This window comes from Pinus tabuliformis, chromosome 5_1 (genome assembly GCF_031772625.1).
Source record: "Pinus tabuliformis cultivar Carrire ecotype Pingquan chromosome 5_1, CPIR1, whole genome shotgun sequence".
Classification (NCBI taxonomy): Eukaryota; Viridiplantae; Streptophyta; class Pinopsida; order Pinales; family Pinaceae; genus Pinus; species Pinus tabuliformis.
Genome location: NC_142305.1, coordinates 158,552,695 through 158,624,783, shown reverse-complemented (window position 1 = coordinate 158,624,783; position 72,089 = coordinate 158,552,695).

Below are 72,089 nucleotides of genomic sequence, written 5' to 3'. Positions count from 1 at the left end.
ATTATGTTGTTACATTGAGTTAATCAACAGAATGGTAGTAACCAACTGGAGTAGATATTAGTTCCTGTGTGGAGCGCTTGCTTTGATAGCTGTGAAGTGTGATTTAATTATGTAGAGTGTTTTTATGTCCACATGCATGGTTTGATTCAACAATTTAGATCAACGACATCCTTTACTGTTTTCTGCATTTGTCTTATTCTTGGCTAGAGTGTATCAACACAAACATTGTGAACTGCATTGAAACAACAAGACCTACCCTAGGTTGACAATTAAATGTTGCAGTCTCGGTCAGTTATGATTGATTAAAACAACACTACACACATGAAAACCATTATGAATGCAGTCCAAATCTGCGCAGACATCCTAAGCAGGTGCGTTAGGAGGAGATGGTTATAGTTCAACAGGTATATTCACAACTTCTCCCACCTCGTCCAATGGAGCTAGAGTTTCTTGATGAGGGGATGGAGGCTCACTTGGGACAACAACCTCATTCATCTTAGATGTAGAGGCTCTAACACCGAGGTATGTTGAGAGAGAGTAAGAGGTTTCTAACTTGTGCTGATTCTCAGAGATGTGAACAAGATATTGAAGTCTTCCTTCTAAAAATTTCCACTCGACTTTATCTTCAGGAAATTCAAAATAGTAATGAAGAAACCGATCATAAAATTCCTCACGTGATTCGACAGGTGCTTCTCACAATTTTTAAATTTTTCGATGAAGTTCTTTATGGTCATAAAGGATGAAAGCACGATAAAATTCTCTGAGCATGTGATTGAAAGGGTGTATAGAGGCTACGAGAAATGTGTGACACCATTTCTTGATGTGCCCTTCGAACTTGAAAGTGAACAACCCACAGGGAATGTCATCTGAGGGGACGTCCTGACTGTAGTAGAAGCTCAAAAAGGAAATTGTGTGTCCAAATAGGGGTGTTCCATTTTAGCCAGTGAATTTGTATTTGAAAAGTAATATATAACATATATCGACACATCAAAATCGATAGCGTGAGAAAAACATTTTGGGGTTGTGATGGAGACATAAGTCATGAATGATGTGGAGAAATTCAAAACAGACTTCAAGCGCTTCGATTGTCATTTGGTTGTCCTTCTAGTGCCCGAAATGTTGACGGTGCTGGAACCACCAACAGTCATGGGATCTCCCCGATAGAAGTCCCAACTAGACCACAGGCCATTTGGAGTAGGAGTCCCAATAGTGGGTGGTAATGTAATGCCTTGGCCGTGGTAGTCCGTAGAGAGAAGTATGACAACTTTGGGCTAAAGCAAGTGTTTCACCTTACAACAAGTCAAGTGAGATGCATGGGGGTTCTAATAGACATAGGGGAAAAAGGAAGTGTGCCCCTTAGAAGCATGTAATATTATGCAACCTAAAAGGAACACACAAGTGGAAAGACATCACAAGCTAAAATGCAGAATAATCCACAAATTAAGTGACGGGTTAATCCAACAACATGCATTCAACAAGATACATACAATTGCATACAAAGTAGTTCATAAGAAAATGTGTAAGTTAAACAAAATACATTTCTAAAGCAACCAAAATAGTCCAACTACAATAACAACATATGTATGAAAGTGTGTTGGCTCTGTTATTATTATTATAAGTGAAATTTCCAGCCATACATATACCATTAACAGTGGAAAATTTTAGTCAATAACACCCACTCCTCCAAAGAAGTATACTCGCTCTATGCTATGGAGAAGCCAAGGCTCGTCACAATACTCCCAAGACTTCTTTAAGCTTGGGCCTATATAAAAGCATGGCTCCCAAAAATCTTGTTCTAAGAGTTATGAGGTTATATTTATACCAAAGGGTGGTGTGACCCTTGACATTCCCCTTTGTGACTCTTTGACTACCCTCATGACTCTCCAACTTATTTACAAATAACTCATTACATAATATTATGACCTTTCATATTCCACTAATGACACTTGGAATTTCACTTACAACATACTCACAAATAATATTACATTTTCCACATGTACCCATGTGAGACAAAATAAGCTAGAGACAACCGAAAAAGACAAAACGTTATGACTATGAAGTTTACGGAAATACCAACTCGGCAACCTCCACTTGATGCTTCTCATCCATTTACTCATGCCAAGCTTGGTACTGTGAGACGATGTCCCCAAACTACTTGATGGTGTTTTTCTGGTATCGAATTCGTGCGTCCATAACATATGGGTATATGGTCTTGGAACCTATGTCCAACTCGTCTTGAAGCATATGCAACATGTTGTTGACCATGAAGGAACCACCAATGTACTTCTACATGCCATGTGCGTTGAGCTCCAATTCATCCCTAGTGGCCTCTCGCCTTAGCTGCTCCATGTACCTGTCAATCTCTAGTCAGACTTGGTTCTTATGCTTAGCTTCAATGAGGGAGCTGATTGAAGGGATATGGTGCTTTATTACTATGACATCTAAAATATTTTACAATCATGCATATGAACCCTATATGCTGTTGACAAACGGGATGATCTGATCATAGTTCTGGATCACCATCCAGACCTTTTCTTTGTCTAGCTCTACCTATGGCTTCATCATCTTTGATAAGTAAAGTGGGGCCCCTTTGTACCACGTTGTCCACTCATTGACATGGACGATGGAAGCAAGTATGTCCATGAGAGTTTGAGCCAATGTTTTTCTCTTTTGTTGTAATCTATGCACATGGACAACTACTTTATGCACGATGATGAATCTCTCATAAAGCTATCACATGGTAGTTTCAAGTGTTGATACTTCGGCAAGTATCACTTTTCTTATCTCTTCCATTGTGGAAACTACACCCTACTCTTTGGATTGCTTTGCCTCTTGCCTGGCTGCTTGCAATTTATTTTCCATTTGTTCTTTCTCGGCTAGGAGGAACTTAACATTTGAGCTTGTGGCTCCATCATAGGCCAAGGTGGTAGGTAAAATGGAATCTTTATGCTTTCTAACATTTGGCACCATCATCCTTTCCTTCATGATTGTAGGTGACACGTGATCATCTGAAAAATTATTTGTTCGCGGCTATACAATATTCTTCTCCAACTCGTCAAATGATAGATTGTACACATCCATTATGGATCATCGTCAAGGAGAACAACCTCTCCTTGCTTGCTCGGGACTGGTTATAACATTGGAGGTGGTGGAGACTGAGAGGTGACCTTAGTTTCTCTTGGCATGAGTTCAGTGTATTGATCCTGTGGCTCCTTCCCCAACTCCATGTCTGTCATTTCAATCAGTTGCTCAATCTACTGAGAAAACTTCCGTCCTCCATCTCTTCACCCTCTTCTTCAACTACCGGATCTTATGACTCCTCAACCTGTATTGGCACCATTTTCTTTATCATCGCGCCTTGGTTTTCTTCCTCATCTTATTTATGCTTCTCTTCCCTTTCTCTCCTTCTCATCCCTACTCTTCCTTCAACTTCCTCTCCGTTTACTAGAACATTCATTCTACTGCCTCTCGCCACCGATTTTATTTCTTCCTTCCCTCTGCCCTCTTCATCTATTGTTGCCTCTTTTCCTCCACTACCAAAGTTTTTTTCTCAATGATGGGATATGCTCTCATCTTGTATCTTTTCTCAGCCTCTAGGTTCTTAGAAATATTCAACTTTCCTTTGTCTTGCACTGGATTACTACTTATTGATGTTGTTGTTGTTGCTTCCCATGCTACTTCTGCATGCATAAAAACCTTCCAAGCTACGGCTACATTGACCATCTTGTGGAGCTTAGAGTTATTGTAACAATATCTCCAAGGATCCTCCTTGTGCCAGTGGAATGTCCCATGGATCCATGGGTAGTACACCTTCGCATATTGGTTCTTACAAATACCTTGGGGATGATACAAATTAAATTCTTTGGTGTTGAACTCAAACTTTACTATTTCTTTAGCTTCAACATCCACATCCTTCAAGCTCTTAATCTTGCACAATCCAATCCGTAAAGGAAGAGCAGTCTATGGTACCTTCTTCCTCCTATGTCAACTTACTGATAACCCTATGGAGATGAGATATGAGACCTCTTGCATGACCAACTTGTCCATGGCATACCTTGGTTAAACATGTGGAGGCTTCTCTCCAACAAAAATCCTGATGAAGGTGCCATCGAGTGAGGCATACCAATCTACAATGTTAAGTATCACCTCGATTGCTTCTTGGGACATGCAAAGAAGATCCTGCTCAAAGATCAGCGTGCACAACGAGATAGTGAAATGGTTAGTCAGCCTCACCATCACTCCTCGGTAGCTACAGTCAGAAAGAAACTTACAATAAATGTTGACGACAATATCTTTCGGTGTCCATGTCCACGTCATGCCAATAAATTTTTCTTGGGCATAAATTGCATCAAGTAAATATGTGAACTTGTAGAATATCGCTTGCTAATCCTTGGGTGGATTTTGGGCATTAGTCACATGGAATTTCAACTGAAGAACCAACAAATCCGACCAGTTGAATGGCCTTCCATCATTCACCAATTGGTCCAACACAACCACGCAACCTTCAGGAAAGGTCTTTTTGCTCTCTTGATTGTATAATCAACATGCAAAGATGATCAAGAAATGGTAGGCCTTCCTGAGAGACTTTGTCTTGTAAACATGATTGGGTGTCATTCTGAACTTTGATGACTCTTTCACCCAGTTCTTGATAATATCTATGGTGTTCACAAAGTTATGGGTGGCATAGAAAATTGTGTCCATGTGGTTCACCAGCTGAGGTAAATGATACATATGTTGATAATTTTGCACCCTAAAGGTGGAAATATTTATCCCAATCGCACTACTCAATGTCATAATTTCTTGATCTGTGTGGGAAACAATCCAGTGGATGGTGTCTACACATTCAAAGGCGGGGTACTTGCATGCAACCTTGTATAAGTCTGATTGCTGGATATTGATATAATATTTCCGATCCTCTAAGTCTTCTTGGAAGTCTTCTGCAAAGGTATCCTTAATCTGTTACCATGTCAACTTCATGCCCTTCTCAATGAAAAACTGAGTGTCTACAAAAATTGGCAAGTTAATTGACACATGCTCAACTACGTCCCCAATATTACTTTTGATAGTTTCCTTTGATGCAACTCTTTTGGAAGCCATGTTAGTTGAAACTTCTAGAGAGATATTCAACAACTTTTTTACCTGGAGACAAATAGGACACTCATGGCATGCAAATGTTAGCTTTAAACAAAATCACTTCAAGACAAGATCATGCAAAAAATTGGGCAATTGCTAGGAGGGATTGCCCAATCTTGTTTCAAAGAGGTGAATGATTGACTATTGGAATTGCACATTGTGGAGTCCCAATAGTCAGTGATGATGTATTGGTGACTGGAACTATGCAATGTTCAGTTTTGGCACAATCCAGGAGAGACTTTGCATTACGTAGTCTCAGTCGCCAAGGCGTGGGTGCTAGCTCTTGGAACTACACAATGCGTAGTTGGAGCCAGGCCCAAGATGCCTTTGCGTAATTCTAGAAGCCAAGGCTAGGCCTTGATCTCCATTAATGCGCAGTGCATTCAAGGGAAGGCGAGATTCGGGTAAGGGAAGCACATATATGCCCAAGAGGAGCGTGAAAATTATCAGATCTAAAAGATGATTAGATGTTGGGTTCAGATCTAATTGAGTGATGATGCATGCAAGTAAAACAAGTGAAGGAACTAATCAAACTGAAGAAAAATGAAGCATGTGGAGAGAGTCACTATAACGACGACCGTTAGTGCAAAAATTGGGTAATGCATGTGACACTCAGAAAAGTAAATGCAAAACTTAAACAACAATTCTACAAGATAAAACAAGTTAAAACACCAACGATCATTTAACACAATGAGTGAAAAAACACTCTCACAATCTAAACAAATAAAACTGACATCAAAATCTCCAAAAGACTAGAAAAGAAAGACTTTCTCAGAAAAGCAATGACGATCACACTGAAGGTTCCTTGATCTCCTCCGGAATGCCAGAGTTCCAAGATCGAATTTGAAAATGCGATCTAGTTGTGAAGGCTAAAAATTGAGGAGAAAGTGACACTTGGAGGTAATTTCCAAAATAACTCAAGAGATTCCTTCGGGCTACTAAAAATAGATCCCTATTTTCTAGGAATGCTTTGTCACTTTTCACTTTTTTTCTTTTTAAGGAAAAGCTGTTATGTATTTCGCAGAGACATTGTGCAGTTCTAGGAAGAATTGGGCAAATCACGAGATCACGCACTAAGTAGTTTTTGAGAAAGAGGTTTCTGCATAATTTCTGGGTTGAGTGGCTTTAAGCTTCATCTTAGGTTCTGCGTAGTTTCCCAGCTGAAGTTTGGATTCCAACAGGCTTTGCACAATTTTGGATTTGAAGGCTAATAGTCAACTTGGACTATGCAAGTCCCGAGAGCAAGGTTGGTTTCCCTCAAGGATTGCGAAATTCACTAAGGGAAGCCTAGAATCAGGTGAAGACCAATTTAAGAGATTGTCTTGTGGGTTAGCCAATAAGCCAAGTAAGGAACACAAGCCATAATGTAAAGGATGAAGCTCAATCAAAGCACAAGTACCCAGGCTAGTGTGAGATGAGCTACTATGTTTTAGAAAGGAGGCTCCAAAACAAAGCAAAGGAAAAGTTTTGAAGGGTGGTTGTAGCTGCTACAACATTGGTGACACACTGGTAGAAATCCATCTCTTTGTATGGACCATGTCTCATATAAAGAGATTCTATCTCTTTCGGAAGTATTATTCAATTCTTTGATTGTCATAGCTTCTTCACTAGCTTGGGTTAAATATTTAATCCTTTCCATTCTCTTTATTAGCAGCACACATACCAAGGCAAGTCAATTGAGTTGTTTCGATTAGGGATTAGGGGTATATAAATGCACAAGTAATATAGACTGTCAGAGTTTTAGTTTCATCTCTAGTGTTTCTTTGTTGCCAACAGGCCTAGACAGTACCCCGACGGAGTCACTTCAGGATCACAAGCATTGCTCTGCTGCTAGTGAGCCTAGATGGTACCTTGGTGGAGTTACTTTCTTTACCTCTCTACGCAAGAACCCTTTCTCTTCTTTCACCTTTATTTTAGTTTTTCATTTTTTCATAGAACTGTGGATAGGCACTTATTTATTACATGAGGCGAAAGAGGGATCCCGACTTAGTGAGAGCATAAGAGGTTGTCCCTTCAGAGAAGGATATTTATATATACCTATGACATACTTTTTAAGGTTTCCCCCCTCTCCTTATTCCACTTGACTGAGTTGACAAGGGTTAACCGAATATAGAAAAGCATTAAGAATAGGTGGTACTAGTTAAAAGTGCAAGTATCGTGATCTCACGATGATTCTCTTTAAAAGGAATGCATTTTCCATGAGGGCATCATTGACTAGAGGAAATGCAAGATCCTCATAAAGAGAGGAAATGTGTAGATAACCATGTGTCAATAGTTGTACAAGTTCCTCTTGGATTTCACCTTGCTTGTCTCTAGAATCCTAACACAGTTTCATACGAAAACTAACCTACAGGTGCACAAGTGAACAAGTAAAGTAAATAAGTAATATGAATCAAGACAATGTGAGAAAATCAAAACAAAATAAAAAAGCAAAAAATACTCCTACTCCTAAGCTAAGCAAAGCATGGGCCAACTCACGTGAAGTGATATTTCCAATGTAGCCACCGACACATTAGTTGACCCATGAAGTTGACAACATGATGGACAAGAAAGATATTCAAGCATACCAACAGAAAAGAAAGATAAAACAACGCAAACCAAATCATTCGAAGTTTTAATGCATCCGTAGAAAATAAAAGATTGAAAGCACATGAAAGGAACTCTGCATATGTATCATGGTGTCCTATCACATTGTGCATGAAGAATAAGCATGTACACACCTTCGAACATGAAAAACGAGCAAACATGAAGAAAGAAGAAAAAATTTGTTTCGCATCAGTGCTTTTTACGTATGACCCCTCCAACACATGAGAAATAGGATCATTTGATTCTGGTGGAGGATGCCAAAACTATGATATGGATTGATCTTCAATGTGAATACAAGAGCGATGAGGAGCCCAAGGTGATTCAACAGATTTCTGATAGGAAGTGGAACTAACCTCAAGGATATTAGAACTTGACATCACCATTAGCTCGGGCTAAAGTGCCTCGAAAGCTTGAGGTTTTTCCACTTCATCAGACGATGGATCATCAAAGACATGTGGCTTAGAAATATCAACAACAAGTGAATTAGAATCGTGATTGGATGAGTGAGTGAAAAGATCATGACAACCACGAATAGAAAATTTGAGATGAACAATGCCATCCTCATGATCTAACAAATCATAAAGAGGGGGCAATGAAAAACAATAATTTTCACCATCCATGTTTCCAGAAATGAAATATGAGAGATTGGGTGGATCTGGGAAGAAAGATTCAGCCTCTCCACAATCGAATGAAAGACCGACATCCAACGTGTTATGTGAATGATTAGAAGTGGAAACATATGGAGATGAGTTTTCACAAGATGGAACATAAATGGAAAAATCATGGAAGATGTTAGGATAAAGAGGAAAGGGTGGGGATGGAAGGAGGTCATCCTTCACCACAGATTCTTGTTCAAGCTACCACACATACTCATAAAAAATAATAGTGATGGTTGTTTGTTCAAAACCAATTCCATACAAAACTTGATCCTCGTGAACATCACATGTGAAATTTGAAACATATGAACACAACACACCAAAATCTGGAGGATCAAAGGAACCAAAGGATGGAGGCTGAGCGGATGAGACCACATGACAACCATTAGGATTGTAGTCCAAATCTACGCAGACATCCTAAGCAAGTGGGTTAGGAGGAGATGGTGACAATTCAACAGGTATATTCACAATTTCTCCCACCTTGTCCTCTGGAGCTAGAGTTGTTTGATGAGAAGGGGATGGAGGCTCACTTGGGACAAAAACCTTGTCCGTCTCAAATGTAGAGGCTCTACAACCGAGGTATGTTGGGAGAGAGTCCGAGGTTTCTAACTTGTGCTAATTCTCAGAAATGTGAACAAGATATTGAAATATTCCTTCTAAAAATTTCTAGTCAACTTCATCTTCAAGAAATTCAAAATAGTAATGAAGAAAACGATCATAAAAGTGATCAAGTGATTCGTCAGGTGCCTTTCATAATTTTAAAAATTTTCGATGAATTTATTTATGGTCATAAAGGACAAAATAACGACATAATTCTCTGAGCATGTGATCGAAAGAGTATATAGAGGCTACGGGAAATGTATGACATCGTTGCTTGACACACCCTTTGAAAATGAAAGTGAACAACCCACAGGAAATGTCATCTAAGGGGACATCCTACCTATCACAAAAGCCCAAAAAGGAAATTGTGTGCCCAAATAGGGGTGTTCCATTTTGTTATGCGCTTGACTTGTGAGAAATTCTAGAATACCAAATATGTGAAGAAATACAACCCAGAACATAGAATAAAATGAGAAAAACAACAAGTATTTTATTATTCAAAGATGAAAGCAATGTTCACTTGCCTCTTCGAGGGGGCAACCTCTAGCAGAGCAGAGCTCGATTACAAATAAGACTCGATATTTCTCATTGGGGATTCTCTAGCCTCTATATAGGATTGATAAATACAATACCATGGGTCATTACCATGGTTCTCTCAATACCATATATTTAATACCATGGCCTGTTTACAACTAATTGTGGTCCCTTTCTTAAATGTGGGTCAACAACTTACAATTATTAGTACGGGATTTATTGACTCTTTAACTAACTATGACTATGACTCGACCCTATTGGGTTTATTACATAAATAAAGGGGTTAGGGTTTGACCCTAACATGGCCTCCCCCATCAAAAGCAACCTTGTCCTCAAGGCTGAAGCTATGGAAACTGTTGAAGAATAGTGGTGGGTTCCCAAGTCACATCTTCTAGAGAGGTCCGTAGAATTTTGGAGCTAATTTCTGGCAGCCCTTTTCTTTGGGTTATGTTTCCTTATATGGTTATAGTCACAGGAATACCTGATCCCCTTATTGAAATGTGCGCTCTGAACGATGTTGGTCTATCTGTTGTTTCATTAGATTCTGAGCTTCATGGATATTATCTTTGAGACAAGCTATCATGGCAGCACGATTCTGTAGGAGTTGATCAACTGCTTGCACCTTAGAGCATCCAAGGATATAAGAAATAGGTGAAGGTGGGAGTTGGCCATACACTGCTTCATATGGAGTCATCTTGGTAGCTTCATGATAGTTAGTATTGTACCACCATTTAGCTAAAGGTAGCCATTGTACCCATTAATGCTGCTTTTTTGAAGTGAAGCACCTTAAGTATGTCTCCAAACATTTGTTGACTGCTTCAGTTTGACCATCAATTTGGTGATGAGAGGCAATACTTAGTTGGATTTGGGTGCTTTGTAGCTTGAAAATTTCTTGCCAAAATCTACTAGTGAAAGCTGGGTCAAGATCAAACACAATGGAAGTTGGCATGCCATGTAGTTTGAAGATCTGGTCCATGAAATTTTGAGCCCCCAAGTGGTGATAAATGGGTGGGGTAGAGAGAAAAAATGAGAATATTAAGAAATTATGTCCACAACCACCAAGATGATTGATTTGTTTCCCGACTTTGGTAGATCGGTAATGAAATACATAGAAACTTCCATCCAGGCAGAGGCAGGGATTGGTAATGGTTGTAAGGTTCCTAGTGACTGGACTGTTTCTCCTTTGTGGCGTTGACACACATCACATTCAACTGCAAAGGTAAGAATTTCTTTCTTTATTCCCATCCAAAAGAAAGAACCATGAGTGCGAGCATAAGTCTTTTGAATGACTGCATGCCCGATAGTGGGAGAGGAGTGAAACTCTGCAAAAATGCAAGTTTTGAGGGTGGGTTGATGGTGATATTACTACTTGATCCTTGTAGCAAAGAATCTCATCCTTTCAGGAGTAGCCAATTGAGGAATTAGGATCTGCTCTCAAGTTATAATGAGTTGGAAGAGAGAGGGGTGTGAAAACCATTCCTTGCAGGTTTCTTCAATCCAATCTAGTATGGGAAGAGAGATTGATAGCAAGGTTCTTTCATCCTCAAATTGGCACGATAAAGCGTCTGCTACTACATTTCCATGCCCTTTCTTGTAAATTATCTCATAATAATATCCCAACATTTTGTTGAGCCATTTGTTTTACTATGGCGATGGTAGATGTCGCTCCAAAAAATATTTGAGGCTTTGATGGTCTGTGCAAATTTGGAAATGTCGTCCCAATAAGTATGGTCGCCAGGTATCTACTGCATGTAAGATGCCATCATCTCTTTCTCATAGGTAGATTGTCCCAGATGTTTTCCACTCAATTTTTGGCTGGTGAAAGCCAAGGTTCCACCTTATTTCATTAATACAACACCAATACTAGTACCTGAAGCATCACATTCAATCATAAAAGATTTGGTAAAGTCGGGTAGTGCCAATACTAGAGTGGAACACATGGCCTGTTTGAGAGCCACAAACACCTATTGTGTTGCATCAGTCCAAAGGAATGAATTTTTCTTGACAATGTTAGTGAGGGGTCTAGCAACGTGACCATAATTGCAGACAAATTTGCGATAGTAGCCAGTGAGACCCAAGAATCCCCTTAGACTCTTCAATGTTTTTGGTTGGGGCCAATCATGCATTGCATGTATCTTTTTGGGATCAACCCTGACACCTTCACAACCCACAATGTGTCCCAAATACTCAACTTCTTCCATGCCAAAAGATCACTTGGACAATTTTACAAATAATTTGTTATTCTGGAGCAGTTGCAAGATTAGGTCTACATGATGGAGATTTTTTTCCCAGGTTAGGTTGTAGATGAGAATTTCATCAAAGAGCACGAGGAGAAATTTTCGGAGATATGGTTTCAACAGGTGATTCATGAGGCTTTGAAAAGTGGATGGAGCATTACAGAAACCAAATGTCATGACCAAGAATTCATAATGGCCTTCATGTGTGTGGAAAGTAGTTTTGGGAATGTCTACTTCCTTCATGTAGATTTGGTGATAGGCAGAGCAAAGATCTAACATGGTAAATAATTGAGCACCATATAGTTCATAAAGTAGATCATCAACAACCGGGATAGGGAATTTGTCTTTGACAGTGAGCTTGTTGAGGGCCCAAAAGTCCGAACACATGCACCATTATCCATCTCTCTTGAGCACCATGACCACTGGTGATGAATAAGGGTTGATGCTAGGATGAATAACACCTGCTTGAAGGAGTTCCTTGATTATTTTTCAATTTCATTCTTTTGGGCAAAAGGATATTGATATGGGTGCACATTAGGTGGTTCGGCCCTTGGGACCGAAGTGATGCTATGATCATGTTCCCCTCTAGAGAGTGGAAGATCTTTAGGTTTGAAAATACAGTTGGTGGTGGTTTAAAACCTATTACATTTAATGATGAATATGAAGAGTGGTGGGTTCTATGGCCTGGATGGCATTAAACTAAGCGAGAACTCCATGATGGCATTTTTTCAACAACTTTTCCATTCGATGCGAGCTGATGATAGAAGAAGCACCTACCTGTAGTCCACAAAGGGTATCCATGTGGTCATTCTGCTTAAAGCTCATATATAACTCCTGGAAATCCATTGTGATTGGGCCTAGTGTGCCAAGCCATTCAGCACCTAATACAATGTCACAACCACCCATGTTAATCGCAAACATATGGGTCTTTAGGCGGTAGTATCCCATTTGAAGTTTAATATTTTTGCAGCACCTTCACATTTCATTGTCCCCCCATCAGCAATCAGGACCTGGAAATTAGAGATTGCCCTTACAAAAAAATGAACAACTTTGGCAACTCGCTGATGGATAAAGTTATGAGTGTTGCCAATATCATTCAATACTACTACAGGGTGATGTTTAATAAAGCCTCTGATTTTGAGAGTTTGGGGCGTAGAAATGCTTGCCAAAGCACGCAGCGAGATAATTGGTTCCTCAAGCGTAGCTGTGAGCTCATTGTCCTGCTGGGCTTCCTCAACTTCATCCTCTGGTGCCCCAAGGGGTGGGGCTTCCTCAGATGAGCTATAATCAGTAACATCAATTTGAAAGAATTTTGGTTCCTTGCATTTATGCCTTGGGAAGTATTTGTCATCATAATAGTAGCACAACCCTTGTTTTCTTCTTTCATCCATTTCTGTTGGAGACACCTTTTTAGCCTTAGGTGTTTGGGTAGGGCCTTGAGCCTAGGTGGGGTGTCCCTTGGGTATGAAATTTGGATGAGGAGATCGGGTAGGTAAAGCATGTTCCACTTCAATAGCCTTTGTGCAGGCGTCTATCCATTTAGGTGGGTGGTGCATCTAGACATGTGCTTGGATGGCTTCTTTGAGACCACTTATAAAACATTCCAAGTATAATTCATCTCCTAGACCTTTTGTGCAGATGGCCATTGTCTCAAAGGCTACAATGTAGTCTTTTACTATGCCTGTCTGTCAGAGATTAGCAAGACGACCGAAAAAATTATATTCTTTGTCAAAGTGGTCATAAAGAGATTTTGAGAACACCTGCCAAGTTATGTTCCTGGGATAGCATTTCCAATGCTACTGCCATGATTGCCATCTCTCTTAGTCTAAGTAAAGGGATCCCACACATAGTTTAGTTTGATTATCTTGGATATCATTCAGAATGAAATATTGTTCCATTTGTGCTACCCATACTGTCGATTAGAGCCATCAAATTTATATATGTCCAGCTTGGGTGGCCGAGTGTTATAGACATATTTGGGCACTTTGACACCAATCATATATGTTGATAAACCAATGACTATTTAACCCCTAAAAGTGTTGTTTCATACCTAAAGGATCATGGTCAACTGATTACATCATTCCCTGGAAGTTCCACCTGAAAAACCACTCAGAAATGGCCAAAACTAGACCATACTAACTGCTCCATGGTCAGGGTGCGATGCATCTCAAATGATACACATGGGAAGTGTGATGCATACTGAAAAGGCCTTCTATAGGGTGTGATGAGCGAGAATGGACAAATGGAAGAGACAGTTTTCTGTGGATGCTCAAGGAATCTTCTAGAAAATTATCATATGACACTTGCCTCTCTGAATTCGCCCAGGGATGAGTAAGAGATCAAAGAAATCTCCAAGTGGAACCAAGAAGTATCAGTGGAATGACACTATCAGAAACCTAGAGCTGACTCACACCCTTGTAGGACATCTATATATGGATCCCTCATCTAAGAGATCTAGAGGCTCGAATTTTGTTATTTGTAAGGAAGCGTTGTTGGTTTCTCTTTGAGACATTGCATTATTGGGTGATCTTGCTTTTCATGAGGTGAAGAGAGCTTTCATGCTGGGAGAATGATGTTGGATCAGACAACTAGGTTGTAATCCTCTCTTCTACTTCTACTATCAATACAATTTTTTGAGTTTTCCTCCATATACTTGTGTATTTGTGAATCTTGGTATTTGTGAATGCAATTGTACGGTTAATGTAATTCTGATTCTGCATTATTTATGGTATTATAGATCTCTATGCTTTGATGGTGTTTTGTTGCTTTGCCTCTACAAGTGTTCTTTAAAGTGGGACAAGTAAGAAGGAAGTGGCAAGCTCTATCAAAGGAGAGAGGAAACAAGCAAGGAGCCAAGCGAAAGATTCAGGTTGGTGCTCTGTACTTCTCTCTTACCTATCATACATAAAGGAAAACACAAGTTACTTTGAATTGTTTGTTTCTAAGATAGCTACCCGTCTTAGTGGGACTAACAGATCAAATAGACACTAGTTTTCCCAGAAACAAAATGGAAAATCCAATGGGGAATGATTAGTTAGTTTGTTTGTTACTGTTGTTTGATTTATAAACTACAGATGAAGCCTAAAGTTAAGCTAGCTAGCCTTCGAATTGCACTTGCTATGTGAGTGCAAAGTAGATCAATGTTGCTTCAGTCAATCTCCGGGTTGGTTTATGAACTAAACATCTGACTTGAAAACATCCTAAGTGCCCTTGTGGTAGCTCAATAACCTCATAAGATCATACCCCTATACTTTGTTTTACTTTCTATCATAACTCAGCCTAAATCACTGAACTTAGCTGCAAATTTTGAGCAAAAACCAAGCTTAGTTTCATTCCCTAGTCCATCGCACTGTCTCTAACTGGCAGTTTGGATGCATCACACCTCCCATGTGTTGCAGGTGAGATGCATCCCTGTTTCCCTTAAGGACAGGTGGGATGACTGAATGATACTGTTTCCTTCTCTGGAATTTGGTTTTTTCTTCTTTGCTTTCAGCTCTATTCAGTAGTTTTGCTTCTTATGATCAGTATATCATTGTTGAAACCTTGTTCCTTTACATTATTCAGCCTCCATTGATTAGGAATTGTGAATGTTTTTTTTTTTATCTATTTTTCATCATTTATAGTCCTCCTTTGCAAAGAGTAGCTTAATCAAACTGTTGTCTTTTGATTCAAAAGTGTCACAATTGTCATTGTGAGTCAAAAAGAAGAGTGTCATAAAGTATTCCTCTTCTATATAGCCGATTGTAATTTTGCCATTGTATTTGATTTGACTTGTCAGTATTTGAAGTGTTGAAAGTAGTTTTCCATTCGAAATTGAAAGTGTCATCTTAGTCTTCCTTTCGTTTTGAAAAGAAATTGTTCAAGTGCCGCTTTGAAGAAAAATAGTTCAGATCTATACTTAGTTTTCTTTTTGGCATTCTCACATTAAGGAAACGGAAAAACAAATACATGCATGTGCATTTGCATTTAGACTGCATGCGGAAAATGATTTAGGAAAAGTGAATTTAGTGTGTGTTCTCTGCTCTCTATTGAAAGAATTGTACTCTTCTTTCCTTAGTAGCTAGGATTTTCATTGCTAAAAGAAAAGAAACGACTGTTTAACATTTTAGATTGCATATTTAGGAATTTTACATCTACATCACGCGGTGAACCTTGAAATACAAGCTTCTAAAAGGATCAACTCTAAAATAAACCCCAATGAACATAAAAACACTTTGGAACCTAACGCACAACATCTAGAATTCTAGGCCAAAGACGTATTCCGGCATCGTAAAACCTAGTAACTATCATTTTCATTGAAGTTTGGGTGATTCCTCCTCCTTGATACGACAAGTACCAGTACGGAATTGTGATCCCCGTACCATCGAGTATATATTGGGATACCACAATAGGCTGATATCCTTTATCCTTAGGAAGCCATGTCTTCTCCCCTATCGATCACAATGCACTGAACACAACATTTGGGAAGATTGACTACCGTACGTAAAATCCTTGGTAATTTCTCTTTAATTTACCACCAAGGTGTATATTGCAGTTTTGTGATTGGTTGGGTAATCCCTCTGTCTAGATTTCCAGAGTAGTCACTTTCGTTCCTTTTTGACTCCCTAAAAGAAAAGGTCCATCTCAACACTTGTCACTTCAGGCTCATTAAAAATTGAAGGCGACTAGAGTCACCTTTAGCTTTTTCTCGACTCTTAAAATTTGAAAAAGCAAGTTGTGTCAAAGCGTCATAAAATTTATTTAATTCGAAATAACTTTTTCCCTTTAATTTTTGAGTTGATCAAGTAATCCGAAATCATGGAAGAAATTCAATCAAAATCCCATCGTTCGCAGAGGCTTGTGAGTCAACCGTCTTTGACTCCAAAAATGAAACCATTTCGGGCGAAACGGTCTCATTTAACTGAGTCCACCTCTCCTAGTTTATTTGAAACCTGTGTTTAAGCATCATCAGAGACTATAGTTACTCCGATCATTTCTAGTACATCTGCCTTTACAGAAGAAGTTTCGCAGCTACAAGAGGACATTAGAACTGATCCTAGTATAACGGTAAACACTTCTATCCCTAGACCAGCTCCATCTAGGGCTAATTCAGAAGGTGTCACCCCTCCAGTATCTGTCATTGCAGAAACTATACCTTCTTCGGCACTAGAAATATTTTACGGACTTGACGGTCTACCTCTTCCACTTGGACTGATTACTATAGAAGATATTGTAGAGGATCTTCCATCCAGTACCCCATTGCATTTTCGAATTGGGATCCAACTATACCCTTCTACTACAGAGGTTAGTTCTTTTAATCACCCTTCATCGCAAGTTCCTGTCGAATCGCTAGGAAATATTTTGGATAGAATAAATATGTCTAAACAGACATGAACATCTAGGACTGTATCATCTGATACAACAGCAGCAAAGCCTCCTGCTACTACTTCGACAATGTTCGCTAGTATACCATATGTCCCAACTATTTCTCAACCGCCAGATGGAGTCCACCTAGGGACTGTTTCGACAGCATGGTTTGTTCCTATTTGTTCATCCAGAATCTTATCTAGAATTTCTTATGTTGAGACTCAGCAAATTGATCCTTCACATCAGTATCAATTTGGGCAGTCCAGTCTCCAATCCTTTGAACACTGGATTGCCACCATATGGGGGGCAATATGCCTTTTCATTGTTCCCTTTAGGAGAACAACCATATGTGAGTTCACAACAAAATTCGAGTCAAACTGGAATTGCATCTAGTGGTTGGGTACCAATACTGCCTCAACAACCAAGGGTTGTATATTCAATGCAACCAACTCAACCTGTGTCGAATATTCCCACTACACCTACTATTGTGACTGTGTCGCAAGTACAAGCACTGCCTGTTGTATGCCAACCTCAAGTCTCTCAGGTTGCAATACAATAGCCTCTTGTCTCTATGGCTCAATCACAACCTCAGGTTAGTGTTTCCTTACCTGGAACGACTCAGGCTCAAATAGGTACTATCACCCCACATCTTGGTCAATCATCCAGTATTAGGCAACAACAAATGGTCCAACAACCATGGCTAGTGCAATATCAACAACCGCAATTCCAGCAAGCTTACCAAGGACCTGAGCAACAAGGCTTTATAGGTAGTGGGCAACTGCATTTTCAAAATGGTTATCAACAACCATACTATAATGGTTATGCCCATCAACCTTATCAAAGTTACCAGCATTAGATACATTATGCTGGTATGCAAAGACCTACTTCTCAGGTGATCCCATCTTATCCTAGGTATGCTTCGCCAAACTTGAATCAATAGTTTCCCTTTGTAGCAACTCAAGAATTACCAGATTTGAACCGGTTAACGAATGATCCAATTGCTTACACCCCTTGGTGGCAGGGAAAATTTTAAGAACCCCCCTTAAATTTATAAATATAATAAATGGGCGAATCTCCATGGTATATAGGAAAAATGGAAGGCGATTTTATCAATAATATAATATGTATATATAATTTTTTGGCGAATCTCTCACCAGGCATGGCGAATATTTTACTCAATTATAAAATCTTGTAAGATCTTGGTGAGTCTTTCACTAAATAATAAAAATTTGTAAAGTCCTAGTGAATCTTAGCATAGGCTACATGCTGGTTTAATTCCCCCATTTAGATAGGCTACATTCCAGGTGAATACCATGGGTCAATACCATGTGCCATTTTGGTGAATACCATGGGTCAATACCATGTGCCATTTTTATTTTTATTAATTCTAATATTAGGGCTAATAATGGTTTTTTGCATGGTATTAATAACAATCTAGTCCATGGTATTTGTCCCATAGTATTTTGGCCATATGTTTCACCTAAATATAACCCATTTTTTGAGTGTTCGTAAATATAAGGTGACTTATGGAGTAAATATAAAAAAATGTTTTATTTGTTTACCATACCTCTCGTTTATTTATATTTTTATTAATTTACCATACCTCTTTTACAAATATGGTATTTGGCCCATAGGATTCACTTAAATAAAACTTCTTTCTTGAGCCTTCATAAATAGAAAGAGGGTTATGGACTAAATATAAAAAGAGGTTTTGTTTATTTACGATACGTCTAGTTTATTTATATTTTTATTTATTTACCATACCGTTTGAGTAAGTATAAAAAGTCGTTTTATTTATTTACCATACCTCCACTTTACTTATATTTTTATTTGTTTACCATACCTCCACTTTACTTATATTTTTATTTGTTTACACCGTTACATGTATATAAGGTGACTTGTGGAGTAAATATAAAAAATATTTTATTTATTTACCATACCTCTCATTTATTTATATTTTTATTAATTTACCATACCTCTTTTTATAAATATGGTATTTGGCCCATAGGAGTCACTTAAATAAAACCTATTCTTGAAAATGGGCGAATGGATTCACTTAAATAAAACCTATTCTTGAAAATGGGTGAATGAAAGGTTGTAAGTCCTAATTTCAAGGGCTAAATTTACCTTTTTTACCCTCTCCCTTAAAATAAGGTGGGCTATTTGAGGTGATTTGTAAAAATGTACTATGATACAAAATATTCGCCCACTAAAAATTTAAAACCCCTTAATTTCGCCAAAGGGCGAACATTGGCCCCTAAAATTATCCATGCTTGGTGGCTAGCGATTCTTCATAAAATTCCCTCAGATATTCCTAAATTCAATGGAAATCCAGGTGAAGATCCATCGAATCACGTAATGACCTTTTATTTGTGGTGTTCATCCAACACCCTCAATGATGATTCAATTAGGCTTCGCCTTTTTTAGCGAACACTAACTGGTCTGGTAGTGAAATGGTACATCGAATTGCCTAGAGCTTCATTTGATAACTTCACCGCCCTTGCCACGACCTTTTTAACCGACTTTCAGTTACCCATAAGGTACGAAACAGGGACAAAACTCCTTACTAACTTTAAATAGACAACAACCACTCACATATCTGATCATATTCATGAATGGCGACGTCTTCGTCAAATGGTAAAGACATATGTCCCTGATCAGCGTCTAGCTAAGTGGTTTATTAAGTCATTATTACCTTCTATTACAGAAGATGTGGCGAAAGGAGGAGTTGTCACTGAAGAGAAAGTCATTGCTCATGCACAATATTTGGACTTGATCTATACTTAGTCTGGCACGCTCTATGACAAAATCTCTGACGCTCGTAGACCAGAATTTTCAATTCCTCCCCATCCTAAATCAAACAGCGACTCTCATGCTGGCGATGGTGTGATTGGTACCTCAAGTACGCAAACCGCAAAGGCTCAATCTGGTCAAGCCCTTGTAGTTTCTAGTAAAAAAGCAAATGACAAAATTCTTACCTTGGAGGTTAATGCCGTGTTGTCTGACAAGGGTAAAGAACCAAAGCAACCAGGGAGTAAGAAAAAAGGGAAAAAAAAAAGAAGAAACAGGAAGATTCGACTCCTGATAAATCTTTTGAAAACCCTACTGGGAAATAGAAACCTCGTTATCCATGTTTGATATGTAACGACGAGCATTTCACGAGAGATTGTCCACATTGAGCTGAGGTTGTGAAATTTTTAAAGACTTCAACTACCTTAGCGATGTTGACTGATCCGTTTCCAAACCCAGAAACCAACCTGGTTGCTATCGATCATGCTTCCAAATCCCAAGTGCTTATGTTATCCATCTCGAAACAACAAAATGATGCTTTGATATCGACGAGGAATAAAGATTATGGGAATCCACAGATGTCAAACAACAAGGCTATAGATCAACCCAGTAGCTCAACAACAACTTCGTCAGAAGTTGCGCCACCCATCATTCCTGAATCAACTATAAAGCCACCAAAGGGAGTAGTACATAAATCGACATTTAATCCTTGTGCCCAAGCAGCATAAAATTATAATATAGTGGAGGATCTGGCTCAGTCGCCATCTTCTATGTCGACACTTGAATTACTGCAGAATTGTCCCTCCCAAAAGCAGGCTTTGTTGTCAGCAATAGGTGGGATTGACCAAGTGGATTCCAATCTTGTCGCCTTTAACCATAAAGGATATGAACCTCAGTTACTGGCCCAACTCGCTTTCCTTATAGAGGTAAAAATCCTCAACAAAACTATTCATTGAACAATCATTGATGAGGGGGCATCTACATATATTATGTCAATGAGTTGCTGGAAAAATTTAGGCTCACCACCCTTGTCATGATCATCAATGACATTAAAAGTGTTCGATGGAAGAACATACACACCGTATGGGATATTAAGTAACTTGCAAGTTGAACTGGGGGGCAAGACAGTATAAATTGAAGTCGAGGTCATTGATGGAAACCTTGACTACAATATACTATTAGGCATGCCCTAGATTTATGCTATGGCTGCTGTTGTGTCAACATATTTTAGAAAGATTGCATTTCCCTTCCAAGGTGGAATTACAATCATTGACCAACTAACCTTTTTCCCCAATAGTTCACAAGCTACTAGAAGCATTCCGATGATCCATGGAAGCTATGAGTTGCTTCAAAATGTCGAAGGAGGTCTCCTAAAAGACCCCACCTTAATGGGTACTTTTGCCCTCCCGTCTCCGAGTAATCTGGCGGAAGTTGCCACAGTGGAAACTTGTCATATGATATCTTCTACATCATCAAAGATTAAGAAGAAGTCTGACCATTTTGATACTATGGGTCACCAAGGACGGTTCTTATCTTGTGTTGATCTCGTTACAAAATGAAACAAGGGTTATGAGGATAGTTCTTTTACTGTGTCAACCTCATTAAAAAATGAAACAACTCCCTTTCCAAATCGAGTCTTTGATTATGATCTCGTAAAATCCAAGTCAAGTCTTTCAAAGATCTCGAATGTAAACCTTGATTCCAACCATCGCGTTGAATTCAATGAAGCTTGGGGAGCATGCACCTCGATTTGTGTCATTATGTTGGGGGCATGCGAACTTATAACAAGCATAGTTTTTTCGTTTTAAGCTTGTGTAAACATGAAACCAAACACGGGAAATGTTTCCACAAGGTTCAAGCTTGTTAAAAAATAAACCTGCCAACGAGCAATGTTTCCGCAAGGTTCAAGCTCGTTAAAAAATAAACCCGCCACTGGGCATAGTTTCTTCCGATTCAAGCTCATTGAAAAATGAATCCGCCTTCGGCAAATAACCTTTGTGATTTCCATTCTATCTGCCTTTCAAACCTTGGTTGTGTTCTTTCCATCACCTCCATCTGTTTGGTTGATCATACGCTTCCACTTGATTATTTACCATTTTGAGGAATAGCTACGATGAGTGGTCCTGTTAGCCAACCTCTTCACACCACCATGTTTTGAGAAGTTCCAAGATTATCTGGAACTAGTTCCAAGATTACCCAGAACCTGTTTGCTACCCTAAACGCCACTCGTTCATCAAAAAATGAGTCTACTTTAAACTCTTTTCGGACTCGCTAAATATGAAAATATTGTCGAGCAATTGGCCTCTCCAGCTCGCTGAAGTGATTGGAAGTGCTATCCCTCTTGTATTTTAATCTTTTTGAAGCTAAGGGATCATCCCACAAAAACATCGAGCGCTTGTCTTTTTTGGCTCGCTAAAGTGATCAGAAAAGTCATCCCTTTTGTATTATTTTAATCTTTTCCGGACTCAAGGGATTATGATACGAAAAAGAACTGCTGGAGTTTCCTTTTCGTCCCTTTTCAAACTCTCTAAATATGAAAAGGACCGAGTTGTCTTTGTCGTTAAACTCATTAAAATGTTAGCGACAAACTTGTCCATCTAGACAAGAACGAGTTTCACTGTCGCTAGGCTCACTAAAACATAGTGACATGTTTGCCCAAAGGGAAAATTATAGAACAAGCATATGTTATCCTCCTCAAGCTTAACAAAAGTAAAGAGGTATTGGTCAGCAATGACTGGGGAAGAAGGGAAGAAAACTTGAAGAACTTCATTGGTAGTAGGTCACTCTTGAACATGACACTTTCACTCCATCACCATGATTGAGTCAGGTTGGGTTATTCTGTTCACTGGTCATATCACCATTGGTCCTCCATACCATCCATATTTTGGGGTTAATGCTACCAATCCATATCAGTGTTGCCGACATGTTCAAGAGAAGTCATTCAGAGAATTCACCACCCAGCTAATGCCTCATCCACTGCAATACCTTCACCCTCCATTTTTCATGACCGCCATTCCTGAACCTTGTATCATCGGATCGTTTTCACCTCCAGAAAATCATTTGCTTCGTTTCGTGTCATAGATGTGGGATACATCAAGGCCCTGCTACGATAGTTCACTTCTTGTCAACATCAGATCATTATCCAAGAGGTTGACTTAGAAACAACCCTTTCAGTACTTTAAAGCTTGCATGCCTCAATGGCAAGTTCTCACTTTTAGCAATAGGTTTACATTAATGGCCTTCAACCGAAAGATATTGCGTGGTGTTCAACATCGACTCATATATTCACACCACGTGAATTGTACTGTAGTACCTTGAGGGTCATTATCATTATCGATGATTCCTCTCGCGCCTATTAACAACTTACATCATTGGTTGGTAACCAAGCGATGTCTTTCCATGTTCGACTCCAGAATATCTTTTCACATGGATCGATTTGTACATCGGGCGAAGATTGAATGAGTTTGAAGACCCCATATCTAGTTTCATCCATCCGAACTGTGATATATTCAGGAAAATAAAGACATCAAATGTACACAGAAGCTGCAGAGATTATCATCCAAGCTAAGGGATGATAACTCTACATATAAAGAATCACCAGTCTGCAATAACAGATGATTATCTGTCCTATGTATATGAGAATGAATTTATAAAGCTGAGCATGGGAATGCCCACCTTAGATAGATCATGAAAATAATATGATGATGATGTATTGTATTGTATCTTATACAGGTCACCTTCCTGTTTGAATACCTCGGATCCTCATGATAAAGCATTTCACTCGACATCTAAAAGTTTACGACCTCATGCTTTAGGGGGCAACTGTTATAGACATATTTGGGCACTTCAATCCCAATCATATATGTCGATAAACCAAGGAATCTTTAACCCCTAAAAGTGTTGTTTGATACCCTAAAGGCTCATGGTCAATTGATTACATCATTCCCCAGAAGTTCCACCTAAAAAGCCACTCAAAACTGGCCAAAACTGGACCATACTGACTGCTCCATGGTCAGGGTGCGATGCATCTCACCTGCTACACACGGGAAGTGTGATGCATACTGAAAAGGCCTTCGATAGGGTGCGATGAGTGAGAATGGACAAATTGTAGAAACAGTTTGCTAAGTGGATGCTGAGGGAATCTTCTAGAAACTTCTCATATGACACTTGGCTCTCTGAATTCGCCCAGGGATGAGTAAGTGATCAAAGAAATATCCAAGTGGAACCAAGAACTATCAGTGGAATGACACTAATTAGAAACCTATAGCTGACTCACACCCTTGCAGGACATCTATATATGGATCCCTCATCTGAGAGATCTAGAGGTTGGAATTTTTTAATTTGTACGGAAGTGATGTTGGTTTCTATTTGAGACATTGGTGATCTTGCTTCTCATGAGGTGAAGAGGGATTTCATGTTGGGAGAATGATTCTGGATCAGACAACTGGGTTGTAATCCTCTCTTCTACTTCTACTATCAATAAAGTTATTTGAGTTTTCCTCCATATACTTGTGTATTTGTGAATCTCACTATTTGTGAATGCAATTGTATGGTTAATGTATTTCTGATTCTGTGTTGTTTATGGTATTATAGATCTTTATGCTTTGATGGTGTTTTGTTGCTTTGCCTCTATAAGTGTTCTTTAAAGTGAGACAAGTAAGAAGGAAGTGGCAAGCTCTATCAAAGGAGAGAGGAAACAAGCTAGGAGCCAAGAGAAAGATTTAGGTTGGTGCTCTCTGCTTCTCTCTTATCTATCATACATAAAGGAAAACACAAGTTACTTTGAATTATTTATTTCTAAGATAGCTACCCATCTTAGTGGGACTAGCAGATCAAATAAACAAGAGTTTTCTCGGAAACACCGAGGGTGGGAATGTTAGTGATTTCCATGGAAGTGAATATGATAGCTAGATTCTCCTTCAAGGTCTTCAATAATACCATGTGCCTCTGGATGCAACCCCGAAGTGCTCATATTGAATTGTGCCATGAATTTTTGCATCTGTTCCTCGAAAGAATCCAACTTTTGTTCAAGATGCTCGATCTTCTCGTTGGCCATGACTTGAGCTATGGTTTCTAGCATACACAGATCTTGATCACTTGATGTCGCTTTGAAAAAATTTGGGACTGCCCAAAAATTGAAGCTGACAAGTGAATGGTACCACCGCGATCAGCTCTTCGTCTTGAATCTTATGGGCTAAGTCTCTTGTAAGCATCCCACGAAGGCCTCAGACTTTTTTTTAACTCCGAACGGAGTTTTACTCCCTACTAATTAATACTACAGTGGCCAAATTCCAAAAAACTTGATCTTGCCCAATGTCCTATGAAAATTGGGCCTAGACTATAGGAGACAAAAGCCTCACTGTGCAGATGGTCAGATTTGCTTGTGAAACCCTAATGACTGAATGTGAGTTGGACTGCGGAGGCGACAAAACCATAACTGCTAGATCTGAATGTTACTGTGGAGGTAGAACCTTAACTGGTGGATCTGATTTTTGTGACATCGACAGAACCCCAACTGCTGGATCTGAATCATATTGTGGCGGTAGAACCCCAACTGGTGGATATAATCTGGTAAATAAGATAATGTCAATCTTGAGAGAGTTGAGGGAACTATGGTCTCAAAGGAGTGTCAGATGCTATAGATCGCAATATACATAAGGGTCCAACAATAGTACTCAGGCCAATCTTTCATGGCACTAACTAAGGAGGATCAACCATACCCTTAGTTGTACTATCTGACTACCCTATCGTACGCGTGAGTAATCTCCCCGAGTGTCGTTCTCAGTGTACTATAGCAGCAAGATGACCGAAAACTTATCTAAGGCGAGGTTTCAGGTGAGCCTAGCGGGAATTCCAATATACCGACAGGGTACGTGGAAGGCAAACAGTGCACGGTTCTATCAAATGCACTACTACTCGAAGAGGTACCCACAGGGGTTACAAGGGAGTCTAGCAAGAGTGACCACCTCTTGTATTTCTTGCATGCATGCCTCCCCAAATCTGGATGTTTATGTGCTTAATGACAGATGCCATGGTTTAAAGGTGTTAGAACACGTCTCTAGCCTAAAAAGGTTTATGCCAAAAATGGAGGTACCACCGGCCCTAGAAAGTTCTCTGATACCACTTGTTATGCTCTTGAATTGTGATAAATTCCAGAATACCAAATATGTGAAGAAATACAACCCAAAACATAGAATAAAATGAGAAAAACATCAAGTATTTTATTATTCAAAGATGAAAACAATGTTCACTGTCTTCGAGGGGGAAACCTCCAGCAGAGCAGAGCTTGATTACAAATAAGATTTGATATTTTTCAATGGGGAGTCTCTAGCCTCTATATAGGATTCATACATACAATACTATGGGTTATTACCATTATGCTCTCAATACCATATATCTAATACCATGGCCCATTTGAAAGTAACTGTGGTCCCTTTCTTAAATTTGGGTCAACCACTTACAATTATTAATATGGGCTTTGTTGACTCTTTAACTAACTATGGCTATGACTCGACCCTATTGGGTTTCTTACATAAATAAAGGGGTTAGGGTTGGACCCTAACACATTTTTTCCATCAAATTTGTATTTTGACAAGTCATCTATAACATTTGTTGACACATAAAAATCAATAGCAAGAGAAAAACATGTTGGGATTGTGATGGAGACATAAGTCATGAATGATGTGCAGAAATTCAAAACAAACTTCAAGGGCTCAGCTCGTCATCTAGCCCTCCTTCCAGCGCTAAAATTGTTGAAGGTGTTGGAACTGCCAACATTCAGGGGATCTCACTGGTAGAAGTCCCAATTAGACCTCAAAACCTTTGGTGTAGGATTCCCAGCAGTGGGTGGTAATGTAATGCCTTGGCCATGGTAGCGTGCAGATATAAGTATGGTAAATATGGGATGAAGCAAGTGTGTGACCTTGCAGCAAGTCAAGTGAGATGCATGGGGGTTCTGTTAGGCCCCTATACTACTAGTGTACCCCCTTATTGTTATTAGTACAACCCACTTATTATATTGATGTACCCATGTAGTGCCCATATTGTTACTATTGTGCCCCATAGAAGCCCACTATTGTTATTATTGTGCCCTTACATTATTATTGTTATGTCGGCTCTGATTATGTTATGACCCCTTAGACTCCTATATATAGAAAGGAGGTCTTTTCATTTGTATCATCCAAGAATAGCTCATTTATGTAATGTAAAGGAGGTTTCCCCCTCGAAGAGGCTGAATTCTAAGGCGTGGATATCTCTTTTCTATCTTTTTGTGAGCTGGTTTCATAACAGGTTCTAACACACAAAGGGAAAAAGGTAAGTGTGCCCCTTAGAAGCCTGTAATAGTATGCAACCTTAAAGGAACATACGAGCGGAAAGACATCACAAGCTAAAATGTGGAATAGTCCACAACTTAAAGTGATGGGTTAATCCAATGAAACACATTCAACAAGATTCATACAATTGCATATAAAATAGTTCATAATAAAATGTGTAAGTTAAACAAAATACATTGCTAAAGCAACTAGAATAGTCCAACTATAGTAACAACATATGCATGAAAGTGTGTTGGCTCTGTTATTATTATTATAAGTGAACGTTCCATCCATACATATACCATTGACAGTGGAACATTACAGTCAATAACACCTGCTCCTCCAAATAAGTATACAAGCTCTACGCTGTGGAGAAGCCAAGGCTCATCACAATACTCCCAAGCCTTCTCTAAGCCTTGGCCTATCCAAAAGCATGGCTCCCCAAAATCCTGTTCTAAGAGTTATGAGGTTATATTTATACCAAAGGGTGGCTTGACCCTTGACATTCCCCTTTGTGATTCTTTGACCACCCTTATCACTGTTCAACATTTTTAAAAATAACTCATTACATAATATGATGACTTTTCATATTCCACTAATGACACTTGGAATTTCACTTACAACATACTCACAAATAATATTACATTTTCCACATGTACCCATGTGATACAAAATAGGCTAGAGACAACCTAATAAGACAAAACACTATGACTCTGAAGTTTGGGGAAATACCAACTCGACAACCTCCACTTGATGCTTCTCGGTCACATTCTCATGCCATGATTAGTACAGTGAGATGACGTCCCCAAACTACTTGATGGTGTCTTTCTGATAACAGACTCTTGCTTCCATAACATCTGTGTATATGCTCTTGGAACCTTTGTCCAACTCATCCTGAATAATTTGCAACATGGTGTTGACCGTGACGGGACCACCAAAGTACTTCTACATGTTATGTTCACTGAACTCCAAGTCATCCTTGGTGTCCTCTCGTCTTAGTTTCTCCATGTACTTGGCGATCTCTAGTCAGAGTTGGTTCTTGTGCTTAGCTTACGCGAGGGAACCGATTGAAGGGATCCTATGCTTTCTTACCAAGACATCCAAAATCTTATACAACTGTGCATATGAAGCTTGTATGCTGCTGATGAATGAGATGATCTGCTCATAGTTTTGGATCAACATCTGGACCTCTACTTTGTCTACCCCTACCTATGGATTCATCATCTTCGACAAGTAAAGCATGGCCCCTTTGTACCGCATTGTCCACTCTTGTGCATGGGTGATGGAAGCAAGTATGTCCTTGAGAGTTTGAACCAATGCTTTGCTCCATTATTGTAATATATTCAGATGGACAACCGCTTTATGCACGGTGATGAATCTTTCATAGAGCTTCGACATGGTAGTTTCAAGTGTTGATACTTCACCAAGTATCGCTTACCTCATCTCTACCATTGTGGAAACTACACTCTACTCTTTGGATTGTTCTACCTCTTTCTTGCTTTCTTGCAATTTCTTTGCCATTTGTTCATTCTCGGCTAACATGAACTTAACATTTGAGCCCGTGGCTCCATCATAGGCCAAGGTGGTATTGAAAATTGAAACTTGATTCTTTCTAACATCTGGCACTATCATCCTTTACTTTATGAATGCAGGTGACACGTTATCATCTGAAAAATTCTTTCTCTACGCATGTACAATCTTTTTTTGCAACTCATCAAATGATAGATTATACACATCCATCACCGTAACATCGTCAAGGATAACAACCTCTCCTTGCTTGCTTGACACTGATTCGGACACAAGAGTTGGTGGATACTAAGAGGTGACCTTAGTTTCTCTCGGCATGAGGTCAATGTATTGATCCTGTGGCTCCTTCCCCAAATCCATAACCATCACATCAATCAGTTTCTCAATCTACTGAGAAAGCTCTCGATCCTGCATCTGTTCACCCTCTTCTTCAGCTGTCGGATCTTATGACTCTTCAACCTGTATGGGAACTGTTTTCTCTATTATCATGCCTTGCCTTTCTTCCTCATCCTATTTCTACTTCTCTTCCCTTTCTCTCCTTCTCAGCTCCTACTCTTCCTTCCAATTCCTCTCTGTTTCCTACAACTTTTTTTCTGTTTCCTCCAACCTTTGATTTTGTTTCTTCCTTCGCTCTTCCCTCTTCATCCGTTGTGCCTATTTGCCTCCACTGCCAAAGTTGCTTTCTCAATTACGGGGTATGCTCTCATCTTGTAGCTTTGTTCAATATTTGGGTTATTGGAAATCTCCCTCTTTCCTTTGTCCTACACCATATTACTGCTTATTGATGTTGTTGTTGTTGCTTCCTATGCTACTACTGACTGTAGAACAACCTTCCAAGTTGTGGCTACACTGACTTTCTCGTGGAGCTTTGATTTATTGTAACAATTTCTCCAAGGTTCCTCCTTGTTTCAGTGGAATGTCCCGTGGATCCATGGGTAGTACACCTTCACATAGTGGTTCTTACAAATACCTTGGGGATCATACGGATTAAAGTCTTTGGTGCTGAACTCAAATTTTACTATTTCCTTAGCTTCAACATCCGCTTCCTTCAAGCCCTTAATCCCATACAGTCCAATCTGCAAAGGAAGAGTGGGTCATGGTGCCTTATTCCTCCTATGTTGCCCCGCTGATAACCCTGTGGAGATGAGATATGAGACCTCTTGCATGACCAATTTGTTTGTGGCATACCTTGGTAGAACATGCAGAGGCTTCTCTCCGCGAAAAATCCTAATGAAAGTACCACCAGGTGAGGCATACCAATCTGCAATGTTAAGTATCACCTCCATTACTTCTTGGGACATGCAAGGTGGATCCTGCTCAAAGATCAACTTGTACAACGAGACAATGAAATGGCTAGTCAACTTCACCATAAGTCCTTAGTAGCTACAGTAAAAAAGAAACTTGCAATAAATATTGACGACAGTCTCTTTCGATGTCCATGTCTAGCTCATGCCAAGAAATTGTTGCTAGGAATATATTGCATCAAGTAAATATGCAGACATGTAGAATCTCGCTAGCTCATCCTTGGGCGGATTCTGGGTGTTAGTCACATGGAATTTCAACTGAAGATCCAACAAATCCGACCAGTTGAATGGCCTTCCATTATTCGCCAACTGGTCCAACACAACCACCGGACCTGCAGGAAAGGCCTTTGTGCTCTTTTGACTGTATAATCAACATGCAAAGATGATCAAGAACTGGTAGGCCTTCTTGAGAGACTTTGTATTGTAAACATGATTCGGTGTTGTTCTCAACTTTGATGACTCTTTCACAAAATGCTTGATAATATATCTGGTTTTCACAAAGCTATGGGTGGCCTAGAAAAGTGTGTCCATGCAGTTCACAGGCTGAGGTAAATGATACATCTACTGATAATTTCATGCGTTGAAGGTGGCAAGCTCTATCTCACTGGCACTACTCAATGTCATATTTTCTGGATTTGTGTGTGAAACAATCGAGTGGATGATGTTTGCACGTGGGAAGGAGGGGTACTTGCATGCAACCTTGTATAAGCCTGATTGTTGGATATTTATATAAACCTGCCAATCCTCTAAGTCTACCCTGAAGTCTTCTGCAAAGGTATCCTCAATCTGCTACCATGTTGACTTCATGCCCTTCTCAATAAACACCTGAGTATCTGCATAAACTAGAAAGTTAACTGACACCTGCTAAACTGCTGCCCGAGTGTTGCTCTCAATAGTTTTCTCTAATGTAGCTCTCTTGGAAGCCATGTTAATTGGAACTGCTAGAGATATGTTCGACAACTATTGTACCTGGAGACAGAGATGACACTCATGGCATGGAAATGTTAGCTTAAAACAAAAGAACTTCAAGACAAGATCAAGCAACAAATTGGGCAACTACTGGGAGGGATTGCACAATCTTGGTTCACAGAGGTGATTGACTGGCTACTGGAACTATGAATTGCATAGTCCCAACAGTCAGTGGGGAGGTCTTGGTCATGGGAACTATGCAATGCACAGGCCAAGAGATACTGTGCATTGTGTAGTCTTAGTGGCCAAGGCTTCGGGACTGACTCCTAGAACTGTGCAATGTGGAGTTGGAGCTAAGCCCAAGCTACCTCTGTGTAATTCTAGAAGCCAAGGTTGGGCCTTGATCTCCAGAACTGCGTAGTGCATGCAAGGGAAGGCAAGATCTGGGCAAGGGAAGCCCATATCTGCCCAAGAGGAGTGTGAAAACAAGAATATCTGAAGGATGATTAGATGTTGGATGCAGATATGATTGAATGATGATGCATGCAAGTAAAACAAGTGCAGGAATCAATAAAACTAAAGAAAAAATAAGCATGTGGAGAGAGTTGTCGTAATGGCAAACATTAGTGCAAACTTGGAAAATGCATGCGATACTTGGGAAAGGTAATGCAAAATTGAAACAATACTTTTACAAGCTAAAACAAGTTAAAATTCCAGGGGTTGTTCAACAAAGTGAGTGAAATAGCACTCATAACCTAAACAAGTAAAAACAATAGAACAAAAAACAAAAGACTAGAAAAGCTAGACTTACACAAAAAAGAAACTATAATCGCATTGAAGATTCCTTGATCTCCTCGGGAATGCCAAAGCTCCAAGATTGAATGTGAAAATGAGATCTGGCTATTGTTGGGTGTGGAGCTTGATTGTCTTCTGTATTCAAAGGTTTCAGCCGGATGTATACCCCAGGAAGACTTTACACCCCTCCACGTGGGGGGGGGACTTGTCCGCCCCTCGGGTGTTTGGGGGCCAACGGTACCTTGGTGGGGGTTCAGGGGCAGTGCCCCCGAAGCTAAAAATAGATGTAAAATTGCCTTGTAAAAGTCTAGTAATTTCTAGTCAATCTAGGCCGTTCATTAGGCGGATGATCTGATGGTAGAAGTTATGTTTAATTTAGGGTTTTTTGCCCTAGAAGGCAACCCCTCACTATATATGAGGGAATTATATTGCATCTATATCATATCTGTATTCTGAGTGAGGAAAGGAGAGGAGATTGAGAGCGAAGAGGGAGTTACAACAGATCTGCTGTAGGTTGTATCTCTTCAGTTTGTTGGATAATATAATAAAATAAGGACTGGTTGTTTCTCCGTGGACGTAGCCAAAACTCGGTGAACCACGTATATCTGTGTCTCTCTTGTTTTATGCGTTTTTTGTGTTTATATTCCTGCAATATTTTATGTGTTCCATTGCTCTGTAATATATAATTTTATAACAAATGGTATGAGAGCCGAAGGTATATTTGGCTAATAAACTCACAGGAGAGAAGGGTTCCTAGTTCGAGTGGGAGCAATGGCGGAATATGATAGGTTTAGGGTTGAAAAATTCAACAGTAAAAACTACCAGCTGTGGAAGATGCAGATGGAAGATTATATGTATCAGAGAGATTTGTACCTACCATTGAGCGGAAAGACAAAGAAGCCAACGAGTATGACAGACACAGAATGGGATATTCTCGACAGAAAGGCACTTGGAACAATACAACTCTGCCTAGCAGCGTCGGTAACGTTTAATATTCCAAAGGAAACGACAACAGAGGGTTTAATGTCAGCTTTGGCAAAACTATATGAAAAACCCTCGGTCTCAAAGAAGGTATTTCTTATGAAGTGTTTATTTAATATGAAGATGTCAGAAGGTGGATCTGTTGCAGACCATTTAAATGTTTTTAATACAGTTACAAGTCAATTAAGTTCTGTAGGGGTAAATTTTGATGATGAAGTTAGGGCTCTGTTATTTCTGTGCTCATTGCCAGAAAGTTGGAATGGCTTAGTTATGGCCATTAGTAACTCTATCTCTGGATCTAGTAATTTAAAGTTTGACGATGTTGTAAATGCAATCCTTAGTGAGGAAATGCAACGAAAAAGCTCCAGTGAGACATCAGGCAATGCTTTGACTGCAGAGACTAGGGGAAGAAAAATGGAAAGAGGAAAGAGCCTAGGATATCGCAGTAGTCAAGAAAAGGTAGATCCAAGTCTAGATCGGGGATAGTGTGCTAGAAATGTGGGAAGAAAGGACACCTGAAGAAGGACTACAAGTCTCGGAAGGGAAAAGAAGGAGACACACAACAAGAAACTAGTCATGAAGCGAATGTAACAAGTGATGTGTTGCAATATGCTATGATTATTTCAGTAGAAAATATTATTGATGCCTAGGTGGTAGATTCAGGGGCCACATTCCATGCCACACCTGATAAGAAACATTTTCATGATTATGTTTAAGGATATTTTGGACCGGTTCGATTGGGTGATGATAAACCTTGTAAAATTGTTGGAATGTGCACAGTTTTCATAAAACATCAGAATGGGAATCAATGGCAATTGAAGGAGGTAAGCCATGTTCTAGATTTGAAGAAAAATTTGATTTCAACAGGGAAGTTGGGAGGTGAAGGTTGCATAACTACTTTCACCGATAAAACTTGGAAGGTCACCAAAGGATCCCTAGTAATAGCGAAAGGAGGAAAGGTTGGTACATTGTATTTATGCAACGATATTTCTAATTCTGTTAATTCTTTAACCTCTGCAGGAGAAGATACGACATTGTGGCATCATAGGCTCGGGAACATGAGTGAGAAGGGGGTGCAGATTATTCACTCAAGAAATTTGTTGCGAGGTTTGAAGCATGTTGATTTAAAATTCTGTGAGAATTGTGTTTATGGAAAACAAAAGAGAGTCAGATTCCTTAGAGTTGGGAAAGAAAAGAAGAGCGAAAAATTAGATCTTGTGCATAGAGATGTATGGCGGCCTGCTCAGGTATCATCTCTTGGTGGCTCTCGTTATTATGTTACTTTTATTGATGATGCAACTAGAGAAAACTGGATTTATTGTATTCGAAATAAATTTGATGTATTTGATACTTTTAAGAAATGGAAAGCTTTGGTTGAAAATGACACAGGAAAAAGGTTGAAGTGTCTCAGATCAGACAATGGAGGTGAATATTGCAACAAAGAGTTTGATAGGTACTATTCTGAGAATGGAATTCGCAGAGAGAAGACAGTTCCAGGAACACCACAAGAAAATGGTGTGTCAGAAAGGATGAACAAGACAATCATGGAGCGTGCAAGGTGCATGAGATTGCATGCAGGATTGCCTTTACAATTTTGGGCAGATGCTATAGATACTGTTGTTTATCTAATAAACAGAGGGCCTTCAAGTTCCTTGGATGGTGGTATTCCAGAGGAGGCATGGACAGGTAAAAAGGTAAACTACTCTTTTTTAAAGACTTTTGGTTGTGAAGCCTTTGTCCACATTAACAAGGAAAATAGAACAAAGCTTGAGGCAAAATCAAAGAAATGTACCTTATTGGATATGGTGTTAATGATTTTGGTTATCACTTTTTTGATTATGAAAAACACAAAATCATTAGGAGCAGAGATGTCATATTTAATGAAAAGTTTTTGTATAAGGATTAGCTGCAAGAAAAGAAACGGGAAAAGAAAATAGAGAATACATAGTGCTTGACGAGATCACAGAAAAAGTGATGGTGCCTGAAAATCATAATGATCAACAGCTAGAAAAACAACCACAACAGTAGCAAGTACCTCAAACACCTGAAAGTGGTGTTAGAGGATCTACCAGGATAAGTAGACCCCTTGAACGATACTCTCCTTCATTATATTATGTATTGTTGACTGATTCTAGTGAACCAGAATGTTATGAAGAAGCAGTGCAGGTAGAAACCATGAAAGAAGAGATGGACTCCTTAGCGTATAACCAGACTTGGGACTTAGTCAGGTTACCTGCAAGTAAAACAACATTAAATTGCAGGAAGAAGATGGAGGTAGAAAAAGGTATAAAGCTAGACTTATGGTGAAAGGGCTTGCACAGAAAAAGGGTATAGACTTTGATGAGATATTTTCTCCTGTTGTGAAAATAACTTCAATCAGAACTATTTTAAGTCTAGTAGCTGCTGAAGATTTACATCTTGATCAGTTAGTCGTAAAGACAACCTTTCTCCATGGGGATTTGGAGGAAGAGATATATATGCAGCAACCACAAGGATATGAGGTAAAAGGGAAGGAGAAACTAGTGTGTAGGTTGAAGAAGAGCTTGTATGGCTTAAAACAGGCTCCAAGGTAGTGGTATCTAAAATTTGACAGGTTTATGTCTGAACAAGGTTATACTAGATGTCACTCTGATCATTGTCTTTATCTCAAAAGGAAAAATGATGGCAGCTATATTATATTGTTATTGTATGTAGATGACATTCTTGTTGCAGGTTCTAACATGCAGGAAATAAATGTTCTCAAAAGGAAATTGGAAAACTCATTTGCAATGAAGGATTTTGGTGTTGCAAAACAAATCCTTGCTATGAGAATAACTAGAGACAAGAAGAATCGCAAATTAACATTGTCTCAAAGTGAGTATATAGAAAAGGTGTTGAAAAGGTATAATATGCAGAATGCAAAACTAGTTGGTATACCTTTGGCTAGCCATTTCAAATTAATTAAGGAGGCGTGTCCCAAGACTAAGGAAGAAATGGCTTATATGTCTAAATTTCCATATGCATCAGCAATTGGAAGCTTAATGTATGCAATGGTATGCATAAGGACTGACATTGCACATGCAGTGGGAGTTGTAAGCAGGTACATGAACAATCCAGCAAAGGAACATTGGATGGTGGTGAAGTGGATTCTCAGGTATTTGAGAGGTACCACAAATCAAGCATTATCTTTGGTGGTTCAAACATTACTCTACAAGGATATGTAGATGTAGATATGGCAGTTGACAGAGATAACAGGGGGGAGCACTACACGATATATATTTACTGTCGGTGGAACATCTGTCAGTTGGGTTTCAAAAATCTAAAGTGTTGTTACACTTTCAACAACAGAAGCAGAGTATGTTGTTGCTACAGAGGCTAGTAAAGAAATGATTTGGTTACAAAGGTTTCTGGATGAATTGGGTAAGAAGGAGTTGGGCACGTTATACAGTGACAGCCAAAGTGCCATACATCTTGCAAATAACTCTTCATTTCATTCCAAGACTAAACATATACAGTTCAAGTACCATTTCATACGGTCAGCATTGGAAGATGGACAGTTGAAGTTGGGAAAGACACACACTGGCCAAAATCTTGCAGATATGTTAACAAAAGTTGTAACCAGGGAGAAACTGAGAATCTGCTGAGTTTCAATTAGTCTTCAAGTATGATGAAGAAGATGAGAAACAACCAGGTCCAAAGTGGAGTCATTGTCTAGCAAATGAAGTAGTGGTGGAGTTGCTATAATCAATCTCCAAGTGGGAGATTGTTGGGTGTGGAGCTTGATTATCTTTTGTATTCAAAGGTTTCAACTGGATGTATACCCCAGGAAGATTGTACACCCCTTCATGTGGGTGGGACTTGTCCCCCCTGCGGGGGTCCAAGGGGGCTAATCCCCCCTGGTTGAGGGGTCCGACAACAGTGCACCCGAAGGTAAAAATAGATGTAAAATTGCCTTGTAAAAGTCTAGTAATTTCTAGTCAATCTGGGCCGTTTATTAGGCGGATGATCTAATGGTAGAAGTTATGTTTAATTTAGGGTTTTTTACCCCAGAAGGCAACCCCTCACAATATATGAAGGAATTGTATTACGTCTATATCATATCTGTATTCTGAGTGAGGAAAAGAGAGGAGATTGAGAGCGAAGAGGGAGTTACAGCGGATCTGCTGTAGATTGTATCTCTTCAGTTTGCTGGATAATATAATAAAATAAGGACTGGGTGTTTCTTTGTGGACGTAGCCCAAACTGGGTGAACCACATATATCTGTCTCTCTCTTCTTTTATGCATTTTCTGTGTTTATATTCCTGCAATATTTTATGTGTTCCATTGCTTTGTAATATATAATTTTCTAACAGTTGTGTCGATTAAATAGATTTGGTCGATTTAGGGTTTATGACACGAAGGCCAAAGATCAAGGAAAAAAGTGACACTTGGAGATAGTTTCCAAAATAACTCGAGTGTCTCCTCTGGACTGCTAAAAATAGATCCCTATTTTCTACGGATGCGTTTTCACTTTTTGTTTTTTCCTTTTTCGGGAAAATATTCCATGCATTGCCCAGAGAGATTGTGAAGTTATGGGAAGAACTGGGAAACTCATTGGCTCATGCACTTAACGGCTTTTGAGCAAGAGGCTTCTGCGCAATTTCTAGGCTAGGAACTCTGAGCTGCCTTTTAGGTTCTGTGCAGTTTCCCAGCTGAAGGTTGGCTGTCAACTAGCTCTACACAATTTTGGAGTTGAAGGTTTAATGACAGCTTGGACTACATAACTCTCGACAGAAAAGGTTAGTTGACCTCAAGGATTGCGCAATTCACTAAGGGAAGCCTGGAACTAGGTGAAGACCAAGTCAAGAGCGGCTTGTGGGTTTTCCAATTAGCCAAGTAAGGAAATGCAAGCTATAATGCAAAGGATGAAGCTCAATCAAAGCACAAGTACCTAGGTTAGTGCGATATGTGGTGTTGTTGTTTAGAAGGGAGGCTCCAAAATGAAGCAAAGGTAAAATTTTGGAGGGTGGTTGTAGCCGCTACAACAAGTCACTAACATCACACCAAAACTAACTACAGATTAGTAAAACAGAAGTTAGGAGAAAATTAGCAATATGATGCAGAAATTAATAGATGAAAGTTGACATTTCTTCATTTATTTTGAATTTGTTGCCTAATTTGTCCCCATGTGACCCACCAAAATGAGACTGAGCCAGAGAAAGGCTCATCGGTGCACAACATACTAAGAGATCGGGCTTAACCTAGAAGGAGAATGTAGACCCATGCACACCATTGCTGCGAAAAAGTGAAGACCCTGGAGTTGCCAAATGCAAAGGTACAAAATGTTGATGAAAATCTTTTCCAAGAAGTGAACTATAAGCCCATGGAAATTTTTGTAAACCCTATGTTGTGGGACACCATCACTTGTTATGTCGGAGCATGATGATGTTGGTTCATTTCCTCTAGGTGACTGAGGACGACATGGTAGTTATCTAGTTGTTGTTGTAGAGACAAACATGGTGGTCCTAACCATGAAGTGCAATAGGCCATCAATATTCTACAGGAATAGACATTGTGCTAGAGTTCTCGACACCTCAACTAATAGAAGTTGTGCGCACAAGGCAAGGGAAATTTGAACCCTTAACATTTAAAAGGTGTTGGGTAATTTGACCCTTTAATCTAATAACCCTCATGGGTGCCACCAAATGTGAAATGGGCTTCAAAAACTATAAATATGTGCAAGGAAGAAGGATAGAGAGAGGAATGATCATTTGAAGAGAAGTTAGAGGAACCATCACCAACCTTCTTATCCAGAGCAGGCATTGACAAGTCTTTTACAATAAATATTAGAGAAGAAGCGTGGTGGTAATGGGAGCAGGAGGACATAGTGACTCAGTCCCTTGAGTGATGGGGGATATAGGATGGGAGTTACAGAATAGAGGCTACTCAATTCATTTATGTAAATACACTTTGTTCATCATAGGTATGTACTGATTACCTCTATCCATTATATCTAATGATTACATTTGTTCCTAAAAATTCACATTTTTCTTATCTTCTTCCATTTTGTATACCACTAATCCCTTCTCCATTCAAATTGAGCAGAGCAAAAAGGAACATTGCTACAGAGTAGGGTGTAGAGGGCCATCAGTTGTTGAGTTGATTTCAATTCTATTGCACATTATTGATTTGTAATTCCTTTTCTTATTATGCTTATTTCTTTTGTTGATGTATTTTCTATGTCAATGGTTATTTCTCCGTTGTTATTTTTTCATATATGTTTTTCTGGAATTTGTGTTTTCTCTTTGGCTTTGATATTAGTGTTTTTTTATGTTTTTTTTTTATTGTTTACATTTGGTATCCTATGGGAGAGAAGGCGATAGTTTCACTTATTAAACCCTATAGCAATTGTTTATGTACATTCCACATTATGTGCAGTGGGTAAATGAGGTATGCATTGTTGCTTTTGGGTTTTATTTTAATAAATAATTATGTTTAAGTCTTTATTTAGTTTATTTGTTTAATAATTTTTTATGCATATGTAGGTGTAGAAATATTTTGCACCTCGAGGTTGGATTGTGTTAAGGCAAAAACAACTATTTAGTCATTAAATCTATTTTTCCTATGTTTTCACACTTAGCTTAATCTAGAGTCCTCAAGTTCAAGTGGTGAAAGAAGTTGTATTGTGTTCTATTAAAATGTAGAATACTTATTATGGAAACCTAATTGAAGAAAATAAAATCCAACAACCTTACTTTATAGGATCTTCTCCTTGAATGGTTTTTCCATTGGATAGTTGTATCATTCTCAAATAAATCCTAGGTCACTTCCCCTTGCTCTTAACCAAGTTTTAAATCTCCTTTCCCCAGGTCTTGACTGTCCTATGTAGAAGCCACTACTTCACTTGAACCTCTCTCTCTTTATTTTCCATGAAGATGTTACATTCCATGGAGATGATGAGGATCTTCCTTTGATGGATTGATATTTCCTAATAGTGATGCCTAGAGTTGGTTTGAAAATAAAATATGGTTGGCAGGTCTATTGATTTTTGTTTTGGTCAATTTCTCGGTAAACAACCATTGAAAAAAGAAAATGTGTATGAAAAGATAAAGATATGGATGGGAGTAATACTAATATTGTTGTTGTACTAACAAACACATGAAAACAACAATAAACATCTCCAAAAAAATAAAAATAAAAAAAATAAATAAAAAATAATAAAAAATTATGAAAAGTCTATAGGAAACAAAGAATCTTGTATATGAACATATCAACCTTTCACTTTGCTCTCCAGAAAAAAAAAATGATGAAAACTCTATAGGAAACAAAGAATCTTGTATATCAACATATCAACCTTTCACTTTGCAAACATGTTATTTCCTATATCCCATCAGATATATTTAGTCATATTTATTATATACAAATATTATGGAATGTTTAGGTCAATGACATTTGATTTTAGAGTTATGGAGATTTTATTGTGGCTGTTCTATGCAATTTATTCAACAAGTCATTTGTGTGTTAAAGTCATTTCGTTAATATCATAAATTATGTAAAAATAATAATATCAATTAGTAAAAAGTTATTTTTAACCAAATAACATTTTAAAACTCAAAATTTTAGACATAATGTTTCTTGATTTAAAAAAATAAAAAATTATGTATGGAGTAAAAAAATCCAAATTCTGACCTTACTACCAACATCCCAATCAACTCTAGACAAAGTACTACATATCTCTATTGCCCATCGCTGTCCAGATTAAGAGTTGAGTGCAGTAGCAAACCCCACGCTCTGTACATAGGAGAGGGACGGATGACGACCATACCCTGTGCTATATTATTGTGCCTGCAGAATTCAATGGCTGGTACCAACCGAGTGGAACGTACTGCATTATTTATATGTGGGACCTCCATCCTGGTCTCACCAGCCACACCATTTTGGTGTTTGTTCACGTTTGAAATAATTGTACTCTTGTTGCTTTAAATATCTAAAATAGCTGTACATCTCTGCCAATTTTGTGCAAATAGCATGGTTGTGTTGGTACAGAACATATAATTAATTTTTGTGAATTTTAGTAATTACAGGATAGTAGTTTAAAATTATGTTTTTGTCTTATAAATTATAGAAATTCTAGTTATATTTTGGAAAAATTTGGCAGAGATTTTTGTAAATTTAATTAAAAATTATTATACTTCTTAATTTTAGGTGTTTTTAATTTTTGATGGTGGTGAATCTATTTCTCCTTTAAAAACATGATTCAAATTAGGCCGCAAAGAATTAGGGATTCGATTTTTGGAAGACAAGTTTTTGAAAGGTCCGAAAATTTCACTTCAGAACACTGTGGGTATTGCAGGGAAGAACAACGACATTGTTTTTCAGCGTGAGTAGTCCATGTCACGTTTGGGTGGCATATTTCTGGATTTGTATTCTGTCAAGATCGAAACCATTTAAATTATTCCAGAAATCTTTATAATATATATTGTTATATTGTATTTTCAATGGTCATGAAGCTGTTTAATTTTAATTAAATCCTATATAATTGTAATGATAATAAATTATTATTTTTATCTAACATTAAATTGAGATTAACCATTTAAAGGAACATTAAAAACATAAAAATAAAGAAAATTATCTAACTTCTGTCATGCTTAAATAATTATATATATTCAACTCCAATCCTATATACCATTTTCATAATTTATGAAACTATTTTCTTTCCCATAGAGATAAGAATCATATAATTCATATAAATATGTATTAATATTTTTATTTTTTTAACTAAAAAGTACAAAATTAGAAGGTCTAAATGTATTTTTTATTAACATAAATTTAGTTTAATTTATGAAAAGTAAAAATATATACGAAAAATTTATAAAAATTAAAAAAATTATAGTAAATTTAATTTTAATATTATAATTAAATTATATATATGTTTAATTATATTATTTTTATAATAATAACAAATTGTTTATGAGTTCTTGGATAGAGGGTGATGAGGTGCTTTATTGAGGCACTCCTTGATACAAAGTCATGAGTTGAATTCCATGCCATTGAAGTGATATATTAGACATGATGAAGAAAACTTACAAAAATAATATTTAAACTAAAACAATTAATAATAACCAAAGATTAACATTTAATAAATAAATAAATAAATAAAATAAAGATTATAAATTAATTAATTAAATTAATTAATTAATTAATTAGTTAATTAATTTAATTATTTAATTATATTAATTTTAATTAATTCTAAATAAAATTAAAATAAAATAAAATTAGTCAATTTATAAAACTAAAACAATTAATAATAACCAAATATTAGCATTTGATTAATAAATAAATAAATAAAAATAAAGATTATAAATTAATTAATTAATTAATTGATTAATGAGAAAATTAGGGCTAAATAGGATTAACAATGAAAAAAGGTAAAAAAAAAATAAAAAAAATTATGGATAGAATTAATTAAAATTAAATTAATTAATTAATCAATTAAATTTAAATTAAAACAATAAAAAGAATTATAAAATAAATAAATTAAACTTATTTATGAATTAAGTATATCGATTAAAATATTTTTAGGTTCTAGGTAAAACAATGGGAATAATTAAATCTAAATAAATAATTAATTAAAAATAAAAATAAATAAGAAATCACATATATAAATGTCGGCTTCTTTATAAAAATTAGGGATCTAGGTTTATTTATACCCAGGTCAAAAGATTCTTCTCTCAATAAGCTTTCATTCATATTCTATCTAATTTAGTCGTGATGATGGACCCCCTTTGGGGTTTGAAACGTCGACAGCATGAACACGAAACTGTGGATAATCCGGATCATGCCACTGCAAAAAACTACCACAAAAGCTTAAAATCTAACAAATATTTAAAAAACAAAGAAAAAAAATATGTTTGGGGTAGCTCAATTGGAAATGGCCATGGAAATGGAGACTCACTGAACCGGAAGTCTTGGGTTCATATCTTGTGCTAACCACCCGATCGGGATGAGAAGATAGACATGATGAAGATGTAGTCCTACCAAACTTCAAAAGAAAGAAAATAATAAGAAATTTTATTTGCTTTGTTGTATTTCAGGGCACTATAGATTCGTTTCCTCCCTCGACCCATTTTTTGCAAGGAAACATGATTGATGATCAATACTCATAAATCATGTATTGTCTACCATGGCCTTTCGAGTGACACTTTAGCTCATTCAAAGGATTTTTTCCCATTCCCTCTTAAGAATTTGAACACCGGGTTGAAATATTTTGGATTCTTTATCAAGCCAAATAAATATCGAATTGTGGATGGTTAAGAAGGTAGTGAAGAGAAATTCCTGTTGGGAAAACATATTTCTTTCTAGAAAAGGGCGATCGATGAAGTATGCTTTAGAGAATATCCCATTGTCTTGGAACTCCATTGTTGTTGTGCCCAAAGGTGTCCTTTTGATGATTAGGAATGTCGATTTTAATTTCCTATGGGTGGGTGATTTGAGCAAAAAGCGAATGGAACTAGTTATTTGGACTCATTTTTGTGCTCCAAAGGATCTCAAAGGATAGGGTTAAAAAAATAACCATCTCTTTTCTAAGGCTTCGGTAGTTAAAAATCTATGGTGGCTCTCCTCGGAAAATTCTTTCTATTTCAAGGTATTTCCTAGGTAAATCCTTGGTGGACTAGTTTAGGATCCCTAACAAATCAGCCAAGGGATCAAATGTGTGGAAGGTGCTAGCATGGGTGGCTCTGTTGGTAGAAACGTGGTTATTTTGTTGCGTTGGGGATGGATGCCTAATAAGAATATAGCCAAGATCCATAGTATGGAGCTGGGAACAATTACTATCTATTCGCCCCTCTATAGGATGCTCTAGGTTACTCCAATATCATAGTCATCGTGGATATGAATGCTTAGCATCCACAAGCTAGAGGAAAATATGATTAGGTTTCTATTGTATCCTTTGGTTTGGCGAGGCTGTTGGAAGTGGAATAGGAACATTTTACTAGTATGCTAGGCAAGAATCATGTATATATAAGGGAAAACATTCTGGATATGTTGTGTTGGACTAGAAATCCACATACATGCTATTTCACTATGAAACTTGGGTACAGAGCTTGGTTCAAAGATTCTTTCAGTGAACAAAAATGGTGGTGGTGGAAAGTAATACAGGGAGTAAATTCCCCCTTGAAAACTAAACTTATTACTTGGCTAGCCCTTCACTAAAAATTACTCACCTAGGATAATTTGATGAGGCTTGGGTCAGTTTTTCGAAACCGATGCCCACTGTGTAAGGAACAAGAATAATCACATGTGCATTTATTTGTGAAATACATATCTTTTCCTAAGGTTTAAGAGATCCCATGGATCTCTTTCAAACCAAAGGCATGTTGAGTAGGTTCATCCCTCTATGACGCCTTCAATGCCTAGTGGTCCAACAAGCAAGTCATTTCTTCGACAATGTGACATGATTATTAATCCCATGCATATGGACAACCAAAAATCTCATTTTTCTTCAAAATAATTTCACCACTCTAAAAGTGTGCGCAGCCAAGGTGGAAACACCAGCGAGCGAATTTAAATCAGACCCAAAGCCACTCAGACACATGAATCTGATTATGCTGACGTTGGATTATCACACCCCTTGGGGGTATTTGATGGCACTAGTCAAGGACGCCCCCTCACTCCAGTATGGGGTCATATTTTATTTTAGTTACTCTCACTTCATTTATTATCATTATGCACTGGAATGGGGTCAAACAATAAAGCTAAATTTGCAACTTTGTGGTTCCTCTTGGAATTGGCAAGGAAAAACGGTGTTTCCATATTATAGGTGTTGGGGGATTCCAAATTAGTCATAGATTTGGAAATTCAAAAGGTGGAGGTATCCAATATTGGTCTCAATACCTTACTTCACAATATTTGCAGTGCTGTGAGATTTTTTGAACAAATCCTTTTTTGTCACATTCTTTGCGAACTAAACTTGGAAGCAAATGGTGTCTCCAAGGAATCTCTTGTGCTCCTGGTCAACTTAGTTTGGATTTATGAGTTTGTAGATTGGGTGGAGATTTAATTAATGGAATCCAATCTATCTTTCTAATTGTCCTCTATCTTTTCTCTTTTTTCGCTTTTTTGGAGCACACAAATTACAAGTTGTACAATGTGGGGGGTTTTCAAAGATCCTAAGAAACTTGTTGATCTCTGAGGGAAGACAAGATAATATGTTTTTTTATATGTAGTCAGAAATTCTAGACTTGATATTAAGAACATTAGCCAATGGACAACTATTGTAAATATCTTTTCTCATAAACATATACATTTTTTTTCTTTGAAAAAAGTACCAATTTTTATTTAAAATGTATATGATATATACTTATTTTTATGAAAAATTAACTATTTATAAACATCATTTTTAAATTTTAAATTTCTTTGACAATGGATCAATCCATTGTATCTATTGTAATCTAATATCATATTATTTTTTATAATATCATTGTCATTTATTAAGACAATTTACATCACTTATGATAATATGGTCATTTGAAATTTAGATTTTTTTATAGAATTTGTAATATTTGTAATCTTTAAATAATGTATGTATAAATGATCTTAGATATAATTTTTTGAGATGAATTATGTAGATTAAGTCAATAATCTATGACTATATTTATGAGTCATAGTTTATTATATCATCATGTCATTAGCCTCGAGGGTTATCTCAATTGGTCGAGTGCCCATAGTTAGGCACCTCTATTATTGAGAGGCCACGATTTTGATTTCTCTCGACACTATTGGGGATAGACGGAAAGTAATACCTTAGGGAGGATCGTCTTGGAACAATATTTCATGGACATAGCTATTAGAAAATTTATATATTACAGAGAAACAAAACACATAAAATATATTGCTGAAATATAAACACAGAAAATACATAAAACAAGAGAGACACAGATATATGTGGTTCACCCATTTTGGGCCACGTCTATGGAGAAACAGCCAGTCCTTCCTTTTATATTATCCAAGAAACTGAAGAGATAAAACCTACAACAGATCCGTTGTAATTCCCTCTTCGCTCTCACACAATCTCCTCTCTCTTTCTCACTCAGAATACAAATCTGCATAGATGCAATAAAATTCCCTCATATATAGTGAGGGGTTTCCTTCTAGGGAAAAAAACCCTAAATTAAACATAAATTCTACCATCAAATCTCCACTTAATGAATGACCTAGATTGACTACAAAATTACAACATTTTACAAGGCAATTTTACATCTATTTTTAGCTTCGGGGGCGCTGCCCACAATCCCCTTCCATGGGGGGGGGGGGGATCCTAAATATCGCTACCCCCCGTGGACCCTCCTTGCAGCACAAATATTACGATGGTGTTGCCGCCACATTACGAACTAGGGTCCAATGCAGTGATACCTTTGAATAGAGAAGATAATTAGGCTCCACATCCAACAATCTCCCACTCAGAGACTAATTATAACAACTCCACTACTGCTTCATTTGTTGGAAAATGACTCCACTTTGGACCTAAATGTTTCTTATATTCTTCATCATACTTGAAGACCAATTGAGATTGAGAAGAATCTCAGTTTCTCCTTGGTTACAACTTTTGTTAACATATCTACAGGATTTTGACTAGTGTGTATCTTTTCCGGCTTCAACTGTCCATCTTCCAACATTGATCGTATGAAATGGTATTTGAGCTGTATATGTTTAGTCTTGGAATGAAATGTAGAGTTCTTTGCAAGATGTATGGAACTTTTGTTGTCACTGTATAACCTGCCCAACACCTGATTCTTACCCAATTCATCCAGAAACCTTTGTAACGAAATCATTTCTTTACTAGCCTCTATAGTAGCAACATACTCTGCTTCTGTTGTTGAGAGTGCAACAACACTTTGCAGTTTTGAAACCCAATTGACAACTCTTCCACTTATAGTAAACACATATCCTGTTGTGCTCCTCGTGTTATCTCTATCACCCGCCATATCTGCATCAACATATCCATGTAGAGAAATGTTTGAACCACCAAAGCATAATGCTTGATTTGTGGTACCTCTCAAATACCTGAGAATCCACTTCACCGCCATCCAATGTTCTTTTCCTGGATTTTTCATGTACTTGCTTACAACTCCCAATGCATGTGCAATATCATGCCTTGTGCAGACCATTGCATACATTAAGCTTCCTACTGCTGATGCATATGGAACTTTAGACATATCAACCATTTCTTCCTAAGCCTTGGGACACACCCCTTACCTAGTTTGAAATAGCTAGCCAAAGGTATACTAACTAGTTCTACATTCTGCATATTAAATATTTTCAACATCCTCTATGTACTCACTCAGAGACAATGTTAATTTTCAATTTTTCTTGTGTCTAATTATTCTCATACCAAGGATTTGTTTTGCAGCACCCAAATCCTTCATTGCAAATGAGTTTGCCAATTTTCTTTTGAGCACATTTATTTCCTGCATGTTAGAACCTGCAACAAACATGTCATCTACACACAATAAAAATATAATATAGTTGCCATAATTTTTCCTTTTGAGATAAACACAATGATTAGAGTGACATCTAGTATAACCTTGGTTAGACATAAACCTGTCAAATTTTAGATACCACTACCTTGGAGCCTATTTTAAGCCATACAAGCTCTTCTTCAACCTGCACACTAGTTTCTCCTTCCCTTTTACCTCATATCCTTGTGGCTACTACATATATATCTCTTCCTCCAAATTCCCAAGGAGAAAGGTTGTATTTACATCTAACTGCTCAAGATGCAAACCTTCAGCTACTACTAGACTTAAAATAGTTCTGGTTGAAGTAATTTTAAAAATAGGAGAAAATATCTCATTAAAGTCTATACCCTTTTTTGATGCAAACCCCTTCACCACAAGTCTAGCTTTATACCTTTTTCTATCTCCATCTTCTTTCTTCAACCTGTAAACCCATTTATTATGCAATGCTATTTTACTTGCACGCAACTTGATGGAGTCCCAAGTTTGGTTATGTGCTAAGGAGTTTATCTCTTCTTTCATGGTTTGCGCCCACTTCTTATTGGTTTCTACCTGCACTGCTTCCTCATAACATTCTAGTTCACTAGAATCAGTCAACAATACATAATATAATGAAGGAGAGTATCATTCAAAGGGTCTACTTATCCTGGTAGATATTATAATACCACTCTCAAGTATCTGAGGTGCTTGTTTTTGTTGTGGTTGTTGTATTTGTTCTTGCTATTGATCATTATGATTTTCAGGCACCTTCACTTTTTCTGTGATATCATCAAGCACTGTGTATTCTCTGTTTTCTTTTTCCCGTTTCTTTTTCCATAGCTGATACTTATACAAAACCTTTTCATTGGATATGACATCTTTGCTTCTAATGATTTTTTGTTTTTCATAATCATAAAAGTGAGAACCAAAATCATTAACACCATATCCAGTAAAGGTGCATTTCTTTGATTTTGCCTCCAGCTTTGTTCTATTTTCTTTATTAATGTGGACAAAGGCTTCACAACCAAAAGTATTTAAAAATGAGTAGTTTACATTTTTACCTGTCTATGCCTCCTCTGGAATACCACCATCCAAGGAACTTGAAGGCCCAAGGTCTTTTTATTAGATAAACAAAAGTATCTACAACATCTGCCCAAAATTGTAAAGGAAATTCAGCATGTAATCTCATGCACCTTGCACGCTCCATGATTGTCCCATTCATCCTTTATGATGCACAATTTTCTTGTGGTGTTCTTGGAACTGTCTTCTCTCTGTGAATTCCATTCTTTGAACAGTACCTATCAAACTCTTTGTTGCAATATTCACCTCCATTGTCTAATCTGAGACACTTTAACTTTCTTCCTATCTCATTTTCAACCAAAGCTTTCCATTTCTTGAAAGTATCAAATACATCAGATTTATTTCGAATACAATAAATCCAGGTTTTTCTGGTTGCATCATCAATAAAAGTAACATAATAACGAGAGCCACTGAGAGATGATACCTGAGTAGGTCCTCATACATCTATATGCACAAGCTCTATTTTTTCGCTCTTCTTTTCTTTCCCAACTCTAAGGAATCTGACTCTCTTCTATTTTCCATAAACACATTTCTCACAAAATTTTAAATCAACATGCTTCAAATGTGGCAACAAGTTTCTTGAGTGAAGAATCTGCATCCCCTTCTCACTCATGTGCCCAAGCCTATAATGCCACAATGTCTTATCTTCTCCTGTAGAGATTAAAGCATTAACAAGATTAGAAATAACATTGCATAAATACAATGTACCAACCTTTTCTTCTTTTTCTATTACGAGGGATCCTTTAGTGACCTTCTAGTTTTTATCTGTAAAGGTAGTCACACAACCTTCACCTCCCAACTGCCCTGTTGAAATTAGATTTTTCTTTGGATTTGGAACATGCCTTACCTCCTTCAATAGCCATTGATTTCCATTCTGCTGTTTTATGAAAACTGTACCGTTTCCAATGATTTTATAGCGTTTATCATCACCCAATCGAGCTTGTCCAAAATCTCCTTGAACATAATCATGAAAATGTTTCCTATCAGGTGTGGCATGGAATGAGGACCCTAAATCTACCACCCAGGCATCAATAATATTTTCTAATGAAAGAATCAAATCATATTGCAACACATCACCTGTCACATTCGCATCATGATTGTTTTCTTGCAGCGCATCTCCTTCTTTTCCATTTCGAGACTTGCAGTCTTTCTTCAGTTGTCCTTTGTTCCCACATTTCCAACACACTATCCGCAATCTGGACATGGATCTGCCTTTCCTTGACTTACTGTGATATCCTGAGCTCTTTCCTCTTTCCATTTTTCTTCCCCTAGTCTCTGTAGTCAAAGAATTGCCTGAAGTCTCACCGGAGCTTTTCTGTCGCATTTCCTCGCTAAGGATTACACCGACAACATCATAAAACTTTAAAGTACTAGATCTAGAGATAGAGTTACTAATGGTGATAAATAAACCATTCCAACTTTCTAGAATTGAGCATAGAAATAACAGAGCCCTAACTTCATCATCAAAAGTTACCCCTACAGAACTTAACTAACTGGTAACTGTATTAAATTCATTTAAATGATCAGCAAGATCCACCTTCTGACATCTTCATATTAAATAAATTCTTCATAAGAAATACCTTATTTAAGGCCAAGGTTTTTTTCATATAGTTTGGCGAATTCCTTCATTAAACCCTCTATTGTTGTTTCCTTTGAAATATTAAACGCTACCGACGCCACTAGGCACAACCATACTTTTCCATGTGCCTTTCTGTCAAGAATATCCCATTCTGTGTCTGTCATACTCGTCGGCTTCTTTGTCTTTCCACTCAATGGTAGGTACAGATCTTTCTGATACAGATAATCTTCCATCTGCATCTTCCATAGTTGGTAGTTTTGTTCGTTAATTTTTTCGACCCTAACCCTACCATCTTCCGCCATTTCTCCCACTCGAACCAAGAACCCTTCTCTCCTGCGAGTTTATCAGCTAAATAATCCTTCAACTCTGATACCAGTTGTTAGAAAATTTATATATTACAGAGAAATGAAGCACATAAAATATATTATATAAATATAAACACAGAAACACACATAAAACAAGAGAGACAAAGATATACATGGTTCACCCAATTTGGGCTACTTTCATAGAGAAACAGCCAATCCTTCCTTTTATATTATCCAGCAAACTGAAGAGATACAACCTACAAATAATCCGCTATAATTCCCTCTTCACTCTCACACAATCTCCTCTCTCTGTCTCACTCAAAATACAGATCTACATAGGCGTAATACAATTCCCTCATATATAGTGATGGGTTTCCTTCTAAGGAAAAAAACCCTAAATTAAACATAACTTCTACTGTCAGATCTCTGCTTAATGAACGATCTAGATTGACTACAAAATTACAAAATTTTACAAGGCAATTTTACATCCCTTGGACCCCTCTGGACCCCCCTTGCAGCGCAAATATTACGGAGACGTTGCCGCCACATTACGAACTAGGGTCCAATGTGGTGTTACCTTTAAATAAAGAAGATAATCAAGCTCCACACCCAACAATAGCAAGTCACCAACCTCTGGGGACCATAAACCATATATAAAATAAATAAATCATCATGTCATTAATTTATAATGATATCCAATAGTCCTAGTCCCAGACCATTATCTCATGCTTTTGAATAATCCATTTTCCACTTATAGCATTGGGTGATGCTCACATGGGTGAAGAAGTAGGATTAACCTAGATTTATTGGGAGGCCAAACATATTAATACTCTTGTATCTCAAGTATGCTTGATTGTGGAACCTTCCAACATTCAAGCCCACTTAGATTATTACTCCATTTACAAAACATTAGTAGGTATTGTGCCTTATGAACTATTTAGTAAGTGCAACGAGTGTTAAGTGGACTCTTCAAAATCATAAGATAATGGTAACTTGAAACTAATATTCATGGATATGGTCATAGGTTAAAGTTTGAGTCCAGGTATTTAATCTTGAAAATGATATCTGATATGTCTCCCTATGAAATACCTTAGATTCTGAAAAAAAGGCCTGGGGGGGGGGGGGGTGCGTGAGTTCTAACTGAATAGTTGAAACTATAAGGGAACTCTAAGTGAATAGTTCATAAAGAACAACACATGCCAAGGTTTTCAAATGGGGTTGTAGGCTAATTAGGCTTGAATGTGGGGAAATCTCCATAATGAATCTCAACTGAGACATATGAGTTGCGGGATGAGTGACCTCACAAAAATTCCTACTTACCAAATGCTATATAATTCATTTGTCCAATATTATCCCACAATCAGAAAATATAAGAACACTAAAAATCTCTCAACATGAGAGGTTTTATTATTAGATATTATACATATCCAAAAACATAATAGAACCTTGTATTTATAGTAATGGAATAGGTGCAGTAAATAACAATATCAACCTATTATAATTGGATGAGAAGAAAACCCATGTGAGTTTACAATTCACACTTTTGGTAATATGACAATCTATAAGAACACTTTAGAACACTAATGTATTGGAACAATACATTTCTCTAATTAACTCTAACACAACCTTTTAATGGAGAAATATTTTATTTGTAACACTTAACTTGTCTTAATAATCCATCAACTAATGTATCATCAATATGTTCTCCTGTACAACACATGATAGACTATGAGCTTAATAACCTCTTGATCAAGAAGGTATATGTCTAGTCCAACTAGTATTTTCATCATACCTCTATGATGCAAACATTACCAAAATGTTGATGTCTATATTAAGGAATAACCATCCACTATAATGCATGTGTAAGTGGCCACAAGAACCATTGGTCTAATAGGATGTCCTTCATGTACATGGTCCATTCAACCATTCTTCCATCACATGCCTTCATACTTGTACTTAACTCCCCCTACATCATCATTATCGTGGGTTTTCCTTGGCTTACCCATGCCACACTATGGAATTATGCCTATGGGATTTCGTGAATGACCCTCAACCATCACACCTCAATTGTTTTCTTTCTTGCCACAAATAGCACATCAAGTGGTTTTGGCTAACTACGAACCATAAACTACTTCAATTATTTCTAGCTTCCCATGAACCTTCCTCTAATAAGTTATTTTTAGATTACCATGAACCTTATGGGGATATAAGTTACCTAACCAGACTTATAACATCATCATTTGACTCAATTACATAAAATTATCATACTCCATCTATGGAGATATTAGGTGCATCCTCAAAGATTCTAAAGGACTAATATATCAAGTTAAACATGATACCATTGGATTTCTTATGAACATAATGTCTGACGCAAATTATTATATGGTCCTCAGTCTGTTCCACAACACTCACAAACTTTTAACTTCAATTGTCCATATGATTTGATCTCCACTATTTCCACAAGACTTTGATGTGCACTATCACCAACTATTCCTTTTTTCTAGGTCGAGGATCACATATATATATATATATATATATATATATATATATATATATATATATATATATATATATCTTCATGTAAGCTTCATCATTAAACTTTATTATCCTTCTTATTGTACCAATATACATGGGCTCCATCTATTGTACTCACCATTTCACCTACATGGTTCATCAACATGTTAAACACTTTCTTAATTTGGTCACAATCTTCTCATATACTAAGATTACTCCATCTCTCATTCCCCCCTTGATAGAAGACTCAACTTCTTAGATTCAACATCAAGCTAGTACATGAGTACATCATCCACCCTCGTACCTACCTAGTGGTTAATTCCACAACTTGATGGTACATCCAATTTATGCATAAAAATAATACATGCTACATGATTGCATGTGTTATTGTGTTAATGCATGTAGGCCCAAATTAACAAGGTTTACAAATACTTGGGGAAATCAACTTTCTTATCATTGGCGTTTTACAATTTGGACCAAAACGTTTGGGATGTCGAGTACAACTAATCATGTACCCATTGCACAATTACATCATTTCATTTCATGTACAATAAGTTCACTCCTTTGTACCAATTCATAAACCCAAACATATAATCCTATCTCATCTCCGCAACTTCTCACTTCTTCTTCATCTCTTTACAAGATCATTACTTGCACTTTGACTTGACTCACTTCACTTTATCTTTACAAAGTAGTTTTTGGTTTACCAAAAATCATCATAGGAAAAATACTCATGCCTCAAAGAAATGACTCAATAAATTAATCTCTTTCCTAAGTACGTTTCCCTTCTCCTTAATGACAACTAACTTTTAGAGGACCAACTAACTTATGAACTTTATATGAGAGATATTGTTGTACATTGGTAGACTTGGCCTTGTAGAATCTTTCCAACATGAAAGTACATTTTTACCATTAATGCACTTCTATCCAACCATAATGCAACTATATGTGAGTCTTTGATATTTCTTTATTCAAACACTTGCTTGTACATGTCATTTTCTGCTACAATGATTGCAATATTGTTCCTTCTTTTGCACTTGACTTCTAAATGACACACCTGTTATCAATGATTTTTCTTTCACAAACTTGATAGCTACATTAGTTGTTTGAAATTCATAACAAAGTTATTCATTTCTTGGCCTTACATGTATATGTATGGAATTTTTGATACCTTGACTTTTTTTACCTAAAATTTCCCATCAAAATCCATTTTATTAGAAAGTTTGAAACCAATTCCTTTTGTGTGTTTTTCAAAATGACCTAGTTCATCATCTCTCACGAGAGATTGATATTTAGAAATATCACTTGGATCGTTATTATAAGCCTCATAGCATGAGAGAGATACATCAACATTATTATTTCCAACCAAATGAAAAGTATCAAAAGAACTATTAGTATTCTAAATTAAGCCTCACCTATATCACAAATTACATTACACTTTACTTTCTCATGTTTTAACTATTTTCTTTACTTTGGAGTGCTAACACCACATTTTCCTTTGTCAATAGCTGTTGTTGCAATGATTCTATCAATTTATCCTTTTGATCTTAAAGTTTGGAAAAAAAATCATCTACTTACTGATATAGTAATACCAACTTTTCGTCCAATATGTTGATATGTTGTGTAGTGAGACTAACAAATTCATGCTAGAGTTTATTATTTAATGATCTAAATTTTGTAACTTTACCCATGATGGAATTATTTTGCTTATGTAACTTTTATGTCTCTTGCAAACAATCATTAAAATATCATTAGAGCAATTCATTTTCATGATTATCATTTTGAAGTCATTTTCCTCCTTTGCCCATTTTTTTCTAAGAACGCTTACTTGCCAAGAACAAGCAAACAAATAGGGTGTGGGATCCTATAGAGTGCTCTTGCCTTCCAACACTAATTTCTAGTTCAAATACCCATAGTTATTTATCTCATTGGTGGACCGAATGGAACCTTCCACACTATAGGAATCTTGAGAGGAAACAAACACCATGACTTCTCATGCTTCTTTAGAATTATCAACATTGAACCTGATACTATGTTGTTCCAACAAATTTAAATACACCCTTACACATGAAATCACATTGGAAAATAAGGAAATGGCTAGCTTTGCCCTATGACAACCCACCTATGTTCTTGTACGAGTTGATCATGCCATTTCCAATATCCATAAAGCACGACTTGTAGTCTCCTTTAAACACACTAGCACATATATTATTCAAGGTTTAATGGATGATGATGATAACATTGTAAATACATTAAAACAAGTGGATGTTGTCATGCCCACAATAGTTCAAAGTCAAATACTTGAGTATATTAAATTGATAATGGTTATCAATTAGACACTATTAAGCGTTTTCTTTTATTCAAGTTTGGAATGAAAATAAATTGAATAGACCATGTTATGGATCTAACCAACTAATTATTTGAATAGAAGAGGGAATTTCAATGTGCAATTAAGGTAGCAAGGATTCCATACGCATATGTTTATGCAAACTATTTTGTAGGCTATTTTCTCCAACTAAGAATCTGGGGAAGCACTATCTATTTATTACCTACTCTTGGTCCTCTCCTTTGCAAAACCACATTAACTCTCCAAAATAAAAACACTTGATGAAAACCAAATATGACACTCTCTCTCACAAGCTTATCTTTCCTTTAATGTGGTGACTCTTTCATGTCATCAAATCCACTTAGAGTTTCTCTTCAATTTGTATTTGATTACCAAATGTAGAAATTCAAACACTAGATCGAGTCCTCTATTGGATCTCGTTTGATCACTAGTAGATCTATGTCTCGATGGCTTCTCCAACAACTAATCTTTACTCTACTTTTTTGTTGATTGATGGCCCAGCTTGTTCACAATGGATAATAACTAGGGGGAAAGCATGGAGCTAGGTTACACATTTTGGCAAAAGAGGACGTGTTTGGGTGGAAAAAACAATGGCTCGATCGATCTCTTTGTGTGCTAAAATGGCAGCTTGATTAAGGGTTAAAAACTAACCTTTGATCAAGATGCAATGCTCGATCGAGCCCTTTTTTAATATATACCTCTCTCGTGGTTTGCGCGTGCCATTTGCACAAACTGTAGGAGCTCGACCAAGATAATTGGAGCTTGATCGAGCAATGGAACATTCAAATCAATCTCGCCTACCACCTTGCCAACATCATAGAGGCTCAAACAAAGGTAGGTACTCTATCCTTCATCTTTTTTTTTTTTTTTGAAAAATGTAACAAATTAATTAAAAAAAAACATACAAAAACTACTAAAACCTCATAAAAAACTTAGAAAATCACAAAACCAACTAAGAAAACCATAAAAAAAATCTTGAAAACAACTTAGAAAACCACAAAATCAACATAGAAAACCATTAAAAAAAACCCTTCAAAACAACCTAGAAAACACTTCGAAACCACAAAAAACTATAATTTAGGTTTTAAATTTGTTCCTTACTTGCAATGGTGTGTATGAAACGCATATCTTTTTTACTATGAATGGTAAAAACATTTTTTTTCCTAATTCTTTTAGGTTGTAAATTTTTTCTTTAGGAATTTTGTGAAATCAATTTTCATTTTTTTTTTTGTTTTGTTATTCAAAATGAGTTTTAAATTTCTAGCAAATTTGATTGAAAATATACCCCAAAAAACTCCAAAATAGAAAACAATGAAACTATAACTAATAAATAAGTAAATTAAGAGCTTGATATTGACATGATGAATATGATTGCTCATAGTAAACCTCTATTTATAAAATAAAAAATTTTATTTTATTTTATTATTTTAAATTTAAGTTAATTTATATTTTAAATATTTTTTAATAATAAATATAGTATGATTCTAGTTTTAAAAATAAAATATTAATGTTTAAAGTTAAAAATCTAAAAAAGAATATATATATATATATATATATATATAAAGTCACTATCTATTATTATAACATATATATAATTATATAACATAATATGTAACTATTTTTAACTATTATTTAATTTGTGCGGTTTTATCTTCCAAAGCCATCACATTCATATTTTTGGAATCGATGTTTCGAACCATCCTTTGTGGTTCATCATCAGGATAGATCCATGAGTGAATAAGTCAGAAATCAATAGTGTCAATAAATAAAGGTCAGGGCTAGGATAAGAATGAATGCTAGGTGACAAGTTCGGAAGGAAAGAGTGTGAATTAATTGATAATGATTTAATTCACATTTTGTTTTAATATTTTTAATTTGATAATGATTTTAATTTAGTTTTAGTTTTAATTTTAATCTCTAGTTTTCTTTTAAAGATTAATAAAAAAAAATTAAAATTTTTATGCAAGCTAATTCACAAATTAATTGTTAATATATAAATTTTGTTTATTGATAATTCATGATGTTTAATAATTGACTGTAGTAACTAATGTTTAATCATAATATTTAATAGGTTGTTTAAATTATTATTATTTTTATAATGAATGATTAAAATGAAATGATAATTAATAACTAATATTTATTGATGATTATGAACTAAACATATTATTTGTTTCTATTATTAATTAATTTTGATTAGTTTTAAGATATGAAATTAAAAAAAAAAAATGAATTTAATGTTTTAAAATGAATTTTATTTATTTTTTTTGTTAGAATTTAATTTGAAAATTATAAAAGAATAATTTTAATTAATAATAATTACTAACTAATGTTTGTTAATGATTTTCCAAAGTATAAATGCTTATAAAATTTTATGATTTCATTATCAATTATAACTAATTAAATTTTAAAATTAAATTTTAAATGTGAATCTCATGATAAAAATTAAATTTAACTAAAGTTTTAGTTAAAATTAAATTAATGTGAAAATAATTATTATTTTTTTTATTTTTTATTTTTATTTTATTTCTTATTAAAATATTTTAATACAAATTTTAGGGTTGGTCTAAGGAAGACATTGAAAGGTTACATTTAGCGATAAGAGGGCAAGAAGCAACTAGGAGAAGGTGAAATCAGAGGTTAGAGTGGGAATCCAGTTATCACTTATTTTCCAACCATCATCACGGTTAAGGTTGTCAAGGTGTTTTCCTATTTTGGTAGATTCCCTAAATTTCCCATGGTGATAATGATCAATTTCGGCCACGACACAAGATTTTTCAATACAAATATGATGATTGGTTTTAATGGAGTGCTCGGCCAAAGCTGAGATTTTGGAATGGTTATGCATAATGTCAGCGACATGCTCTTGAATCCTAGTTAACATTGATTGACTGATTTCACCAATGTAGGTTTTTCCACAAGAATAGGGAACTGAATAAACCCCTTTGTGACATTTAGGATCAATGGGATCTTTTACCGATTTTAGGCATCTATTAATGGTGTTCATAGGTTTGAAGTTGGTTTTTCTATTGTTCTTTTTTAAAATATAAGCAATTTTATCAGTTGTGCCCAATATGTAGGGGAGGTGAACCTTACGAGCATAATCATCCATTGGTTGTTTGTTTTTAGGATTCTTCGCCTTCTTGAAAGCTTTGATTCCTTTGTTTTTTTTATATCCATTCTTTTCAAAAACATCCATGAGATGGTTCTTTTCCTGTTTAAAATGATCATGATCAGAAATGTGAACAACCCTAGTCGCTAGAGTGTTCAGAACCCTAACTTTCTAAGCATAATGATGGTGAGAGTTGGCATGAAAGTAATGTTTTGTGTGGGTTTTCTTACGATAGACCTAGTGAGATATGGAACCATCTTGGTTTCTTTTGATTAGGATGTGAAGAAAGGGAAGAGTGCCATTCTCTTCCACTTCCATTGTAAACTTGATAGAATTAGATTGACTATTAAGGTGTTTCAGGAAAATGTCTAATTTTTCTTTTCCATGAGGCCAAATAATAGAAGTGTCATTGAAAAATCTTCTCCAAAGTTTAGGTTTTAATGGGGAGGACTCAATGGATTTAGTTTCAAAATCTTCCATAAACTGATTGGAAATGATGGAAGACAGAGGTGAACCCATAGCTACACCGCAATTGTGTTCATATATATCATCTTTAAAAATAAAAAAGGTTGATTTTAGACAAATTTCAACTAATTTGGCTGTGTCAGGATCAATGATTTTATGGACAACTTCCATGGCTTCATCTATGGGAATGTTAGTATAGAGAGATTTTACATCAAAACTAACCAAGATGTCATTCTGATCTAGTTTTATCTGTTTGAACTCATTGATGAAGTGATTGGAATCTTTGATAAAGGAACTAGTGTTTCCCACCATGTGTTATAGACATTTTTGGGAACTGCAACCCCAATCGTAAATGTCCATAAACCAAGGGCTCTTAAGTCCCTAAAAGTGTTGTTCCAACCCCTAAAAGAACAAGGTCAACTGATTACATCATCTCCCAGAAGTTCTCCATGAAAAACTACTCAGAACTGGTCAAAATTGGACCATCTCACCTGCTCCATGGTCAAAGTGCGCTGCATCCCACCTAAATGCACACGGGAAGTGCGATGCATACTGAAAAGCCCTTCTATGGGGTGCGAAGGGCGAGAGTGGACAAATGGCAGGGTCAATCCGCAAGGTGGAGGATCATGGAATCTTCCAAAAACTTCTCCTGTGACACTTGCCTCTCTGCATTCGCCCAGGGATGAGTAAGAGATCATCAATCTCCAAGTGGAATCAAGAACTATCAGAGAGAGGACACTAATAAAATCTCAAAATCTGACTCACCCCCCTTGCAAACATCTATATATGGATCCCTCATCCCAGAGATCCAGGGGCTAGAATTTTGTATCTTGTAAGGAAGTGCTACTGGTTTCTTGGTGTAACATCATAGTGTTGGGTGATCTAAGCTTTTCATGAGGTGATGAAGGGTTTTCTTGCTGAGAGGATGACGCTGGGTCAGAACAATTGGTTGTAATCCTCTTTGCTATTCTTGATTATTAATAAAGCTATTCAAGTTTTCCTCCACATTCTTGTATGATTGATGATATATACATTTGTCTGGTCAATATATATCTGGTCCTATATTATTTATGATAATAGATCTATGTTCTTGGATAGTGTTATGCTGCTTTGATTCTACAGGTGCTCTTTGAAGCTGGGTAGACGAGGAAGCGAGTGGCAAAGATCTATCAGAAGGGAGGGGAATCAAGCCAAGAGCCAAGCGCAAGACAGAGGTTGGTCTCCTTTGTTCCCCTCTTATCTACTTCTCATAAGGGAAAAGGAAAGTGGTTTTAGTTTGTTTGTTTCTAAGGTAGCTACCAACCTCAGTGGGACTAGTAGCTCTGCATAGACACTAGATTTCCCGATAACAAAATGGCGACTCCACTAGGGAGTGAATAGATTTTTTGTGTGTCTATATTTGTTTGCTTTATAAACTAACAGACGAAGCCTGAAGTCAAGCCAGCTAGCCTTCGAACTGCATTTGCTATGCAAGTGCAAAGTAGATCAGTGTTGCTTCAGTCTATCTCCGAGTTTTGTTTATGAACTGAACAATCGATTTACAAACTCTCTAATTGCCCTTGTGGTGGCTCTAGTAACCTCCTTAGATCTACCCCTGTGATTTATTTATTGATTACCACTTGCTCGGCCTAAATCCCTGAACTGTGCTGCAATCTGTGATCAAGAATTGGATCAAAAGTCTCGCACTGTACCATCGCACCCTCTCTTCAAGGATATAAGTATGCATCGCACTTCCCGTGTGCTGTAGGTGGGATGTATACTGGAATCCCTGTGTAACAGGTACGCTGATCAGAAAGGGCTAATTTTGCCTCCAGACTTTGGTTCTTCTTCACTTTTTTCAGCTCTATTAAGGAGTTTTGCTGTTTGTAGTCAGTATACCTCTGTTGGAAACCCCCTTCCTTACCACTATTCCACCTCCATTATGCAAAGAACTGTAAATGTTTTTATGTATTGTGATCCATTTTCAGTTCTCTTTTACAAAGAAGTAGCGTAATTGAACTGTCGTTTCTTGATTTGGAAGTGTCGCAAGTGTCGTTTTCAGTCATAGAAGAGAATCTGGTTGTTCTTGATAGTCGATTACACTGTTACTCTTGTATTTGATTTGAATTAATAGTTTTCCAAGTGTCGAAAGCAAGTTTTCAATTCCAAATAACAAAGTGTCGTCATTGTCTTCATTTTGTCTTGAAAAGAAACTTGTTAGTAATGTCGCTTTGAAAATAATATAGATTTGCGCTTAGCTTTCTTTTTATCATTCACACATTAAGAAGGCTGAAAACAAATACATGCATGTGCATTTGCATTTAGACTGTTTGTTGGTTTGATTTAGGACAGTGCATATAGTGTGTGCTTTCTGCTCTATGTTGAAAGAATATCGTCTCCCTTTCCTTAGTAGCTAGGATTTTCATTGCAAAAAGAAGATTAAATGATTGTTTATCATCTTAGATTGCATTTTAGGAAATTGTATATCTACATCACGTGGTGAACCTGAAAGGCAAATTTCTTAAGCAAGATCAATTGTAAAATAAATTTAATGAATATATAAACGCTTTGGAACCTAACACACAACATTTAGAAGTCTAGGCTAGAGACGTATTCCGGTGTCGTAAAGCCTGGTAACTGTTGTTTTCATTGTTGGTTGGGTGATTCCTCCACTTTCAGACGATAAGTGCCAGTACGGACTTGTGCTCCCATGTACCGTTGAGTATATATTGGGAGACCACAATAGGCTTTACCCTTTATCCATAGGAAGTTGTGTCTGCCGCCTTATCGATCGCAATGCACTGAACATAGCATTCAGGAAGATTGACTGCCGTATCGTAAAAAGTATTCTGCAGTTTTGTGATTGGTTTGGTAATCCCTCTATCTAGATTTCCAGAGTAGTCTCTTTCATTCGTTTTCAGACTCCTTAAAGGAAAAGGTCCAGCTGAGCACTTGTCACTTCAAGCTCATTAAAAATCGAAGGCGGCTAGAGTCATCTTTTGTTTTTTCTCGACTCTTAAAAATTGAAAAAACAAGTTGTGTCAAAGCGTCTAAAATTTATTTTAATTGGAATAAACATCACCTTTCCTACATTGGTCTTAGGTTGAGAAAAATGGAGCCCACCAACCAAGGATTTCCCCTTGGAGGAAATCCTAGTCCTTTCTCCTCTTGGGGAGATGTTGGTGCACCCCATATGGCCACATTGTCGCTTCGAGGATTGACAATCGACTTGCCCGTATGGCTCTTCTCGACCTCTGTCATTCAGAACACCGTGATTCCTGAACAATCAAGTCAGAAACTAAACGATACCAGAGTTACCTCCCAAACTTCTACTTCATCCAATTCTTGCTCTCCTCCTTCCTCTTTGCCTGACGAAGCTGGTAAAGCCAAAAATCAAGTAATTGAGAAGAAGAAGGAGAAGAAGAAGAAGGAGCCAAAGGCGAAAAGGGGCAACCAGGCATCGTCTGGCGAAAATCCACACACTACACCGTCCAGACCTAAATGGCCATGTGTCATTTGCAAAGGAGACCACTATCATCGAGATTGTCCTTGCATCCCTTGGATCTTAAGGGACTGGTCTCCTCATTTGCACAATTCGGTGTCATCAACCTCTGACGATCATGTTGAGAATACACCATCAACTAGTGAAAGTGAAGCCCCTGGACAAAAAGGAAAATGTAAATTTCCTTGTAAACTGTGTGAAGGCGATCACGCCGTCCACCGTTGTCCCTTCTTAGACGAGGCTAAAAGAGTTTTGGACGACCGTCCAGTTTCACCGTTGCAGCTTCCCTCTGGATATAAGAAACTCTTTCCAAGTCCGTCCATAGTTGAAAATCCGGCTGACGCGCCATTGTGGTCGGCTGAAGCGTTTATCATTGAAGATGAACCCTCTGAATCCACACCAGACGAAATTCAAAAGGTCGAGGCGACAGTTGACCCGGTCTTGCCTTCAGAAGGTCCACCTTCAGATGATACAGTCACCGGAGAGAACAAGAACGATACCATTCAAATTCTCTTTGTAAGCACAGACTCTGATGAACATGGGGGCAGTCTACCCATTCCTTTACCGCAGGAAGGAAGTTCGTCAGAGTCGTATCCAGTCATCTATTCGGTCCCACCTCCAAGCAACCTAGTTGTTTCCTTTGATTGTAATCTACTAGGAAGACCCCGCTTACCAGCTAGTGTACCATTTCGAGTCATTGCTCAAATATATAGAATGGTCATGGCCGGAACCATCATAGATTGAGGGGCTTCTGTGAGTATTATTTCCTCAACTGCTTGGAAAGCGCTTGGTTTGCCATCGCTTTTGCCTAAAATGAGAAATCTAATAGGCTTTGACAAAGGAACCAGTCGACCGTTAGGGATCCTTCCCAATGTGCCGATAACATTGAGAAGGAAAACTGTTGACATGAACGTAATGGTAGTCCAAGTACCCCTGGATTATAAACTACTCCTTGGACGCGACTATATTTATTGCATGGGAGCCATTGTCTCCTCACTCTTTAGAGTAATGTGTTTTCCGCATGAAGGAAGAGTGGTCAAGATCGTAGACCAGCTTTCATTCCCCAGTTCACACATAGCAAATAGTCAAATACCATCCCTGAATGGTCTTTTCACGCAAGGAATGTCTCATCAATCCCCAGTCCGTCCACCTGATGAGCGCGAGTTATTCAGAGGACATGACTGAAACCCAGGGGGCATGCACCCTGTCCTGTTTCGACAGGAAAACCTTGGGTATAGGGTAGGTTTCTGTGAAGGATATATGACTAGTTTATGAAATTAGACTGGAATAAGATTCCTTCGTCAAAGTTATGTGAGTGGAGCCAGTTGCGCCACTCACCTTTTTTTATTTCGGTAGACATCGCCGAGGAAGTGTTTTGTCTGAAGTATGGATAGAACAGTCTTTGCTAGCCCGGAAATTTTTCGCTATACCCGGGGGCATGCAAACCTTTTGGCATGCAAGTGAAGAGCGACCATTATTTTTTAAATCTGTAGGTCCTCTAACCCTTTAAACTCGTAGGATTGGTCGTTTCCTAGCTTGCACAAAGAAAGGATGCGGGCTTGAAAAAATGCCATTTTAAATGAGACATCCTTATTATACGACTGGATCGAGCAGTTTTAACACGGAATTCAAGATCGTTAAAAAATAAACATAAGCAATGAGAAACTGTTCTCCTAGAATTTAAGCTCATTAAAAAATGAACCAATTTCCAGTAAATAACCATCGTGAATGCATTATCGTCAGCCTTTGAAGCCTTGGTTGTGTTCTCATCATCACCTCCACTCTATATTGACCGATCATTCACCCACATTTGATTGTGTACCCATTTTGAGGAATAGCTCCGAAGAGTGATCCTGTTAGCCATCCTTGTGACACTACCGTGATTGGAAAATTCCAAACCTTACCTGGAATTAGCTGCTACCCAAATTTATCACTCGTTCCTCGAAAGACGAGTCTCCATTAAGCTCTTTTCAACTGACTCGTAAAATATGAAAACATTGCTGAGAGATTGACCTCTCTAGCTCGTTAAAGTGACTGGAAGTGCTATCCCTCTTTTAGATTTTAATCTTTTTGGACCTGAGGGATTATTACACAAAAAGATCGAGTGCTTGTTTTGTTCGGCTCATTAAAAGTACCGAAAATTCATCCCTTTTGTATTGTTTTATACTTTTTCGGACTCAAGGGATTATATGACGAAAAAGGATTATTGGAGTTTTCTTTAAGTTTTTTCAGACTCTCTAAAATTGAAAAGGAGCGAGTTATCTTTGTCATTAAACTCGTTAAAACCGAATAGCGACAAACTTGTCCATACAGACAAGAACGAGTTTTACTATCACTAGGCTCGTTAAAACATAGCGATGGGTTTGCCCGAAGGGAAAATTATAGAACAAGCATATGTTATCCTCCTCAAGCTTGACAAAAATAAAGAGGCACTGGTCAGCAATGACTGGGGAAAAATTGGGAAGAAAACTTGAAGAAACTTTATTGGTAGCAAGTCGCTCTTGAACATGACACTTTCACTCCGCATCCGAGTCGGGTAGGGTTGTTCCGTTCACTGGTCATATCACCATTGGTCCATCAGACCATCCATATTTGGGGTTAACGCTACCAATCCATCATGTTAGTGTCACCGATATGTTCAAGAGAAGTCACTCAGAGAATTCACCTGTGTCTCTTCCACTACAATACATTTATGCTCCATTCTTTCATGAACACCACCTTGAACCTTATGTCATCAGATCGTTTTCACCTCCATTAAAATCATTTGCTCCATTCCGTGTCATTGATGTGAGATTCACTAAGGCCCTCCTATGATGGATCGCTTCTTGTCGGCATCAGCTCATTATCCAGGAAATCTATCTAGGAACAACCCTTTCAGTACTTTGAAGCTTGCATGCCTCAATGGAAAGTTTCTCACTTCCGGCGACAAGTTTACATCAATGGCCTTCGACCGAAAGATTTTGCGTGGTGTTCGATGCCAAGTCCCTTATTCACACCACGTGAATTGTACTGTAGTACCTTGAGGGTCATCATCATTATCGGTGATTCCTCTCGCACCTGTTAACAACTTACATCATTGGCTAGTAATCAGGCGATGTCTTTCCATGTTCGACTCCAGAACATCTCTCACATGGATCGACTTGTACATTGAGTGAAGATTGGACGAGATTGAAGACCCTGGATCTAGTTTCATCCATCCGAGCTACGATATATATTCAGGAAAATAAAGACATCAAATGTACATCATTGTTGCATAGATAATCATCCAACCTAAGGGATGATGGCTCTACCAGAATCATCAGTCTGCACACAGACGATTCTCTGTCTTATGTACATGAAAATGAATTTGTAAAGCTGAGCATGGGAATGCCCGCCTCAGCTAGATCATGAAAATATTATGAAGATAATGTGTTGTATTATATCTTATTACAGGTCGCCTTACATCTCAAAAAAACTTCGGATCCTCATGATAAAGCATTTCACTTGACATCAAAAGATTAACGACCTCATGCTTTAGGGGGCAACTGTTATAGAATTTTTCGAGCACTGCAACCCCAATCATAAATGTCCATAAACCAAGGGCTCTTAAGTCCCTAAAAGTGTTGTTCCAACCCCTAAAAGAACAAGGTCAACTGATTACATCATCTCCCAGAAGTTCTCCATGAAAAACTACTCAGAACTGGTCAAAATTGGACCATCTCACCTGCCCCATGGTCAAAGTGCGCTGCATCCCACCTAAATGCACACGGGAAGTGCGATGCATACTGAAAAGCCCTTCTATGGGGTTTGATGGGCGAGAGTGAACAAATGGCAAGCTCAATCCGCAAGGTGGAGGATCATGGAATCTTCCAGAAACTTCTCCTGTGACACTTGCCTCTCTGCATTCGCCCAGGGATGAGTAATAGATCATCAATCTCCAAGTGGAATCAAGAACTATCAGAGAGAGGACACTAATAAAATCTCAAAAGTTGACTCACCCCCCTTGCAAACATCTATACAAGGATCCCTCATCCCAGAGATCCAGGGGCTGGAATTTTGTATCTTGTAAGGAAGTGCTGCTGGTTTCTTGGTGTAACATCATAGTGTTGGGTGATCTAAGCTTTTCATGAGGTGAAGAAGGGCTTTCTTGCTGAGTGGATGATGCTGGGTCAGAACAATTGGTTGTAATCCTCTTTGCTATTCTTTATTATTAATAAAGTTATTCAAGTTTTCCTCCACATTCTTGTATGATTGATGATATATGCATTTGTCTGGTCAATATATATCTGGTCCTATATTGTTTATGATAGTAGATCTATGTTCTTGGATAGTGTTATGCTGCTTTGATTCTACAGGTGCTCTTTGAAGTTGGGTAGACGAGGAAGCGAGTGGCAAAGATCTATCAGAAGGGAGAGGAATCAAGCCAGGAGCCAAGCGTAAGACAGAGGTTGGTCTCCTTTTTTCCCCTCTTATCTACTTCTCATAAAGGAAAACGAAAGTGGTTTTAGTTTGTTTGTTTCTAAGGTAGCTACCAGCCTTAGTGGGACTAGCAGCTCTGCATAGACACTAGATTTCCCGATAACATAATGGGTTTGAGTTTCTTGGCAACATATTTCGTGAGATGGTAAGTGGGACCTCCAATGGTGTTGACAATGGGTCTAATGGGGATACCTTCTTTGTGTATTTTAGGAGCTCCATAAATTGTAGGGGTGTAGGGATTGGTTTCAATGAGATTTTTAATGTTGTGTTATTTGCTAGATTTTATCAAGTTATTAACATTCCTAGGGATTTTTCTCATGGGATTCTTTTTTATTTTAATGTAATAACTGGAATTGGTTAGGTGGTCCAACATCTTCTCATTATAATCCTTTGGGTTCATTATAACAGTCGCACCACCTTTATTAGCTTTCAAGACCACAATATGTTATTATTTAATTATAACATCGCTTAGCTATTTATTATAGTTCTATATATAAAATATGTAACGTCACATAAATTTATAACTATTTAACATAACATACACACACACACACACACACACACACACATATATTGCAAAAAATAATTATATAACTAGATATATAATTTAACTATTATATATATATATATATATATATATATATATATATATATATATATATATATCATTTAACACACACACACACATATAGATATTCATGTTTCAACAATGCATGATTGGTAGATACATTAAATCCATCATGAAAAGATTTGATCTAGTGAATAAAAACATTTAGACTCTTTTCTAATTTGTATCATGTTGTTTCATTATGCAGTGTGTTGTACAAGAAACATTGTCTACATGTGCTTGCACCTAGTGTGTATATATATAAGTTCATGTTTCAAAAATGCATCATTGATAGATACATTAAATCCATCATGAAAAGTGCATTTGGTCTAGTGAATAAAAGAATTTAGACTCTTTTCTAATTTGTACCATATTGTTTCATTATGTAGTGTGTTATACAAGAAACATTGTCTTCATGCTCTTGCACCTAGTACATGTCATGCATCAAAGTCAAACATGAATAACGTAAAGTCTATTGTAGTATTTGGTTGGCATGAAATTTTATTAATTTTAAAAATAGATTTATTTCAATTTTTTACATATATATTTACGTATTTACGCGCTATGAATAGAATACATTATTTAGAAACGAGAAAAAGTGTGAGGGTAGATTTGATCATTTCTTTCGATTATGTTTACATGGAAATCAATGTACTTTGATTGATAAATGATAAAAGAATGGACTCTAAAGTTTAGGACTCCAAGCTAGATTATTCTTCTTGAGTTTAGAAATGGTTTTTTTGTCAACATTTTTTTCTTGGATTAGTTTATATGTATTATATGTAATATGTTCAGGCATCCCATATATGCACCCGAACTGCAGGCCATCGTAGTGAGAGAGGTTCTGTTATACGTGGCCAGGCTTGTGATAGATCACGTAGCCTACCAAGAGTTCATGTTCCCCTCGTAGAGTCGGCCTTCGATATCAGTCAGAGTGTTAGAGGAATCTTTTTTGTCTCTGTTGATGACAATGCTAAATTCAATCGACCTTCTTCGCCCATTTCAAGTACACCTCCTACATTTTTAAATCCTCCTTAAAATTTATTTGTATATGTCTTGAAATTATTTCCAATTGATGTGTTTGAATTTAATGTGTATGTTATTATTCTTCTAGTTTGTTAATTATATAGATGTTAAATTATGTTTATGATTTACAGGTCCTTAGTAGGTCGAAGCTGAGGATCAGAGTGCAAAATTGATCCCTCAGTGGGATGATGCTAGAAATCAAATCACAGTAGAGGATGTCACAACCCATCATACACAGATCATAGCAGAGATAGACAAGATTCCTACCAATTGGATGACTCATCTTGAATTGTTTTTGATGTTGGTCATACATACTGGAGGTTGGGCCCACGTAGACACATATTACAATTCATACATAGGGCCAGGAGGCATGAGGTTAGAGGCCCAGATTCTTAGGAGGTGGTGAAAGAGGCCACCAAGGACATTGTTGTTCATGGGGAGTTGTTCAACATCCCTTCAAATCTCCTTGCTAAACATAAAGGTCTAATCCCATTGAAATATTTTAGTAATTTTCATGCAACCCCTTTCGTGTATGATAGATTCATTGGAGCTTGGGGAAAGTTCCCAAACCATGACAAGGTCATAGTTTATTTTTCTAAGAATTTATATGCAGAGTTTGTGCTACATATAAGGCCAGATTACACTGATACTAGATCTCATTTTTATGGTATTGACATGGGACATATCTATGAGCACGAGGGGGATTGTAGGGACCCTAGGCATGTACCACCACATCTGAGATTCTTTCCACTAGCGTCTTGGAGCTTGGTATTTCTGACAGAGCTAGAGGAGTTGTTGCAGGTCGGTGGTGAGATGCGAGAGACTATTGCAAACAACATGCAGACATCATTGGCTAGTGTGTGTGTTGCATTGGATTGAGAGATTTGGAGACCACCACCATTGCCTTGTGACCCACCAGTGCCCTTATAAGATGATGCATTTCTCGTGAGTTTACCCTTTGACTAGATTTTGACACATACATGTCTGTATCATGATGCCATTTGTGAGACTTGGAGGGTGCATGGCCTGTGTGACACAAACTAGTTACATATATATGAAACTTTTGACTCTTATTGTTAAATTATGCATAATTATTTATATTAAATTTCTAGTTCGTATTAGACTGCATTTATATTAATAAGTTCATGATAACATGTAGACACCTCCCAATGACATGGATGAGCTTATGAGGTCATCTGAGGGGGCAGTTGATCAACAAAGGCATCCTCAACCAGAGCATGTTTCCATTGATTCTTCTCCACCTCCACCTCTAGCTTATATGTTCACTAATGTGGAAAAGATTCAGTATGTACGACCACATGGACCAATAATTCTATTAAACATTTTTATTCTTAAGATTTCAACATTTTCGTTTTTTTAAGTTATATAAATATGCTAATTAATTTGTAGACTAATCATAATTTTTTCTTGCCATTGTGTACACAGGCCCATATGGAGAGTGTTGTTGATGTCACTATTATGTGGAGACATAAGTGGGTTGTTGGTTTTAGAGGCACTGATGATGCGATTACATTGATGCAGGCCCCAATCATCGAGCCATAGGAAGGGGAGCACCAAACCTAGATTCATGATCAAACCCCCATCCTATCCGACTTGCATTTGGACTCTACTGAGGTTAGTAGATTCATGTATATGTAATTAAAAATGTGGTCAAATATCATTTATTTCCTTATATTTTTTTTATTTTGTACAAATAATGATCTAATTAGTTTGATTTTGAATGTGTTATATTGCAGTACCAATTTATGGACACTTACTTTGCACAACATAACTCATATAGGAGTCCTAGTGGCACTTAGAGTGTCATAATTTGTATATTTTCAAGCTCATTTCATAGGGCATATATTCACGTGTGATAGAGGCTTGTATATTTTCATACATGGACTGTTTATGGATGTACATCACGGACATTATTTTAGTTTATGGGTGCTTATTATTTTAGTTTATGTATGTTCATGTGGTATTTGCAATTTGTATATTTTCATATGGATAGTTTATTGATACTTGTATTCACTATTCTAGTTTATGGATTTGTATTAATCTTGTTTATGAGTGCTCATTAATTTTTTATGTTTATGGATCTGTTAAAATCTTTTCACTAATTTAATAAATTTTCTATATATTATAACTTTTATTAGTAAAATATATGTTCAATTTTGATTTCCTAGTTTCATAGGCTAAGAAAATAAGCACAATATTAAATTTTGATGCAAGTCACTTTGATACTTCAAATGAATTAAAATATATCACATATCAATTTAATATTGAAGATGGAAAGAATTTCAACCATGCCTTTTTTTTGGCTTGTAGAAAGTGTCTTTTAGTGCGATCAACATATAGGTTAGTGGTTTTGTGACCCACCCATATACCATTGCATGGAAAACTTTTTTAAGTATTTCAATCAATTTCTTATCTCAAGGTTCAATTAGAAAACACAAATATGATTGAAATAAGTTTTATTCAATTTTAATATTAAAAGATGTCATGTAAACAACAAATATGTTTTATTCAACATTATTTATTTTGATATTATCTACAAGATCTTAGTCATAACACAATATAAGTCATTCATATTGAAATTTAATATAAGGTCAAAAAACAATATCTGCCAACATTTCTATAATTTTATATAATGTTATCAACTTTCCTAAATTTACAAGTAGCTATCCAAGTATTTCAATCAATTCCTTATGATGGGAATTTAAGTTTTATTCAATTCTTAAAAACTCAAATATTATTGAAATAAATTATATATTCAATTTTAAAAGATGTGGAGATGTAAAAGTTACAAATACAAGTTTTATTCAATTTTATTTTGTTTAAGGTTATCTACAAAAGCTTAGTCATAACACACGTTGTCAATAATTTTTTTGTTCTTATACATACACCAATGCACAATGTTAAAATAATTACCTTGAAATTAGTGTACACCATATATATAGTTACATCATTTATCAGAAATCAACACCTTCGCTGAAGTCAATGCATCTGATGCAAGCAATCAAATAGGATGAGAAATCAACATCTACACTAAAATCAATGCATATAATGGAAGCAATCAAATAGGATTATAAATCAACAACTACATTGAAATCAATGCATCTAATGTTGCAAGCAATCAAATAGGATTAGAAATCAACATCTAAACTGAAATCAATGCGTCTAGTGCTAGCAATCAAATATGATTAGGAATCAACATCTACCCTAAAATCATGACATCTAATGAAAGGTTAATCAAACAAGATTATAAATTAACATATTTAATGAAATGAATGCATATAATGCAAGCAATGAAATAGAATTAGAAGTCAACATATACACAAAAATCAATGCATGTAATTTGCAAGAAATCAAAATAAGATTATAAATCAACGTCTGTACACTGAGATCATTGCATATATTGCAAGCAATTTTCTTCGCTTTCTCTCCTCCCTCCATCTATATTGATATCTCCCTCCATTTCTCCTTCTTTGTCTCACTATCTCACGCCCTACAAACACACACACTCTCTCTTCATATCTATCTATATTTCCCTCCCTCCCTCTATCTCTCTCTTCTTTCCACTCTCCCACTTCCATCCATATCTCTATCTCCATTTGTCTCTCCTTTTTCATCTCTATATATCACCCCACAAACATACACATTGTTTCTCCATTTCTAACTATATCTCCCTCCCTCTCCCTCTCCCTCTCCCTCTCTCTCTATCTTCCCCTTCTCTCCCTTTGTCTCCCCTTCTATCTCTATTCCCTCCTACTCTCCTCTCTCCCTCTATCTCCATCTCCCTTGTCAATCTCTCTCTCTCTCCATCTCCCTTGCCACTCCTTCTCTTTCTCTCTCTCCACCTTTCTCTCTTTATATGTCTTTATTCATACCTCCCTCTCTCCCCTTCCAAGTCCATCTCTCTCTCTCTCCCTCCATCTCAAATTCTCTCT